A 59,274-nucleotide genomic window follows, 5' to 3' on the forward strand; every position below is an offset into this window, starting at 1 on the left:
TCCCCTTTTTTCCAGCAAGAATCAAAGGGATTGGTTATTACTAATTCTAAGGGCTTACACTGACCACTGGTACAGGAAGGGCCACTTTTCCTTTTCTGAAGGTGGACAGGATCTTTTTTATTTTTTATCCAAGTAGCCTAAATGACACAAGACCAGTATCCACATTCATTTCCACACAGTCCTAATTCTGACAAAGGTACTTATTTTCTGCCGTATAGCCTCTTTCCTAATTAAAAGAACTGCATTCTATTCCTAACTTATTACTATGAATGACAGCACAGGCATCAAACTTCAAGGTGACTTGTTTGGGCACCCTTTTTTCTTTTCTTTTGGCTAACACTTTACTCATATCATTTATGAGCCTCCACAAGTCCTCAGTCCTTATTCTTATTTCAAAAACTGTGGTCATAGGAGGCTAAGATGGGTCAAAACACACATCAGGTTGGTCATTTCCTGGGCTACATACCTTGCATAGAATAGCATTATACAAACAAGTTTTTTTTTAGAGTCCCGGTACACTTATAATGATCGTAAAATTATAGGACTGCAGCAACTTTTTGTCCTACCTCCATGACTTGGTGTATACACTGGGAATGGTCCTCAGTCTGAGGAAGGTCAGTTAAAGTCCTTACTGTACAAGTCTAAATTTTAAGGAAAATGAGTCCTGCGATGAGTTTTCTCATGCTTTAGCCGTGCGTGGACCAGTCAGCTTCCGAGTGTGACTGGAGCAGGGCTTGTCGTCTTCCTCAGAGTCACTTTGCAGGGGTTGGCAAAGCTGCTCCCGTCCACATACCACTCACAGTCTACTGATGTTCAAGGATGGTTTCAGAGGTTCAGCCTGCTAGAATAAACTGAGTCCAGCACTTCTACACAGTTATGTTCAACTGGGCTCTCTGATACCGGGAGCAAGGTGGCGGGGTTTAGGGTGTTACAAACTTCAATGGTTATGTGGAGATTTTCTCATAGCAAGCTTTAGTACTTGGTTAATCTAGCATCTGTTAACCAATGATGTCCTTTGGTAGTCGTTAAAGTTACCACAGCATGGGGGGGCCTTTATATTCAGGTTTTGCCCAAGGGTTAGTTTATCTGCTTCTTGTGCTGACAGGGCTGTTGCTGCCAGGGCCTTTAAACATGGGGGCCAGCCTTTGAAAACCTTGTCTAGTCGTTTTGAGAGATAGGCCACTGGCATTGGTCAGGGCCCCACAGTCTGGGTTAAAACTCCAACTGCCATTTTTTCTCTTTCTGACACATAGAGTGTAAAAGGTTTTGTCAGGTCAGGTAGCCTCAGGGCTGGGGCCGACATGAGTTTTTCTTTTAACTCATGAAAAGCTCGTTGCTGTTGGTTGTAATAGATGTAGTTTATCTAATTTACATTTTTATTAACTCTCACCTACCAAAATATTGACTCAAATCCTGCAGCTATTTGATTTCAAGCTTTAAATTGATCTGGTATTCCCCATGGGACTCTAATTGTGTCTAAATGGACGTGAGAGTCAAAAGACCCATAAGGGGCTTCTCTTGCTTTATGATGTCTTTAGTTTTCCTCCCTCTGGTTGATGAAATGCCAGGGTGAAAGGGATAGCCAACTGGACTAAAGCACAAGTGTCACTCCAGTTATTCGGCAGAGTGCCCAGTAAAGGTCCACCACAATACCACCACACACCACAGAAAAACTGGGTGATACCTCTTTAACTTTAGCTAATATGTTTACACACAGAATTTTTTTTATAATTAATGTTTTAAAGCTTGCTTAAACTTTCAAAACAATTTTTTTAACCTTTTAATGTAGGCAAAAATTTATGTTCTTATGCTGTTGTAACCAAGCGAGTTAGAGAGATGCCACACTTTGAGACGAATTCAGGAGTCCTTTATTAGCCGGTGACCGAGAGACAGCTAATGCTCGAAATTCTCTTGGCCCCGAAGAGGGGGTTAGATTTTCTTTTATATTTTGGTTTAGAGAGGGGAGGGGGATTTTAGCTGTAGCAATCTTACAGAAGTAAAACAGATAAAAAAGTTAAAAAGACAAATGGTTACAGGAAAACAAACAGTTCCAGGTGCAGGGGCTTTAAATTCATCACAAGGTGATAGGTGTGGGAGCTCTGGATGTTATCTGCTGGACACAAATGCGGGGGCTTTATGGTACTATCTCCCGAGCAAATTCCTGGAAACTGCAGGCATTACTTGCCTCAGTACCTTATCAGTTAATCGCACTCTTTGATATGCTGAGAGTCAGCTTGCACAAGTTAAGTCTTTGAGGAAAGAGATGGGTAAGCAGCCCTTGATGTCTTGCAAATGAAGGAGCCAAATGGAGTCCCTCAGGTTTTCTCAGCTAAGGGTGAGTCTTTTTACATTAAAACAAGGTGAGGTATCTAACAAGGTGTTGTTTCTAAGGGAGAGTCTATTCATGTTAAAACAAGGTTAGGTATTACAATGCCTCCTTATAATCCTTTACCAAAGGTATATTTTACTTTTCGTATACACCTTGCACACAAACTGTTTTTTTCCCAATAGTTTTACATTCAGGAGGCCTAGTTACTTTTAAATTATACAATATTTCTTGCATAAATTCTTTTTTTATAACATTTTTCTCCTTAACGACTTTCATAGACAATTCTTCGACATGCCTCAACTTTCTGACTTATTGCAAACATTTCTTTCTTTAAACAACCAGTTAATTTATTTCAGGACAAGAATTTACCATATAACACTCTTTTTACATAAATTCTTCCCCCTCTTTCCCCACCTCCTTTTTTTTTTTTTTCGAAGATGATAACCATTCTTTTCTAAAGCAAACTTCCTTTATGTCTGTGGACTAGACTGTCTAAGGCCACAAGATTAGAAGTTACTATAATACATGTTACACTGTTAACTTTTAGCAAACTTTACTTCTGTTGAAAACCTTGTAAGTTTGGGATTTTAATTATCTTTTGCTATTAATAAGACCTCGTTTTGTCCAAATTAACTTAGATTTGGTATAGATGGCTTTTCTTTTTTCCCTCAATTACCTGGGAGGAACCATCCATCGTCCTGTCCTGAAGGGAGTTCCTCCTAGGTCTGGTCAGACCTTTGTATGGTAATTAAGATTTAGATTCCCTGTTAGGAAACCTGCTGGGTTAAGGGACTTTTCAGTGGTTAATGTTAAATCATCCTTTTTCCCCCCACCGCCCCCCGCACCTTAGGATACTTCTGAACTGGTGAGGGTGAAGTGTACTCACAATGAGGTTTCCTCTAAAAGTTTTTTTTGTACTTTTTACTGTTAGCAAAGCAGTTGCCGCTACAGACTGAATGCATTTGGGCCACCTGTGGGTTACCGGGTTAAGGATTTTTGATAGGAAGGCCTCAGTGCTTTCAGGATATGCCCTTGTTTACACTGACAGCAAAATGGTATTGGAGTGTTATAGGGTTATGGAGAATACCTTCAATTATTAATTATAGGTTTTAAATTTAACTTGGCTTTTAAAGGAATAGGGTACACTGTTTTTTGTTTTTTGGTTTTTTTTTGAGACAGAGTCTTGCTCTGTCGCCCAGGCTGGAGCACAGTGGCATGATATCCACTCACTGCAAGCTCCGCCCCCCAGGTTCATGCCATTCTCCTGCCTCAGCCTCCCGGGTAGCTGGGACTACAGGTGCCCGCTACCACGCCCGGCTAAATTTTTTTTATTTTTAGTAGAGACGGGATTTCACCATGTTAGCCAGGATGGTCTCGATCTCCTGACCTAGTGATCCGCCCGCCTCGGCCTCCCAAAGTGCTGGAATTAGAGGAGTGAGCCACCATGCCTGGCCTGTTTTTTTTTTTTTTTCATTACTACTTGTATATCTCTCTCTTTCTTTTTCTCTTTGGTTTTCTGTCTCTTCTTCTCTTTGACTTTCCTTTTGCCTCTGTCTCTTTCTCTCTCTCTCTCTCTGCCTCTCTCTCTCTCCCCCTCTTTCCTTGACTTCCACTTTGTCTCTCTGTCTCTTCCTGTTTCTCTGTCTGCTGGTCTTTCCTTGCCTCTGCCAGCCCCTTATGCTGCTGTTCTCTCAACCACTGTTGGCGGGAGGCTAAAACCAGCTGTAACCAAGTGTCTATGTATGGAAACTGGTCTGGGTACCCTGGCTTACAGGTTACCTTGTGCCATACCTTTGAAACAAGGGACCTGTCCAGGCTTCCTTCTGATTGCCAACACATCTCTAATGCTGGCCAGTCTATCTTACACAAAGTTTTAAGTTTTCCTGGTGTCATAGTACTCTATAGCCTCCCTTAAATCCTTTCTTGAAATTTTTCAGCATAGTTCTTAGTGGGGTGGGCTTACTTTGTGCCTGACTTATGCTTCTTCGAGACAAAACACCACGCTCACACCATAGGCACACCACAAAACAAAGAACGGGTAAAAAGGGTACACACACACTCTTACAGTTTACACCAAACCAGAATCAAAACCAAAATCAGAGTATCAAGAAATCCAAGCCAGGTCAAAACCAAAACCAAAGTATCAAGCAATCCAAGTCAAGTCAAAAACAAAAACCAAAGTGCCGGTACAGGCACACTGTGGGTGATCAGGCCATGCTTCCACTCAAATGGAGTGGGCAAGTTCCAAAAAGTAGTCTTACCGAGTTTCAGATGTCCGGACTCCAAGTACCAGTTCCTTCCCGGTGTTCAGCCACTGCGCTGATCCTCCACAGGGACCTGCCATGCGCTGCTCTGGCGAGGCGGTCCACTGGGGCAATTGTCTACTCAGGAGCACTCTCAGGATCTGCTTCGCTCAAGCTGGCCGCAGTCCCTCACAGGGATGCTCCATAGGGCAGGCCTAAGCAGCCTAAGGGGTTGCCTCGACCATCCGTTAATCACCTCGTTTCCCAGTCAGGGAACCAAGAAATGTAGCAGGACAAGCCGCAGACAAAACCCCTCAGACACTGAGTTAAAGAAGGAAGGGCTTTATTCAGCAGGGAGCTTCAGCAAGACTCACATCTCAAACAATCAAGCTCCCTGAGTGAGCAATACTTGTCCCTTTTAAGGGCTCACAACTCTGAGGGGGTCCGTGTGAGGGGGTCTTGATCGATTGAGCAAGCAGGGGGTGCGTGACTGGGGACTGCATGCACCAGTAATTAGAACGGAACAGAACAGGACAGGGATTTTCACAGTGCTTTTCTATACAATGTCTGTAATCTATAGATAACATAACCAATTAGGTCAGGGGTGAATCTTTAACTACCAGACCCAGGGTGTGGCTCTGGGCTGTCTGCTTGTGAATTTCATTTCTGCCTTTTAGTTTTTACTTCTTCTTTCTTTGGAGGCAGAAATTGGGCATAAGACAATATGAGTGGTGATCTCTTCCCTTATTCCGAGTAGCTGGGATTACAGGCATGCACCACCACCACGTGCAGTTAATTTTTTCATTTTTAGTAGAGATGGGGTTTCACTTAAAATTTTTAGTGTATAAATAGGAAGGCTGAGTGTGGTGGCTCATGCCTGTAATCCTAGCATTTGGGGAGACCAAGGCTGGAGGATAACTTGAAACCAGGAGTTTGAGACCGCCCTGGGCAAAATAGCTGGACCTTATCTCAACAAAAAAATTTAGCTGGATATGGTGGCTCACACCTGTAGTCCCAGCTACTAGGGAGGCTAAGGAAGGAAGATCGCTTGAGCCCAGGAGTTCAAGGCTGCAATGAGCTACGATTGTGGCACTGCACTCTAGTCTGGGAAACAGAACGAGACCTTAACTCTTAAAAAATAAAACAATAAATGGGGAAAGTTGCACTTCTAAAAATAACCTCATATGTATCTACTTGTCAGATCTGCTAAGTATTTCTACTTGTAAGGGCATAACTATCCTTTTTCTCACTCATACATACATTTAAACACTAAATTAGTCAATGCTACTAGGCCTGCCTTTTATTTCCCAGAATAGTGTGTGTTTGGAGAAAATCTAGAGGCATCTGACTCTTACAACAAAATGCAAAAACAAAGCATTCTTAGGCCACTGGGTGTTTTAAAAAAGAATGAAACAACCAAACACAACTGTGGTCTTTGGCTAACTTTCTAGAGAAAAGAAAACAAGCCATCTGCCGGTAACAGGCGGCTCTGGGGATGGCTGATCACAGGGCCGAATGAAACGTTCATAGTAATTAGTGGCAGCACCAAAATAGAAACTTTAGCGGTGCTTTTCCCGTTGTTATGGTGACAGCCCCCCAACAGCCCACCTCCCCACAAAGGCCCTGGCTTGGTGCGTTCTGCGGCCTTCCATCTGGTGCCCTCCCATTGAATGCAGGGAAACTAAACTCACTGCTCATTGGTCCCCTCGGGGTTGTGTGTATGCTGGGCTGCCAAGAGGAGGAGGGCGTGGACTGGAAGATTCCACAGGGCTGGGCCAAGGCTGTCCCCTGTGCTCAGCCAGAGCCACAGGAGAGCAGCTGATCGCCCAGGCCGCCAGACAGGTGCTGCCAAGGGGCCGAAAATTCACTGATGTCAGGAGACGGCACCCGGGTGATGATGAATGAGGCCTGGCCTGTGGCCAACAGGTTCTTAACCTGCCAGTGCGGCAGGGGGAAGTGCTCCCTAGGGCTTCCAGTTACCTGAACGGCCCACGCATCTGTACCGTCTTGTTGAGCAATTTCCGTAGGTCCTTCAGAAGTTGTTAAGTGTCAACATTCTTGTTGCTCTGCTAAAAATCTAAGAATTTGGCCAAAAAGTCTGGTTTGCTCCTGCTCAAAGATTGAAGAAATAGAAATTGGGCTGCTTATTTTCCTTAGTCTTATTAGTTTTGGAGGTCAATGTTTAAAACATTGATTTGAGCATATCAACATCACATGCTGCTGTCAATGCCCTGTCTCTGGAGTCCCCAGGGGCTGCAAATCGAGGAAACTGTCTGGAGTATTTGTGTAATGGATAGAATTGATATAATTTGTCTGCTGCCTAGTGAGATGATCTCATGACATTTCTGGGTAAAGGCTACTGATAGGAAACACACACTTTCTTTTTTTTTTTTCTCGAGACAGGGTCTCATCCTGTCACCTAGCCTGGAGTGCAGTGGTGCAATTACAGCTTACCGAAGCCTCAAACTCAAGGGCATAAGTGTTCCTCCTACTTCAGCCTCCTGGGATTACAGGTGTGCACCATCACACCTGGCTAATGCTTTATTTTAATTTATTTTTGTAAAGATGGGGTCTGGCTATGTTGTCCAGGCTGGTCTCAAACTCCTGGCCTCAAGCAATCTTCCCACCTTGGCCTCCAAAACTGCTGGGATTACAAGCATGAGCCATTGTGCCTGGCCTCAGGAATACAGGCTTTCAAGCCACAGCAGTCCCTATTTATATAAACCACAGCCTCAGGGTCTGCAAAGTAGGTGGCTAGCATTTTTTCTTTGCCAGAGCCTACCTGGGGGTTGATAATCTGCACATAGGCTGGATACAGTCCTGTGAAATAGAATCATTTTGGGTAGCAATTTACTAGATGATCGACTGTTAGAGCTGGAAGCTCTCAGGAGTTATCTAGTCACATTTCTCAGAAAAGCAAATGGGTCAGTGAACTGCTGCTTACAGGCAGAGCAGGGCTTGGGGTCCTAGCACCTCCCTCCATCCCAAAGCCCTCTATAGTCTAATTTAATTGGAGATGTTCGCATGTGTATAGTGTGTGTGTGGCAGGGCGGAGGATGGGTGTGTCGGATGGACTAAAAAGAGAATAGATGTGGCAAATTCTGGTCTAGTAGGAAAGATGGAGACACAGGAGTATGTCCCAGCTGGAAAGTGTTCTAAGGCTGATGAGAAGCACATGTGGTGTCATGTGACCCTCTCCTCGGTGGGTCCCCTGTATGGTGTTGGAGAAAAATAGTGACAACCATAGGTTCTTAGTTGGAACAGACTCCAGTTATAAAAGACAGATTAACAAGAAAAAACCCAACAGTTTATTCACATGTTTGTTTCACATACACATGGAATCACTCAGAAATTGAGTAGTTCTCAAAGAAGTGGCTTTGATTTCAGCTTATATAGCATCCTCAACAAAGAACACTAAATTCATTTAAAAGTGAAAGCAAGTTTATTAGAGAAGTAAAGAAACAGAAGAATGGCTCCTCAATAGACAGAGCAGCAGTATGAACTGCCTGACTGAATATACTTATGGTTTTTCTTTATTATATGCTAAACACAGGGAGGGCAATTCATGGGTTTTTTTGTCTCTCCAACCCCCACTTTTATTAAAAACCAATCATGGTAGACTGATTTGTTTGCAAGATAAGTTTTAACCTGACTACACTTGGCCTGATTATTTGTATAAAGTGCATGAAGAATAATTATTCACCATACAGGCTCTTTTAAAACTGGCTTTGATGGAACTTTGTTCCACAAGGAATCTCAGATTGGACCTCTCAAAGTCTTGAGCCCAGCCACGGGTTTGTACTTGCAAATAACTGCCTGAGGGGTAAATTCCTCTCCTCTTGAGGTCCCAAGATAACTTGCAGCTCCTGGGCCTGTCAGAAAGTGACATTCTTTATTCTTTACCTACCGCAGGTCAGGAACCTTGTACAAAGACTGTGTAGACAAGGAATGAGACTAGCTTTCCCTAGGGGCTTTTATTGGCTCTATAAGTCAACTTTGATTCCTTAAAGCAGTCTGTTTATATTTAAAAGAATACCATTCCAGCCAAGGCCCTGGTAAAATAACCAGTTTCTCCAACTGTGTCCTGTTACAAAGAAAACAGATTTTTATTGCACTTATGCAAATAACTATATTGCCATAAGTTAAGAATACTCATGAATAGTTTTGAAATTCTAGAGAAATCAGGTAGAAGGGGCTATGCTCCAAATTTTGCTCATAGGTGTATGCTCCACTCAATTGCCAAAAGCTGTAAATAGTAACCCCCAAAAAGTTTTCTTGGCTCTGAAAAACAAAACAGAAAGGATCGACAATATTTCAAGCAGAAACCCACTCTGTGGGTTATCTGTTTACTAATTATTTCTTTTGCTGTAAAGAAACTTTTTAGTTTAATTAGGTCCAAACTATTTATCTTTGTTTTTGTTGCATTTGTTTTTGAGTTCTTGGTCATGAGCTCTTTGCCTAAGCCAATGTCTAGAAGACTTTTTCTAGTGTTATTGTCTAGAATTTTTATGGTTTCAGGTCTTAGATTTTAGTCTTTGATCCATCTTACATTGATTTTTGTGTAAGGTGAGAGATGAGAATCCAGCTTCATTCTTCTACACGTGGCTTGCCAATTACTTCAGCACCATTTGTTGAATAGGGTTCCTTTCCCTACTTTATGTTTTTGTTTACTTTGTTGAAGATCAGTTGGCTGTAAATATTTGGCTTTCTTTCTGGGTTCTCTATTCTCTTCTATAGGTCAATGTCTCTATTTTTTATACCAGTACCATGCTGTTTTAGTTACTATAGCCTTGGAGTATTGTTTGAAGTCAGGTAATGTGATGCCTCCAGATTTGTTCTTTTTGCCTCGTCTTGCTTTGGCTATGTAGGCTCTTTTTTGGTTCCCTGTAAATTTTAGAATTGTTTTTTCTAGTTCTGGTGATGGTATTTTGATGGGAATTGCATTGAATTTGTAGATTGCTTTTGTTAGTATGGTCATTTTCATAATACTGATTCTACCCATCCCATGAGCATGGGATGTGTTTCCATTTGTTTGTGTCACCTATGACCTCTTCTAGCAGTGTTTTGTAGTTTTCCTTGTAAAGATCTTTTACCCCCTTGATTATGTATATTTTTAAGTGTTTTTTTTGTTTTTTTTGTACTTGTAAAAGGGGTTGAGCTCTTGATTTGATTCTCAACTTGGTCATTGTTAGTGTATAAACAGTGTTACTGATTTGTGTACATTGATTTTGTATCATGAGACTTTGCTGAATTCATTTATCAGTTTGTATGAGTCTTTAGGGTTTTCTAGGTATATAATCATATCATCAGCAAACAGTGACAGTTTGACTTCCTCTTTACTGATTTGGATGCCCTTTATTTTTTTCTCTTGTTAGATTTCTCTGGCTAGGACTTTCTGAACAATGCTGAATAGCAGGGGTGAAAGTGGACATCTTTGTCTTGTTCCAGTTCTCATGGGGAATGCTTTCAACTTTTCCCTGTTCAGTCTCATATTGGTTGTGGGTTTGTCATAGATGGCTTTAATTACCTTGAGGTATGTCCCTTTATGCTGATTTGGCTGAAGGTTTTAATCATAAAGGGATATTAGAATTTTGTCAAATGCTTTCTCTGCATCTATTGAGACATTCGTACGATTTTTGTTTTTAATTCTGTTTATGTGAAGTATCTCATTTATTGACTTGCATATGTTAAACCATCCCTGCATGTCTGGTGTGAAACCCACTTGATCATGATATATTAGCTTGTTGATATGCCATTGCATTTTGTTAGCTAGTATTTTGTTGAGGATTTTTGCATCTATGTTCACCAAGAGTATTGGTCTGTAGTTTTCTTTTTCTGTTATGTCCTTTCCTGGTTTTGGTATTAGGGTGATACTGGCTTCATAGAATGATTTAGGGAGGATTCCTTCTTTCTCTGTCTTTTGGAATAGTTTCAGTAAGATTGGTATGAATTCTTCTTTGAATGTCTGATAGAGTTCAGCTGTGAATTCACCTGTGTCCTGGATTTTTTTTTTTGTTGGCAATTTTTAAATTACTGTTTCAATCTTGTTACTTGTTATTGGTCTGTTCAGAGTTTCTATATCTTTCTGATTTAATCTAGGAGGGTTGTATATTACCAAGAATTTATCCATCTCCTCTAGATTTTCTAGTTTGTGTACAAAGGTGTTCAGAGCTTTGAATGATCTTTTGTATTTCTGTGGTATCGGTTGTAATATCTCCCATTTTGTTTTTAATTGAGTTTATTTGGATCTTCTCTTTTCTTTTCTTGGTTAATCTCACTAATGGTCTATCAATTTTGTTTATCTTTTCAAATGACCTGCTTTTGTTTCATTTATCTTTTGTATTTTTTTTGTTTCAATTTCATTTAGTTCTGCTCTGATCTTTGCTGTTTCTTTCCTTCTGTTGGGTTTGGGTTTGGTTTGTTCTTGTTTCTCTAGTTCCTTGAGGTGTGACATTAGGTTATCTATTTGTGCTCTTTCAGACTTTTTGATGTAGGCATTTAATGCTGAGAACTTTCCTCTTAGCACCACTTTTGCTGTATCCCAAAAGTTTTGATAAGTTGTGTCACTATTATTGTTCACTTCAAAGAATTTTAAAATTCCCATCTTGATTTTATTGTTGACCCAAAGATTATTTAGAGGCAGATTATTTAATTTTCATGTATTTGTATAGTGTTGAGGGTTCCTTTGAAGTTAATTTCAAGTTTTATTCCACTGGGGTCTGAGAGGGTACTTGATATAATTTCAATTTTCTTAAATTTATTGAGACTTGTTTTGTGGCTTATCATATCGGCTATCCTGGAGAATGTTCCATGTGCTGATGAAAGGCATGTATATTCTGCAGTTGTTGGGTAGAATGTTCTGTAAATATCTGTTAAGTCCGTTTGTTCTAGGGTGTAGCTTAAGTCCATTTGTTCTCTGTTGACTTTATGTCTTGATGACCTGTCTAGTGCTGTCAGTGGAGTATTGAAGTCCCCCACTATTATTGTGTTGTCATCTATCTCATTTCTTAGGTCTAATAACAATTGTTTTATAAATTTGAGAGCTTCAGTGTTAGGTGCATATATATTTAGGATTGTGATATTTTCCTGTTGGTCTGATCCTTTTATCATTACATAATGTTCCTCTTTGTCTTTTTAACTGTTATTGCTTTAAAGTCTGTTTTATCTGATACAAGAATAGCTACTCCTGCTCGCTTTTGGCTTCCATTTGCATGGAATATCTTTTTCCACCCCTTTACCTTAAGTTTGTGTGTCTCCTTATGCATTAGGTGAGTCTCTTGAAGACAGTAGATACTTGATTGGTGGATTTCTATCCATTCTGCCATGCTGTATCTTTTAAGTGGAGCATTTAGGTCATTTACATTCAATGTTAGTATTGAGATATGAGGTACCATTTTATTCGTCATGCTAGCTGTTGCCTGAATACCTTGATTTTTTTCCATTGTGTTATTGTTTTATAGGTCCTGTGAGATTTATGCTTTAAAGAGGTTCTGTTTTGAGGTTTTGTTTCAAGATTTAGAACTCCTTTAGCATTTCTTGTAGTGCTGGCTTGGTAGTGGCAATTTCTCTTAGCATTTGTTTGTCTGAAAAAGACTTTATCTCTCCTTCCATTATGAAGTTTAGTTTTGCTGGATACAAAATTCTGGCTGGCAATTGTTTTGTTGGAGGAGGCTAAAGATAGAACCCCATCCCTTCTGGCTTGTAGGGTTTCTGCTGAGAAATCTGCTGTTAATCTGATAAGTTTTCCTTTATGGTTTACCTGATGCTTTTGCCTCACAGTTCTTAAGATTGTTTTCTTTGTCTTGACTTTAGATAATCTGATGACTATGTGCTTAGGTGATGATCTTTTTGTGGTGATTTCCCAGTTGTTCTTTGAGCTTCTTGTATTTGGATGTCTAGATCTCTAGTGAGACCAGGGAAGTTTTCCTTGATTATTTCCTCAAATAAATTTTCCAAACTTTTAGATTTCCCTTCTTCCTTAGGATTACCAATTATTCTTAGATTTGGCCACTTGAAATAATCCCAAATTTCTTGGAGGCTTTGTTCATTAAAAAAACTTTTTTTCTTTGTCTTTGTCTAATTGGGTTAATTCAAAAGTCTTGTCTTCGAACTCTGAAGTTCTTTCTTTTACTTGTTCCAGTCTGTTATTGACACTTTCCAGTGCACTTTGTATTTCTCTAAGTGCATCTTTCATTTCTGGAAGCTGTAATTGTTTTTTCTTTATGATATCTGTTTCTCTGGAGAATTTTTAATCCATTATACTGTATGTTTTAAAATTTCCTTAAGTTGGTTTTCACCTTTCTCTGGCCTCTCCTTCAGTAGCTTAATGATCAACCTTCCGAATTCTTTATCTAGCAATTCAGAGACTTCTTGGTTTGGATCCCTTGCTGGGGAGCCAATGTGGTCTTTTGGGGATGTTGTAGAACCTTTTTTTTGTCACATTACCAGAATGACTTTTCTGATTTCTTCTCATTTGGGTAAACTACTTCAGTGGAAAAATCTAGAACCCAAGGGCTGCTGTTCAGATTCGTTTGTCCACAGGGTATTCCACACCACCTTCCCCTAGGGATGGGGCTTCCTGAGAGCCAGACTGCAATGATTGTTATTGCTCTTCTGCATCTAGCCACCCAGTAGGGCTCCAGGCTCTGGGCTGGTGCTGAGGAATATCTGCAAAGAGTCCTGTGATGTGACACATCTTCAGGTCTCCCCGCCATGGATACCAGCACCTGCTCTGGTGGAGGTGGCAGGGGAATGAAGCAGACTCTGTGAAAGTCCTTGGTTGTAGATATGCTTAGTGTGCTGGCTTTCTTGAATGTATGCTAGTGGTGAAGTTGTCATGTGGACAGACTCAGGACCCCTGGTTAGCCAGGATGTTGCAGGCAGTAGTATAAGCTGTTGTCTTCTCCTTCCTTGGAGCAGGGTTATTCTGTCATGAGTTGCTGTAATGGCCTGAGTTGGTTGGCCTCCAGTCAGGAGGTGGCACTTTTAAGAGAGCACCAGCTGTAGTTATAGTAGGGAATATAAGCTTGCCCTGAGTTGACCACAGGAAGTACTCTGGTTTCCCAGGTGATGGGTGGGGCCATAAATCTCCCAAAAGTTTATGTTTTTTTTATGATTGGGCTATGGGGGCAGGTAGAGAAATACCACCAGGTGGGGCAAGGTTGTGGGGGTCTGAGCTCAGACTCTCCTTGGGCAGGGCTTGCTGTGGCCACTGTGGTGGATGGGGAGTGGTTATCGAGCCAATGCAGTTATGTTCCCAGGGGGGATTATGGCTGCCTGTATCACCAGGGAATGGGGGAAAGCTGGTAGCAATAGGCCTCACCCAGCTCCTACACAGCTGGCGAGGTCAGTCTTGCTCCTGCTATGCCCCAATAACAGCACCAAGTTTATCTCTAGGCAGCCTGCATGCAGGACTCAGACCTTGCCCCAGGCTGTAAGCTTCCCTTCTGGGAAAGCAAGCATTGCTTTCAGCTTTCTTTCCTCCCCGTCTACTCATACTGTCAGCTGTGGTTCCCGCACTCCTTTCTGTAGCAGTTCCTGTTTACCCCCCGGATTCTGCTCAAGAGAGTTTGCCCCTGTCAAAATTATTACAGAGTTCATTTGGGAGCTTTTTTCATCCTGTAACCCCTCCCAAATTCTGCTGGCTGCCTTCCCCGAGGGCCCCTGTGAGATAGAGTCAGGGATGGCTTCCCTGGGCTTGAGCTGGAGAATGGGAGTGCCTATAAGGCTCTTCCTGCCACCGCTTCTACATTTATGTTTCACACTGAATCCGTTTCAGCTCCAGGTAAGGTTAAATCTTTCTCCTGTAATCTGGATTTTCAGATTCCCCAGTGGGGATGTGTGTTCAGAGGCAGGTTTTCCCCCTCTTACACTTTGAGGACTCACAGATTTTACGTGTCTTTCAGAATTTGAAGCAGCATGCTATTTACATCAAATGATCCATGAATTCTTTCGGTTTTCCTAGTATGTTCCTGCAGTGATTCTTGCAGCAAAATTGCAGCAAAAGTCCACAGTGTGAGTCTCCACATGTTGTTTTGTCTGTTCCACAAATCTGTCTGATTTTAATCAGTTTGACCATAAGGCAAGATTCTCATAAACCTTTTATAACCCTGTACAATTTTCTGTAAATTGTAAAATTTACAGAAAATTTACAGAAAATTCTGTAAACTGTAAAAAAGAGCAGATTAGTGTTTTATGATAATCCTGTTGTGCTTTTATTTCAATGTTCAATTTGTGTAAAAACTAAATAATACCCATTCAACTTTAACCAACGTAAGAACAGTAAACTTTTAGAGAAGTTACAGGACAAGGAAAAAGACTTTGATTTTCTGGAGGTAGGATCTTGGAAGAAGACAAATAAATGGCAGCCAAAGGTTGGTTAGCAAAGCATTCTTCATGTATCATCTCCAGGCCAATAAGAGTCCAAAGTTGTCTTCAGTGGTTAAACTTTTTTCTCTGTAGTAGAAGTGGTGGGTGGCCAGGATACCTTTTGTCTTTGGAAATCTATGTGTTGATTTTAGGCAAATAGAGGGAGAGCAGAAAGCTTTCCTGGGTCTGCTTCTTCCTAACTGCCTTCAGCTCAGCAATCCTTCATACTTCGGGGCAGCATGTGCTGGTCTGCCCCAGTGTGGGGTCAGACCGCCTAGGTCCAAGACACCATTGCACCTCTTGCTAGCTCTGTGTCCCTGGGAAAATAACTTGACTTCTCTGTGGGTTTCATTTTTTCACTTGTAAACTGGGATTCATAATCCTGAATCTTCTCTGGAGTTTTGGAGATTCGATGAGGTGACACAGAAAGTCTGGGCACACTGCTTGGTATGGAGTAAATACGCAGTAGATTAGTTATTCCCATTAATCAAGCAAATTCCTCATTGCTCCTTCCTGCCTGGCTTTTGCTCATGATTTCTTAGACCTGAAGCTTCCCCTTCAGACTCTTGGTAGAGAGATGGCACGCCTCTCCCTGCTAAGCAGCTGTTCAGGTTCCAGTGGCAGATGGCCAGCGTCCTCATGTCATTAGCATCTGACAGCCTTTGTGAACAACAACGGCCTAGGCCTGCCTTGACTAGTAAGGCCCAAAGCATCAAACCCAGGGCTCCATGGCGGCTCCTGCATGATGGACGGGTCCTGCTGGGGAGGGAGAGGGCTCCCGGTGGCAGGACCAGTCGAATTTCTGAGAGTCTTATTCTCTATGCTGCCAGCCTTCCTTCTGGAGGCCTCCCAGCCTTGAGCCTGTCTCATCTTTACCTGTCAAGAGAAATTGATTCAACAAACATATCTGAGCACTTACCACATGCCCAGCCCTATGCTCAGCGCCAAAAACACAAAACCAAAACAATAGTCTGTCTTTGAGTTGCTCACAATCTAGTGAACTCGATGCCTAGACAGCAAGATGGTGAAGACAGTCAGTAATACAAATTTCATGCAATTATCATAGAAGGAATGGGCACTCCTGCCACATTTAGGGCTGACCCTACTTCCAGCACTGTTCTTGAAAGATCTTAGATCATTGAGTCCTCACCAAGTGGCTCTGATGTAGGTACCAATATCCTCACTTTATGGATGGGGAATCTGCAACCTGGGGGGATTAATGGCCTGATCAAGGTCACCCAGCCTGAATGATTACAGTGGGAGTTGAAATTTATGCAGTACGCTTAGATGTGCAAAACCAACATACCTCTATTATTTCTGTCTGAGCTCATCTGGATCTGGGTGAGATTCTTGCTGACGGGACAAACTTAAATGTGTCCTTTAAATGTACTTCTTCCAGCCCTTTGCAGTTTAGAACAGTCAATTTGAAGGACACTCCCTACCTAGCCTCTTTCCTCTATCTTTCTCCTCCTTCCAAAGGTGCATCTGAGTTTAAGGAAGAACTTACACTTCCTCCTGACATGTTTTTCTCTGTTGGCTCCAGCTGACCCCGGTATTGAAGTGATGGCCTGTGGTCTCTGCTCTTATATGGTGGCCTCACCTGATTTTTTTAATGTGTTGTTGTTGTTTTGAGACAGAGCCTGTTCTGTCACCCAGGTTGTTATGCAGTGGTACAATCATTGCTGACTGCAGCCTTGAATTTCAGGACTCAAGTAATTCCCTTGCCTCAGCCTCCTAAGTAGCTGACTGTAGATGCATGCCACAACATCTGGCTAATTTCTTAATATTTTTTGTAGAGACAAGGTCTTGATATGCTGCTCAGGCTGTTCTTGAACTCCTGGACTCGAGCAATCTTCCTGCCTTGGCCTACCAAAGTGCTGGGATTACAGATGTGAGTCATTGTGCCTGGCCCCCACGTGACTCTTTTGGTAGCTGTGCAGGCCCTGGGCACTGATATATCTGAAGCTGATCTATAATAATTTGGGGTCTGGTGTCTCAGCACAGAGGCTGGGGCTTTTATAACTCACCTGTCTGACCCTACCCCAGCTCTGGGGAGCTGCAGGTCTTCCCAGCTTCAACCTGGACCTCCATCTGACCCCAGTGGTAGCGACTGCCTTGCTCCTGGTCAGCTCACCCTTATGCATGAGCCCCATGGCAGCCTCCCCAGCTCTCTGTGAGGCTCCCCCGAAAGTCAGTAGGACTGTCTGGACCCCAAACTGTCTAGTTCAAGTCAGCCTGTAAGGGGAGTCTAAAAATCCCTTTTTGTCTCCAAAAGTCTGAATTGTTTGATTGTTGTCTCATGACAGGCTCCAGAAAGTCAGCCTTGACTTTCTGGTTCAAAGCAGATCAAGGACTTTTCTGTTCTAGGCAGTACCTGCTCATTCTTTTTACTTGAGTGAAATCCCTGACGGCTGAGCTTCTTCAGTGGTATAAAGCGAAGTGGTGAGTGATAAGGGAGAGAAACATCAGGAGACACATCAAAGACACAGCTACCCCATGGCATGCAGCAGAAGCTGCTGTGCCGTTCGTGTGCATGTGCTGTTCACCATGCCATAGCCCTCACAGTGTGTGTGGCTGTTCTGGGAACACAGAGAAGTGGGATGAAGATCAGGGAGACACCAGGAAAAGGGAACTTCTAACTCTGACTTTTTCTTTTCTTGAGACAGGCTCTCGCTCTCTCACTCAGGCTGCAGTGCAGCTGTGCCGTCATAACTCACTGTAACCTCAAACTCCCGGCACAGCGATAATCCCACCTCAGCCTCCCCAGTAGCTGAGAAAGGTGTGAGCCACTGTGCCCAGCTAATTAATTTTTTTAAAATTTTATTAATTTTATTTTTTTTAGAGATGGGGGTCTCATTGTGCTGCCTGGATTGATCTTAAACTCCTAGCCTCAAGCAATCTTTCCAGTTCAGCCTCCCAAAATGCTGGGATTACAGGAGGTTTGAGCACCACACCCTGCCCTAGCTTGGTCTTACAGGTAAGGAGTTAAGCTAATTAATTATGAGAGGGATAGTGTTGGGAGTAAAAGAGGCAGCATGAGAAATGGAAATATGAGAGTACAGGACAATTTGTGGAATGGCATCTGTTCGTTCATTTATTCAAGTGTTTTATCAGAAGGCCATCATTGCTAGGCCTGGGTATGTATTATCCCAGTCATCTCAGCTTTAAACCTAATGAGTTTCTCCCTTTCGTTCCAGAGGGCCACTGGGCAACTCTGTGGATGGTGGTACAGTCATTGTTATGAGGGCCACAGGAGTGGAGAGGGCATGGGGGAAATGATTAGTTCCATTGTGGGCAAGCTGAATTTGTGATGCTAGTGGGCAACAAGACAGACATGCCTAGCACATTTCTGATGAAATTGGTCTGGATCTGTGTCTCAGTTGTTTATTTCTGGGTAACAAACCACCTCACAACTCAGTGGTCTAAAGCAAACAATGTTTTATTATCTCTTGTGATTCTGACTGAGCTCAGCTGTGTGGTTCTTCTGTTCCATGTGAGGCCAGTGGCTTGCTTGGGCTGAAGAGGTCCAAGATGATTCATCCACATGCAGCCCTGGAGGGAATGGCTGGAGCTCCACTGGGCCTCTTCTCTCTCTCTCTCTCTCTCTCTGTCTCCCCACACACACACACTGCCTCTCTCCCTCCAGTCTTGGGACTTCTCTCCACGTGGTAACTTTTCATGTGACTTTTCACATGGTAGTTAAAAGTTCCTAAAGGCATGTGATCCAAAAAATGAGAAGCAGATGCTGCCAAGCCTCTTAAGGCTGGGCCTGGAATTGGCATGGTAAGATTTCTACCACATTCTCTTGGTTGATGTGAGTCACAGGCCAGCAGAGATTCAATGTGGGAGAGGACTCTCCAAGACATGAATATCAGAAAGTGTGGTTCCCTGGAGGTCATCTTTGTAGGGTAGCTATATGTAGCTAAACTTGAAAATAGTACTCCTCATTCTTTTTTTAATTTTTATTTATTTATTATTTTTTTGAGATGGAATCTTGCTCTGTCACCAGGTTGGAGTGTAGTGGTACAATCTTGACTCACTGCAACCTCCACCTCCAGGGTTCAAGTGATTCTCCTGCCTCAGCCTCCCAAGAAACTGGCACTACAGGCACGCACCACCACACCCAGCTATTTTTTGTATTTTTAGTAGAGATGGGATTTCACCATGTTGGCCAGGATGATGTCGATCTCTTGACCTCGTGATCCACTTGCCTTGGCCCTCCCAAAGTGCTGGGATTACAGGCATGAGTCACTGCACCTGGCCTCCTCATTCTTTGAATCCATCACCAACTATTTCAGAGCTTGTGTCTGGGATAAGCCTGTTAGTAAAGTTGCTTTGATTAGTTTAAGTATTCCCTGAACAGGCTCCTCATCTCTGTCTAGTCCATAGGCAACTCAAGTGAATTCCTGATAGTATAATCACAAACAGATCTTTCACTTGGAACCAAAGTGAGGGAGTGTATTAGTCTGTCCTTGCACTGCTATAAAGAAATACCTGAAACTGGGTAATTTATAAAGAAAAGAGGTTTAATTGACTCACGGTTCTACAGGCTGCATAGGAAGCATGGCTGGAGAGGCCTCAGGAAACTTACAATCATGGTGGAAGGCAAAGGTGAAGTAGGCACATCTTACATGGCTGGAGGAGGAAGAGAGAAAAGTGGGGAGGTGCTATACAATTTTAAACAACCAGATCTTGTGAGAACTTACTTGCTATTACAAGACTAGCAAGGGGGAAATCTACCTCCATGATCCAATCACCTCCCACCAGGCCCCTCCTCCAACACTGGGGATTACAATTCAACATGAGATTTGGGTGGAGAGATAAATCCAAACCATATCAGGGAGTGAATATTCTCAATCTGCAAATGCATTCATTATGCTGTGATGAGAAGAGTAGACCGGGACCCTGTCAGGTCCTCAGAACCTTGGAGAGTGGCTGTCCCATTCAGCTCTACATAGCTGATGGCTGAATAGTAAATTTTGGAGGGGAAAGAAGAACTCTTTCATGTTCAGTTACTGTCTGTCATTGGAATTCCATCACATACTTCAGTTTTGGACTTTGTGGGTTTTTAGGGTCATCTGCAGATATGTATTGAAATATTCAATAGCATAGGCAGAAAGTAACACAGTCTTTATATTATTAAGTACATTATATTATTAATATCATGTGTCTTTGACAGTTTTTAAAAATGAGAATTTTTCTGTGTATTTCTCATGGTAAAGATAAAATGAAATAAAAACTCTCAGTATACTGCAATTATTGCTCAAAAAATAAACAAATATGTACTGTGTAGGAGTTCTTGTCTTCTCTTGCATGTTTTTTAACTTCAGGTTTGGTCCCTGAATCACATTTTCTTGGTATAAGGAGGACCCATCAGCCAATTTAAGAATGGTCCAATTTCTCTAAATTGGCAATATCTCTAGATATAACAAATACCACACAAACAGTCTTTGAATTTCATGAGCACTCAGAATCGATGCTGGCCATTTTTGTGCTATACTGCCTCATATTTTTTTCATGTATAAAATATGAGTCAAAATTTATCTTCAAATAATAGTTGGAATAAATGAGCAAGTGAAAAGCACTTTGAACATATATAGCACAAAACAACTGCACCACTAGTTATTATTACTACTCCTCAAAACATGTAGTATTTCTAGTCCTATTGTCTATACTTCTTTCACCTTTCTAAGAGGTATTGGGAAATTTATTCTTAACACTGAGATTATTAAGGCATAGCTATTATTCCCCTATCTTGTGGCAATAAAGTACGTATTATTTCAGCTATAGCTACCTTATAAAAATGTTCAATTACTTATGTCTTAGCCCAAGTGAACATACATTATTATGCTACATTCTTTACTATTTGTAAAATAGTTGTCAGCTACAAATGCATTATCCTGCACATTGAAGTTAGTGATGGAAAAATGCTGCTGTCACAGAAAATTGGATTGTGAAAATAGATAAATGCTCAGGTGCTTGTCTTTAAAATAGGAAGCATTCATCTTGTGATAGTACTGGCTTCCAGTAGGTTTATCTCCATTACATAAGTGCCAGGCAGACAATTACTATCCTGGAAGGGTGTGAGGACTTGTTATTTCATCAGCAGATACACAGTCTTCCCACCAGATGCCATATATGGTCTGAAGTCCTGGACTCCAATCCAACTTCTTCATTTAAACAATTTTTAATTTGTATATTTTTAAATATAAACAATGATCCAAAATTCAGACACTTCAAAAAGGCATATAATGAAATGTCACCCTTCCCTCCGCTCCTCCAGCCACACAGGGCTGCACCTTGAAGACAAATGATATTAATGGTTTCTTGTGTATATCCAAGATATTTTATGCATATATAGACATAGATCTGTATATCTATCTTCCTTATTGCGCCCTGTTATGAACTGAATTTGTATTCCCCAAATTCTTATGCTGAAGCTTTAATCCCCATTATGTCCTGCATTTGGAGATGGGGCATTTAAAGAGATAATTAAGGTAAAGTGAAGTCGTGTGGGCGGGCCCTATGCCAATATGATGTCCTTATAAGAGGAGGAGATGAAGACAAACACACACAGAGGGAAACCACGTGAAGATACAAGGAGAAGATGGCCATTTGCAAGTCAAGACGAGAGCCTCCAGGAAAAACCAAACTTGCTGACACCTTGATCTTGGATTTCTAGCTTTCAGAATTGAGAGAAAATTTATGTTGTTTAAGCCACCCAGTCTGTGGTATTTGTTAAGGCAGCCCTAGCAGACCAGTACGCCTCTGCTATTCTTTTTAAATTTTTACAAACTAGTAGCATACAACACCCACTTTGCTGGACCCCTCTTTTTCACTTACTATATTTTTCACGAAGTACATAAAAGCTTCCCTCTTCATTTATTGCTATGGATATAGGAATTATTTTTATTGTATGGTTGTTGCGTAACTATCTGACCACTCTCCTATTGATGAATATTTAGAATATTTCCAATATTTTACTACTAGAAACAATACTGTCATAAATAATTTGTATATAAATAATTTTACACACGAGCAAGTATATCCATAGAATCAGTTTTGAAAACTAACACGACTGCATATAAAGACATTTGCAGTAATATTTTGGGTTTAAAATTTAAAAAAATTTTTTTTTTTTTTGAGATGGAATCCTGCACTGTTGCCCAGGCTGGAGTGCAGTGCTGTGATCTCAGCTCATGGCAACCTATGCCTCCCAGGTTCAAGTGATTCTCCTGCCTCAGCCTCCTGCGTAGCTGGGATTACAGGCACCAGCCACCATGCCTGGCTAATTTTTTTGGCATTTTTAGTAGAGATGAGATTTCACCATGTTAGACAGGTTGGTCTCGAACTCCTGACCTCTGGTGATCCACCCACCTCAGCCTCCCAAAGTGCTGGGATTGCAGGCATGAGCCACTGCATCCGGCTTGCAGTAATATTTTGATAGTTATTGCCAAATTGCCCTTCCTGGAGGATATACAGACTTATACTTCCTCCAGAAAGAATGAGAGTGCTTACTTCCTACTTCTTCCACACACAGTTTGGCATTGAACTTTTTGATTTTTACTTATCTGGTAAAAATTTTACATCTCAGGAAGTATCATTTTGCAATTTTTCATTGTGGTGATGTTGAACATCTTTTCATAAATTTAAAAGACATTTATATTTCATTTTTTGGTTAAGCTTCTTTTTTCACTGGGCTTTTCATCTTTTTTGTATTGTAGATGTTCTTTTTTTTTCCTTTTTATTTTGAAACAGGGTCTCACTCTGTCACCAAGCCTGGAGTGCAGTGGCGCAATCACAGCTCACTCCAGCCTTGACCTCCCCGGCTCAAGCAATCCTCCCACCTCAGCCTCCTGAGTAGCTGGAACTACAGGTGCACACCATCATGCCTGGCCAATTTTAAAACAATTCTTTGTAGGCATGAGGTCTCACAATGTTGCCCACATTAGTCTTGAACTCCTAGGCTCAAGTGATCCTCCTGCCTTGGCCTCCCAAAGTACTGATGTTCTTTATTTGTTAGAAAAATTAGTCATTTTCAGTGATATTAGTTGCAAACATTTCCCCCAGTTTGTATTGGTCTTTTTACATTACTTCTGAGGAGGTTGTGCAGAAAATTTTGAGTTTAATATTATCAGCTTTATCAGTCCTTTTTAAAAGAGTGCAATGGCTTCTGACAATAAGCATCCAGAGTGAGGATAAACTTCCTGGGGACCTAGGGACCCCTGGACTTGCAGCTGATGCCTGAAATGAGGCTCACGTCAGACATCAGCTGCAAGTCCAGCCCAGGGGTCCCCAGGCCACCTTCACTCTTGACCAACTGGTTACAAGTTCAGGGTTCCCACAATCCTCTCAAGTTTCATAATTCATTAGAAAGATAAATAGAACTCAGGAAAGAGCTATACAATTTTTAAAATTAGTTTTATTATCATAAAAAGATTATGAATATGAATCAATCAAAAGAAGAGACAGATAGGGAGAGGTCTGGGAGGGTCCTAGCTGGGAAGCTTCTGGTGTCCTCTCCCTGCAGAGTTGGGATGCATCATCCTCTGAGCACATTGGTGTGTACAATATGCAGAGTACTGTCAATCAGGATACACACTTGAGCCTCAAGTTCAGAGTTTTTGTTGGGTTTCATTATGTGTGCATGATTGATTGAAACACTGGTCACTTTCTGAACTCAGTCTCTAGTCGACCCTCTCCCCTCCCTGGAGGTCAGGGCTGATATCACTTGGCTCAAATTCTAACCCTCTAATCACATAATTGGTCTTTCTGTCACCGGCCAGCCCCTGTCTCGAGTCATCTCTTAGAAACTGTCTAAGATCCTCCTATGAGTCACCTTATTAGAATAAACTATCAGGGCATACCATGAATAACAAAGACATTCCTATCACCCAGGAAATTCCAAGAAGTTAGATATTAACTCCCCGGAACCAGGAACCAGGGACAAAGCCCTTTATTATTTTTTCTCTAAACTTCTTTATTCTTTATTACACACGATACAGACTCTGGATTTGGTATCACACATAGAAAGCTCTTTCTTTTCTAAGATTATTACAAAAACAAATTACCCCATGATTTCCTCTAGTACCTGAATGATTCCATTTTTTTCCAACACAAAAGTGTGATTACAGATTCAAATATTTTTCTTTTTCTTTTTTTCTTTTTCTTTCCTTTTTTATTTTTTTTCAAGACAGGGTCTAGCTCTGTTACACAGGATGGAATATAGTGGTGTTATCACAGTTCACTGTAGCATTGAGCTCCTGGGCTCAAGCAATCCTCCCATCTCTGCCTCCTGAGTAGCTGGAACTATAGGCATGTGCCACCATGCCTGGCAAATTTTTAATTTTTTTTGTAGAGATGGGGTCTCCCTATATTGCCCAGGCTGCAAATTGTTTTCTTGATAATTGTCCCCTAACCATTTGTTGAATAAACTGTTTTTCTTCTACTGATTGAAATGCTAACCTTATCCTTTAGTAAATTTCTGTGTGTATATGGATCTATTTCTCAACTTCATAATGTGTTCAATTGCATTTTTAAATGTTTATACCACATTAATTATTATAATTTTATAATTTATTATTCAAATTAATATTAATAGTAAATTTCTTAAACTTCTAAAAAACATATTTTTGGAAGTAGATTTAAAATCAAATACCAATTAGAGGTGGTAAGACACAAATGTAGCTGTCAGAGGAGTAGACAGCATCCTATTGATCTGGTTTGTCAGCTGGTTAGCAGCTTAGCATAGGAATTGTTCCAATGAATTCACTTACTTTATTGCCAGAATTGAAGAAAACTTACAAAACTGTGCTCCATTTATTTGTGTTTTATAAGCAGTTATTCAGAATCAAATGGAAAATTTTCACTGCATTGGAAATAGTCTGGCCAGCTCCTCAAATTCCACGGGAGCAGTTTAGGTGTTTGGTCTTCTCAACGGTCAGCTGTTGGATGAGTTGGGCACGTGTTTTCTTCAATGACCACCTCCTGTACATCTTGACCTGGAGCCAAGCTACTCACTTTCTCCTAGCAGAATTAACTGGGCCTGACTCTGTTCTTGACCAAGATGAGTTCAAGTCAGCCAGTGCAACCAGATCCAGTGTAGACAGAATCTGGTTCTTTGATCATCAACGCTGGGAGGAATTATCTTCATACTAGTCTTTTCCTTCAGTCTGGGCAAAGAACATTTGTGGAATAGACCATATTTGTGGCTCTCACTGGTAAAAATGTAGCTTTGTAAGCTTGCCTGAAAACAGCATGAATGTCTGATCCTGGCTCAGCTGCACTGCCTAACTTGGGTAGATTTAGAAGTTACGCATCAGCAAAAAATGTCCCTGTCTGACAGCTTTGAAGAGAGTAGTGGTTCTCCCAGCACAGATTTTGAGATCTGAGAATGGACAGACTGCCTCTTCAAGTGGGTCCCTGACCCCCGAGTAGCCTAACTGGGAGACACCTCCCAGTAGGGGCTGACTAACACCTCATACAGCTGGGTGCCCCTCTGAGACGAAGCTTCCAGAGGAACGACTAGGCAGCAACATCTGCTGTTCTGCAACATTTGCTGTTCTGCAGCCTCCGCTGGTGATACCCAGGCAAACAGGGTCTGGAGTGGACCTCCAGCAAACCACAACAGACCAGCAGCTGAGGGTCCTGACCGTTAGAAGGAAAACTAACAAACGGAAAGGACATCTACATCAAAACCCCTTCTGTATGTCACCACCGTTAAAGACCAAAGGTAGATAAAATCACAAAGATGGGGAGAAACCAGAGCAGAAAAGCTGAAAATTCTAAAAATCAGAACACCTCTTCTCCTCCAAAGGAACGCAGCTCCTCGCCAGCAATGGAACAAAGCTGGATGGAGAATGACTTTGACGAGTTGAGAGAAGAAGTCTTCAGATGATCAGTAATAACAAACTTCTCCAAACTAAAGGAGGATGTTCGAACCCATCGCAAAGAACTTAAAAACCTTGAAAAAAGGAAGATTAGATGAATGGCTAACTAGAATAACCAGTGTAGAGAAGTCCTTAAATGACCTGATGGAGCTGAAAACCACGGCACGAGAACTACATGACGCATGTACAAGCTTCAGTACCCAGTTTCATCAAGTGGAAGAAAGGGTATCAGTAATTGAAGAGCAAATGAATGAAATGAAGCGAGAAGAGAAGTTTAGAGAAAAAAGAGTAAAAAGACATGAACAAAGCCTCCAAGAAATATGGGACTATGTGAAAAGACCAAATCTACGTCTGATTGGTGTACCTGAAAGTGACGAGGAGAATGGAACCAAATTGGAAAACACTTTTCAGGATATTGTCCAGGAGAACTTCCCGGAGCAAGGCAGGCCAACATTCAAATTCAGGAAATACCGAGAATGCCACAAAGATACTCCTTGAGAAGAGCAACTCCAAGATACATAATTGTCAGATTCACCAAGGTTGAAATGAAGGAAAAAATGTTAAGGCAACCAGAGAGAAAGGTCGAGTTACCCACAAAAGGAGGCCCATCAGAATAACAGTGGATCTCTCAGCAGAAACTCTCCAAGCCAGAAGAGAGTGAGGGCCAATATTCAACATTCTCAAAGAAAAGAATTTTCAACCCAGAATTTCATATCCAGCCAAATTAAGCTTCATAAGTGAAGGAGAAACAAAATGCTTCACAGACAAACAAACACTGACATATTTTGTCACCACCAGGCCTGCCTTACAAGAGCTCCTGAAGGAAGCACTAAACATGGAAAGGAACAACCGGTACCAGCCACTGCAAAAACATGCCAAATTGTAAAGACCATCGATGCTAGGAAGAAACTGCATCAACTAATGAGCAAAATAACCAGCTAACATCATAATGACAGGATCAAATTCACACATAACAATATTAACCTTAAATGTTAATGGGCTAAATGCTGCAATTAAAAGACACAGACTGGCAAATTGGATAAAGAGTCAAGACCCATCAGTGTGTATTCAGGAGACCCATCTCATGAGCAGAGACATACATAGGCTCAAAATAAAGGGATGGAGGAAGATCTACCAAGCAAAGGGAAAACACAAAAAAGCAGGGGTTGCAATCCTAGTCTCTGATAAAACAGACTTTAAACCAACAAAGATCCAAAGAGACAAAGAAGGCCATTACATAATGGTAAAAGGATCAATTCAACAAAAAGAACTAACTATCCTAAGTATATATGCACCCAATACAGGAGCACCCAGATTCATAAAGCAAGTCCTTAGAGACCTAAAAAGAGACTTAGACTCCCACACAATAATAATGGGAGACTTTAACATCCCAGTGTCAACATTAGCCAGATCAACGAGACCAAAAGTTAACAAGGATATCCAGGAATTGAACTCAACTCTGCACCAAGCAGACCTAACAGAAATCTACAGAACTCTCCCCACCAAATCAACAGAATATACATTCTTCTCAGCACCACATCACACTTATTCCAAAATTGACCACATAGTGGGAAGCAAAGCACTCCTAAGCTAAGCAAATGTAAAAGAACAGAAATTATAACAAACTGTCTCTCAGACCACAGTGCAATCAAACTAGAACTCAGGATTAAGAAACTCACTCAATTTGGCAGACTGAATTGACCAATTCTTAGGACCTCAGTTGCACACTTGAGTCAAGTTAATGTCCATCTTGGGCATCCTCTTTTCAGCGGAAGAAAGAGTAGCTCCACTTCTGCCTGTCCTTCCCCTAGGGGAAAGGGAAGGAGAGGGAAGAACAGCAGCACAAGTGGCTGACAGAGGCAGGGAAAGAACAGCAGAGAGGAAAGAGAGAGAAAGAGAGGGGAAACAGAAAAAGAGAGAGCAGAAAGAGAGAGAGAGACAGAAAGAGAGGCAAAGAGGGAGAGGAAGAGACAGAGAGACAAAGAGGGAGTCAAAGAGAGAGAAAAAGAGAGACAGAAAGTCAAAGAGAGAAAGAGAGATAGAAGTAGTAAAGAGAAAACAGTGTAACCTATTCCTTTAAAAGCCAGGGTAAATTTGAAACCTATAATTGATAATTGAAGGTCTTCTGCGTGATCCTATAACACTCCAATACCACCTTGTTGTCAGTATAAACAAGGGTGTAGCCCGAAAGCACTGAGGCCTTCCTATCAAAAATCCTTAACCCAGTAACCTGCAGATGGCCCAAATGCATTTAATCTGTAGTGGCAACTGCTTTGCTAGCAGAAGAAAGTAGAAAAATAGCTTTTAGAGGAAACCTCATTGTGAGTACACCTCACAAGTTCAGAACTATCCTAAGTCAAACAAACAAACAAAAAAAAAAGCAAACATGTAGCTTACTAACTCGAAAATCTTAAAGTGTGGGGCTATTTTCTGTTAGAAAAACATGATTTAACATTAACCACTGATAATTCCCTTAACCCAGCAGGTTTCCTAACAGGGGATCTAAATCTTAATTAATTACCACACAAAGGTCTGACCAGACCTAGGAGGAACTCCCTTCAGGACAGTTCCCGGGAGGATAGATGGTTTCTCCCGGGTGACTGAGGGAAAAAGACACAATAAGTATTCAGTAATTGACAGGGAAACTCTTGTAAAAGCAGAATTAGGAAAATTGCCTAATAATTGGTCTACTCAAATGTGTGAGCTGTTTCCACTCGGCCAAGCCTTAAAGTACTTACAGAACCAGGAAGGAACCATCTATACCAATTCTAAGTTAATTCGGATTAAACAAGGTCTTATTAACGTCTTATTAACAGCAAATGATAATTGAAATCCCAAACTTACAAGGTTTTCAACAAAAGTAAAGTTTGCTAAAAGTTAACAGTGTAACATGTTATATCTCTCTGCTGTATCCCAAAGTCTGGCACCTTGTGGCTCAGCCCCCAAGGGCCATCCAGCTTCCATCTCCTAACACTAAGTTCACTGTTTCTCTCACGACAGGGAGGAAACTTAGCGTTCCTTGGAGACCTGAAGGGATGCAGTGAGCATAAAGAATTTTCTAGAGCTTATCAGTCAGTCAGCCCTTGTTCATCCCTGAGCGGATGTGTGGTGGTATTGTGGTGAACCTTTACTGGACACTCTGCCAAATAACTGGAGTGACACTTGTGCTTTAGTCCAATTGGCTATCCCTTTCACCCTGGCATTTCATCAACCAGCGGAAGGAAAAATAAGACATCGTAAAGCTAGAGAAGCCCCTTATGGGTCTTTCAATTCTCATGTTAATTTAGACACAATTAGAGTCCCATAGGGAATACCAGATCAATTTAAAGCTCGAAATGAAATAGCTGCAGGATTTGAGTCAATAGTTTGGTGGGTGACAGTTAATAAAAATGTAGATTGAATAAACTACATCTACTACAACCAACAGCGATTTATTAACTACACTAGAGATGCTGTTAAAGAAATAGCTGTACAATTAGGGGCTACTAGCCAGATGGCTTGGGAAAATAGGATAGCCTTAGACATGGTATTAGCAGAAAGAAGAGGAGTTTGCATCATGATTCAAATTCAATGTTGCACTTTCATCCCAAACAACACTGCCCCTAATGGAAGTATAACAAAGGCATTGCAAGGTCTGACTGCTCTATCCAATGAGTTAGCTAGCAACTCAGGGGTAAATGACCCCTTTACAGGATGGCTAGAAAAGTAGTTCGGTAAATGGAAAGGAATAATAGCCTCAATTCTCATTTCCCTCGCAACTGTAATAGGATTACTTATTCTTTTCGGGTGCTGTGTCATACCATGCATCTGTAAGTTGGTGAAGGGGCTCATAGAAATGGCACTTACTAAAACTTCCCTTAACTATCCTTCACCTTATCCAAAGAAGCTTCTTCTTTTGGAAAATCCAGTAGAACAAATAAGCCAAGACATGTTTTAAAAGTTTGAACAGCAAAATCTGTAAGGAAATGCAAGAGGAGGGATTGTTAGATATAAGTTCTAAATTTCTCTTCAAAGATTCAGTATGTCAGTATGTTTAATTCTTTGCCTCCTACTTTTAAACTTAACTTCCTCACAAAGCAACCTTTTTCGATTACCTACTCCACCCTGGCTCATTCTGATTATCTGCTACCTGCCCTGCTCTGACTCATTCTTCACCCTGCACAACCATTTTTTTTCCCTCCAAAGCACTCACCCCGTCACTCTCTTTAGCCAATTGGAATTAGTTTAGCCTGTGTGGTCTAACCCCAGCCAATAGGGGAATGATACAGCAGCAGGGGCCACGTGCGTCAGGGATGAGGACTTCTTCCCCTCCCTTGTCCAAGTGTGCACTCGCTGCTGCTCCATCTGTAAGGCGCACCCTTATATAGAAGCACCTTGCCTTGCTGAGAAGTAAAAGAAAATTTTATATTTGAGTGCTATTTATTTTGTGGCACTGAAACTTTATATATAACATTAATCTTATTTGTGTATGCATATATTTATTTTTATCAGACATTCATTCACTGCCAAACACCTACTATAAGTCAGCAGCATGTGTTGGAGATAGAGGGGTAGTAAGACAGATGGGAATTCAGGCTTCCCAAACCTTGGGTCAATTTGGGTAAATTAATGGGGACTAGACATTTAGAAAACAACCCCTATTGTATTTTATGGGAAGAACTGAGTTGGTAGTGTTATAAATAAAGTTTTGGTGCCACAAAAGAAATTGTGCTCAAATATAAAATCTTCTTTTTAATTCTCAGCAAGGCAAGTTACTTCTTTTTTTTTTTTTTTTTTTGAGACAGAGTCTTGCTCTGTCGCCCAGGCTGGAGTGCAGTGGCCAGATCTCAGCTCACTGCAAGCTCCGCCTCCTGTGTTTATGCCATTCTCCTGCCTCAGCCTCCCGAGTAGCTGGGACTACAGGCGCCTGCCACCACGCCCAGCTAGTTTTTTATGTATTTTTAGTAGAGACGGGGTTTCACTGTGTTCGCCAGGATGGTCTCGATCTCCTGACCTTGTGATCTGCCCGTCTCGGCCTCCCAAAGTGCTGGGATTACAGGCTTGAGCCACCGCGCCCGGCCAAGGCAAGTTACTTCTATAGATGGGTGCACCCTTGCAGATGGAGCAATGGTGAGTGCACAATTAGACAAGGGAGGGAAAGGAGTTCTCATCTCTGATGTATGTGGTCCCTGCTGCTGTGTCGTTCCCCTATTGGCTAGGGTTAGACCGCACAGGCTCAACTAATTCCAACTGGCTAATTTAAAGAGAGTGACGGGGTGAGTGCTTTGGTGGGAAAAATGGTTATGACAGAGCGGATAATCGGAATGAGTCAGGGTGGAGTAGGTAATTGGAATGAGTCAGGGTGGAGCAGGTAATCGGAATGAGTTAGGGTGGAGCAGGTAATCGAAAAAGATTGCTTTATGAGGAAGTTAAGTTTAAAAGTAGAAGGCAAAGAATTGAACATACTGACATATTGATTATTTGAAAAGAAATTTAGAACTCATATCTAACAGTAGGACTCCAGGTGTAAAATAATCCATGAGAACACATGAATATTTGATGCTTTTATTTCTCACTGTGTTCCAGAAAGGATGTGAGGGGGCTTAAATGTTTTACTGACATGAAAACACCCAGTAAAGTAGTATATGCACAACTAAAAATATCAACGAAATTCTATTATACATTAAATTAATAATAATGGATACTATGCATTTGAATATCCACTTTCCTGTGGCAGGATGGTTTGTAAAATATGAAGTCTTTTTTGCTAGCTCATGCATTGAAAATCCAATGTTCTTGGCTTATATATTCAAAAGGAAAGGCCCAATTGTGATGTGGAAAGGAGAACAGATGGGTGGAGTGGATATTGTTGCAGTGCTCACTGGTATCCCCTCTCCTGGACAGAGGCACCCATTTCCCAGCAACTGCGAACAGCAGGTATCTCTCAGCTGGGTCCGTCATCAGAAACTGCCCTCAGCCACAGGGAACTGATTAGGCATCAACCCCTTCCGCAAGGTAAGGCCTCACCCCCTTCCTCCAAGAAGTGGCTTGTGGCCAATGACTGGGCAATGTGGGGATAGAAAAGCCCAGTCTCCTTGTCTCAGTTTGGGCCAACTCTGAATGGCCATCAGAGCTGGAACTGCAGTTTACAACACACTGGGGGACAACTTCTCTTTCAGCCCCCAGTCCTGCCTTTCTCACTTCTGGAGGTTAGCTGGAGGTTACAGAGAGAGAGAGAGAGAGAGAGAGAGAGAGAGAGAGAGACAGAGAGACAGAGAGAGAGAGAGAGAGAGCAGGACTCAAGACTGGATGAGGAGACCCACCATCAGAAGGTATGGCGTGGACAGTTAAGGATGCAGCTGTGTCTCATGGAGACCATTGTAGGCAAACTTCTGAGACCCCATCGCCCCACCCTGGTTCCAAGTCCCTGGTATATATGCACCTAGAAGCTGCTGTGATGGCATTTTGCCGATGCCATTAAGTTACCACATCAGTTGGTGTGAAGACAGGGAGACGATCTGTGGGGAGGGGGAAATAACCTAGTCACATGATCTCTTTAAAAGCAGTTTTCTCCCTCTGGCTACAGATAAGGGAGTCAAGTTTGAAGCCCACGGAAGATTTGATGCAGCCTTGCTGGCTTGAAAATGGAGGGGTTCATGTGTAAGGACGTGGGTGACCTCCCAGTTGAAGGCCAGCAAGGAAACCAGGACTACAGTCTCACAACCAAAAAGAATCGGATTCTGCCAACAACAGGAATGAGCTTGGAAGTGGATTTTCCCCCAGAGCCTCCAGAGGACTTTGCTCCCTGAGCAGTGAAGCCAGCCATGCTGTGCAGAACTTCTGACCTACAGAACTCTGTGCTAACAAATGAGTGTTGTTTTAGCCTACTAAGTTTGTGGCAGTTTGTTACACAGTAATCAAAAATTAATGCAGAGGGGGAAAATGAAATAGAAGGAGCTCAGATAAGCTCCTCCCCACCACCACAAGCTGCATTTAAGTGGATCACACCAGCTCCAGGAGGAAATCAGGGAAGGTATGTTCTGAATGTGATTAAAATGGAAATTTCACTGCATTTGATTAAATTTATCTGAGGCTAGGTTGAGTTTTCAAACTAAAGACAGAATGGGGGGGCTCAAGTTAAAAATTGGTAAAATGAAGTTACATTTTTATGCTTTTGAATCTATGACCTGTGAAATTTATACTCACTGTTATTGGTTGCTGAAAGTGGTTAAGACTGTCCTTGCCTACAATTTCCACGGGACAACACACATTTATTTTGCTTTGTTGCAGATGACTCATGTGCATTTCCCCTCGTGCCTGGATCTTCATTGGAACACGGATTAAAAGACTCAAAGGGAAACATCTACCAATTACAACACATGAAGCTTCATATAAGTTTTTGGATCCTGATCCAAAAAACCATCAGGAAAACAAATTATGAGGTAATGGAGAAATTTGAACCTGGTTGAATATTTTATAATGTTAAAATTATACACACACACACAGACACACATACAGATATGGATATATACATATACAACGAAAGGCTTGTAGGTGAAATAATGTAATGTCTGTGATTTTCTTCCAAATAATCAGAGGTGGAGGTGGGGGATTGGTGGGTTTATAGATGAATTGATCATGAGTTGATGATTGTTGAACCTGGGGTGGTGGGTTCCTGGAGGTACATTGTATTTGTTCATTATGACAAATATGTATTTTTAAAATTTGGTATATTTGAAACTTTTTGCTAACAAAAAAAGAAGCCCATTTTGGTTTCTTTCTGATTTCGATGCCTGAAGCCACAGCCAGGCCATGCCCTGCTGGGCACTAGAGTCCCTCAGCAGGCCCCTCCTCACCGAGCAGGAGCTATTCAAGGCACAAAAGGCCCTGCCGTCAGCTCCCTTCATTTCTGTCAAGGTTTATTTGCAAAATTCCCACTACTCTTCTTTTATATCATCTCTTTTCTATTTCCAAACTCCACTTTATGCTTTTTCTAATTATTCCCAAGAAAGAAGAAACTTGATATCCGCATATGTTGAGACTAAAGATTGCATTGCCGAAAGGGCATACAGAAATAACCCAAAGATAGAATTCTTTTCAAGGAAAGTAGCTGGGAAAGGACTTCTGCCTTATGTTTCTTTAAAGTAAGGTTATTTAACATAGGTCTGAGGAAAGCATAGTGGGCCACATTTTGTTTTCCTGCTGATTGCATTTGAACTGAGAAACAAAAGTAAATAAAACGAAAAGTAAGCTCCTTGAAAATATAAATTTAATTTGTTAGACCCTATTGGAGCAGGGCAAAGGAAAAGTCTTTATTATGTAGTTTATTTCCAGTTGATTAACTGTAAAATAGCTAAAGTTTAACCAGAAGCCTAAAACTCCTACGTAGTTTGAAATATCTGTGTTCTAAGATAGAACCATTAGCAAGGAAGGCCTTCTTAGTACTGAAAAAACAGCAAGAACTGTCCCTTACAATAGCATCAAAAAGAATGGAATACTTGGGTATATTTTTAACAAAAGAAGTACAAAACTTAAATGCTCTGAAGACTACAAAACATTGTTAAAGAAGACCTAAATAAATAAATAGACACCTCATGTTCAAGAATCAGAACACCTAATATTGCTAAGATGGCAACACTCCCCATAATGATCTGTAGAGTTATTTAGTGCAATCTGCATCAAAATTCCAGCTGGGTTCTTTGCAGACATTGATAAAATCATCCTAAAATTCATATGGAAATGCAAGAGACTCAGAATCGCCAAAATAATCTTGAAAGAGAAGAACAAAGTTGGAAGACTCAATTTCCTGATATCAAAACTTACCATAAAGCTATAGTAATCAAGATAGTGTGTTAGTAGCATAAGGAATGATATATACACCAATGGAATACAATTGAGAGTCCAGAAATAAACCTTCAAATTTTCAGTCAATTGATTTTCAACAAGGGTGCCTAGATAACTCAATGGGGAAAAGAATAGTTTTTTTAATAAATGGTTCTGGGACAGTTGGATATCCACATGTAAAAAAATTAAATGGATGCCTTACCTCACATCATATACAAAAATTAACTCAAAATGGATCAAAGTCTAACTGTAAAAGCTAAAACTATAACATTTGTTAAAAACAATAGATGTAAATCTTTGTGACCTTAGATTAGGCAATAGTTTCTTAGATATGGCACCTAAAGCACAAGTAGCCAAAGAAAATATAGACAAATTGGACTTCATAAAAATCAAAAACTTTTGTGGTTCAAAGGAGACCATCAAGAAAGTAAAAAAAGGGCTGGGCACAGTGGTTCATGCCTGTGGTCCACACTACTCAGGAGGCTGAGGCAGAAGGATTACTTGAGTCCAGGAGTTTGAGGCTGCAGTGAGCTACAGTCATGCCACTACACTCCAGCCTGGGCAACAGAGCAAGGCCCTGTCTCAGAAAAAAAAAAAAAAAGACAACCCATAGAATGGGAGAAAATATTTGCACATTGATATTTAGAATATACAAATAACTGTTAAATATCTAGGATATACAAATAATTATAAAAAGACATACAACCCAATTAAAAAATGGGCAATGGATCTAATAGACATGCACCAAAGAAAATATGCAAATTACCAATAAGTGCATAAAACGATGCTCAATATCATTAGCTATCAGAGAAATGCAAATCAAAAGCACAATGAGATACCACTTCACTCACACTAGGATAGCTCTAAGCAGAAATACATATAATAAAATATGTTGGCTAGAATAAAGAGAACTGGAGCCTTCATATATCATTAGTGGGAATATAAAATGGTGCAGCCGCTGTGGAAAACAGATTGGCAGTTCCTCAAATGGTCAAATATAGAATTACCATATGGTCTAGCTATTCTACTCCTAGGAAAATACCCAAGAGAAGTGAAGACATATGTCTACATAAAAACTTGTAGATGAATGTTCACAGTAGCATTATTCATAGCCTGGGGGCTAGTTGACTACTTATAAGATGGCTCACTTGTAGGGCTGGCACATTGGTGCTGGCTGTTGGCTGGGAGCCCAGCTGGGGCTATGGGCCTGAGGACCTGGGTCTCCTCTCCGTGGACCTCTCCATGAGCTGTTGAGCTTCCTCCCAGCAGGATGACTGGGCGCTGAGAAGGAGGAACATCCCAGGAGACAGCAAGTAGAAGCTGCTGGTTTCTTAAAGTCTGGGTCCAGAAACTGGTACCATAACTTCTGTTGCACTTTATTGGGTAAAGCAGTCACAGAGCCTAGATTCAAGGATAGGGGACAATGGACCCCAGCTCTTGATGGAAGGAGTGTTAAAATTTTGATGACATGTTTTGTAACTTTCACACCCCATGGTGATTTTCAGAGCTGGGATTGAATCTAGTTATGTCTGACTTCAGAGTTCAAAATCTTAAAAATTCTGCTTTGCATTTCAAGTAGGAGGGGTGAGAGACCCTGGGATGGAATAATGAACAGGCTATTTCAAATAGAATTCGTTGGTATTGAAAGGGGTGCTTGTTATGGCTATGCTATCCTGCTCATAAACCAGATCATTTTGAAAAAAGTGCTTGTAGTATTTATGGCAAATTTCAATGATGTCACTTTAATGCTGAGTTTCTGGAGTGGGAAGGCCGCTTACATCAGAGATGAGGCTATTAAAGAACAAACAGGAGATGGGCTTGTTTTCCTTTTAGCAACAGATCTGTGGCTAGGAGTTGCCATTAGCGGAAAAAGCTCTGTCTTTGCTTTGGTTTAGGCAGAGAAGAACATTCTCTTTACTGCCTTAACTCAACACCAGGTAACTCAGCAGGACTTTAATCCTTGGGCTACAATCAAGCCACTCAAACCCCCATTATTCCACCTGACAGATGGGCATGTGTCAGCATGATTCAAACTTGGTAGCACATCAAAACGGGGAGTCAGGGCTTCATTCAGCCGTTGGTGTTAAGATGCAAATAGAATCCAGCCTCTTTTTTTCTTCTATTCTGTCAGTGTTCCCAAAAGTTGCTGCCCACAGGATGGGGAAATTCCAGCCATCGCCTACATTTGATTTAGAGATCTTGGATTTTGATACCCTAGAGATGAAGATGTGCATAAGTCACAGCTGCTAAAAGATGGGTCTAAGAGAATACAACATGGCAAATAGGATCTTGTTGCCTGGATAATAAGAGATGTTCCTGAGTGAACCTGTGTGGAGGGACTGGAGCCTTACCATGGAAGTGACCTAGGGAGTAGGTCCAGGGATGCGCTATCTTCCAATGGTACCCATTAATAAGGAGAACATGGTCATCTTTGCTAACCATAAAGCTTATTTTCTAGAATAAGGCATCCTTACTGGGATTTCCAAGAGCCATGATCCTGGAACCACACTGGGATGACCCCCTCCCAATGCAGCACGGCACAGGCTGTATCTATCCAGATGCTTCCTCCAGGTCCTCATCCTTGGAGTGGTCCAGCTTAAAGTGCTCTGTGAGGATAATTTGCAGAGTGGCTACAGTCTTTGGGAGAAGGATGACTGTCTACAGACAGTTCTATTACAGTAATAATCAAGAAAACTACTTTATGGGATGACTGCAAGGGGTTGTGTCCCTAGGACTAGGAAGGACGAGGAACCTGGCATAGGACAGAACCGTCTGTCAGAGGGCCCTGTGACAAGGTTTTTCCTTCTACTGTGCCCTGTTGTGAGTGACCAGAGAACTACCAAGGAATATTCCCAGTCTGTACCTGGCAGAGCTGATGGTGCAATTCGCTGCAGACTTGCACAGGCTGTAACTCTTCCACCTCTAATGGACCAGACGCCATTAGCGTCATCGATCCCTGGGCAGGATGCAGACTGAACCCCTCCCTGGCTGATTTATGAGAAAGGTACTGAGACAAGAGCATCGACAGACTGGCTCCTGGGGTGTGGTCCAGGCTGTGGCTGGAATCCTTTCAACACCAGCCTTTCATCAGGAGCAAAGACCTCAGAAGTGAAGAAGAAGAAAAAAGCAGAGAAGTCGAGGCTGACAATTTGTCATCAGTTGGTAGTCTAAGGCAGCATAGGTAGAAAAAGCAGCCTGGAGGTTTAGGAGCACAAAGCTGGTAGAATGAGGACCATCAGGAGAGCAAAGGTTTAGGTGAGCAGCTCATCTGGAGAAGTCAGGGTCAAGAGTAAAAGCTTAAAGGCATCTGGTGGCCTCTGCCTTCCCACTCCTTGCAGATGGAACTTGCCTGTCATTTTCAGATCCAGCCCTGCAGAGTTCCTGCATCAGTCCTCACTGACAAGACAGTATTTCAGCAGCAATCTCAGCCCCTGACCCAGGGGATTTAGAATTAAGTCAGTGATCTGGGATACAGAGGCCTGGTCACAGTGGGCAGGCTCCCTCCTCTCTCTCAGGTATGATTCTCTTTTGCTGCTCTGCTGGCCCGAGCCCCAGAAGAGGTATGCTGTGTGCTGCCAGATTGGCCTTGTACATGACTTTGTGCCTTCTTTCTATCTTCTGTCTGATTATGTTACCCAAGGCCTCTGAATCGTACCCTGTGGGGGTTTGTAACCTGCTGCCTCCCATCAGCCGCCCATCTCCAGGCATTCATGGATCCCTGGGGGGCCCTGTGGTGGTAAGAGGTGTGTGCTGACTGTTACCCCCCTGCCTGACGGGCAGCTAGATTGCAGCCTGCAAGACCCTGAGCTGAGGACCCAGCCTGCTGTGACCAGGCCTCTATATCCCAGATCACTGACTTAATTCTAAACCCCCCACGTCAGAGACTGAGATTGTTGCTGAAATGCTGTCTGCTCAGCAAGGACTGACGTGGGAACTCTGCCCCGGGCTGGATCTGAAGGTGACAGGTGAGCCCCACCTTCCATAGACTCCAGATCCATGGACGCTGTGAGATCATAACACAGGTTGTTTTAAGCTGGTAAATATCTGATAATTTGTTACCCAGCAATAGAAAAAGAACCACCATGTTCGAGCTTTCTGCTGCCTCCTCTGGCCAGGCTGTCTTGTTTGTGTGTGACCTGGTCCCCCCAGTGTCATGTTCTATCCTTCCAGGGCAGAGTGTCCTTCCAGCAGCTGCTCTGGAGTCTGGCTGGCGGGACTTGCGCACCTCAGTGGGTGAGCTCCGCTTCAGATGGAGGACCCTGCTTCCCAGGCTGCCTTCCCGTCTGTTTGCGCTGAGATGAGACCCAGAGCATGACAATGTCCTCAGAGGAATGTAGCAACTCATCCCCTGGTGGTTTCAGGAACACAATAAGAAATCATGTTTAGATCTCCGAGCCTCTTGCCGGTGTTGCTCTTGCCACCCAAGTTCTGAACGAATTAAGAAAAGACAAAGGAGTTGGCAGACAGAGACCAACCTAGCACCTTTCCTACTGATGAGGATGGTATATGAGGAGGAGGGTTAGATCTACAGGCATGGGGGCTTCCGATCACAACAGCCCAGCAACCAGGCAGGCCCAGGCCGAGGCAGCAGGCATGGGGAATGTGGAGCAGAAGGTGGGCTTCCTGCAGTGGGACTGCTCCCAAGCAGATGCAGACAGCAAGGGGCTAGGTACACGAGGCTCTCCCTCACGGCAGAGGCCACTCCACTTTTGCTGAGCAGAAGTGAGGAAGATCAGAGGCCAGAATGGCCCGGCTGTTAAGATTGTTTCTGCATGGAAGAAAATACCAGGAGCAAAGAGGCATCTCCCCTGACTGCCACTATTGGTAAAGGGGAGAAGCCTCAGAGACACGAAGTCCTCTCTGGCTAACCTTGCAAAGCTGGGACAAACCATCCCACCCGCAGCTCAGCTGACAGGCTGGGCATCTTCAATTCCAACAGGAGTGGAGGCAAAGCCAAAATGGCCACAAAACACACCAGTAGATACACTTGCTGAGCACATAGTTCTTAACCTAATTGAACTGTTTGGTCAGAGATTTCCTGGTGAGGGGAATGTCTATTAGTTACACAGTACCAATTCTTAAAAAAAAAATTGTGGTAATACATACGTTATTTTATATGACATAAAATTTAGTGTTTAGTCATTTTAAGTGTACAGTTTAGTGACAATAAATACATTCACATTCTTGTGCAAACATCACCACTATTCATCTCCAGAACTTCTTCATCTTCCCAAAGTAAAACTGTATCCATTAAGCACCAACTTTGTGTTCCTTCCTCTAGCCCCTGATTATCACCAATCTACTTTCTGTCTCTAGGAATTTGACTACTTATATGTCTGAGTCAGTTCAGGCTGCTATATAACAAAAATACTATAGATTAGGTAGCTTAAACAACAAATACTTATTTTTCACAGTTCAGGATCTGCCCCCGCCTGCATTCATAGGTACTAAATACAGAGTAGACTTTCATAGGATTCAGGTTGTCTGGCCAGTACATGTGGTAAAAATTGCACACTTAGTATTGCCCCCTTGAGCTGAGCATCGGATGCAGTGTTTGACTTGCGTTTAGAGGCCATTTTATATGAAAAATTTGAATCTGTATCAACAAAATCACCTTCAGGATGGCAAGATGCTCACCAGGTGGACTGCCCCAGATGCTGAGACTGTCCTCGAAGATAGCAGAGCCCTAGCTCCACTCCCTGCTCATGCCAAGGCACAGGCCCACTGGGTGCAGGAGGTGGGTGGCACGTGCTGTGACATGGTCTTTTCTCACTCTCTGCAGGTCATAATGGGTTTAATTTGCATATTCACTCTTAAAGGGCATATAATGTGGCTCCACTCTCAGCCACAGGCAGCTGGTGGCAGCTGGTTTTCCTGCTGGTTCCAGAGTCTATCACTGCCTTGCTCCTCTTTGGTCCCATTGGCTGGGAGCACCTTTGCTTTCTGATCTCAGTGTGGCTTTTGGCCTTGGTTCCCCTCCTGGATTAACAGCTCCCAGTGATTTGGCTTCTGGATTGTCGGGGCTGTTTAGCCCTTACGTTGTGGTCTTTTGTGGCGTGGTTTGCTCTGGGGTTAACTTTTCAGCTTGGACTCGTGGACTTTGGGGTTCAAGTTCAAAATGAAGTGCCTTGTCCCCACCTCAGAGTGTTCCAGGCCACCTCTTAGCAGGGGCCCTCTCCATCGGAGGGCCAGGTCAGACACTGGAAAGTTCTCGTTCTTCTGGAATCTGCTTACTAGTTTGGTCCTGGTTATTGCTTTGAATTTCAGGTCTGCGGCTGGGTTGCTCTTTCTCTGGGATATCCTGGTTCCACTCGAGTGAGGAAGGAAGTTTTCCACATCACTTCGGAAACATCTTCTGCGATCTAGGTTGTTGTGTGTACTCTGATGGAGTGTTGGAGCAGTGCATGAGGTTCATTTCCTGAACATCTCTGTGCGCTATTGCTATGCTCCATGCTTTCCCTGCCCAATGGAGGATGGCTCATGATCACAACTCCAGGAGCGTGGCGTTAATATCTCCCCACTGTGCTCAGTGGAAACAGATCCAGATAGCTCAAGCAACTTGCCCAGGGGCTCACAGCTGGTGACCAGCAAATCCTGTTCTGCCTGATTCCAAAATTCATACCTTAACACTCTACCACACAGTGCCCAGCAAAATCCTAAAAGTGGGTAAATCTTATCTTAGTTTCTGTCAGCATCTTTCATCCCTCTACACTCCATCCATGAAGCCACAGCTCAATACGGTACCACATGTTGTCCCAGGCTCTTGGGCAGAACCCTATAGTTTATTCCTTAATTTCTCCCCTCATTCTCAAATAATTTGCCCTGAGGCCATCTCAGCAGGCTTGGCACTGGGCTGAGTAATTTATAGGGAAAAATGACTGCAATGTTAGTAGGAATCTGTGTTTCCATACTCTTTCCTTCTGTTAAAATGTTTGCACTTTAACGAAACTCTAGCTCAGAGGACCAATGGTAGGAATTTGAAATGTGTCGTAACCCTGGAATGGCAAATACTTTTGGATAGGTGTTACAGCCTGAACTGTGTTCCCCCAAAATGTGTATGTTGAGGTCCTAATTCGCAGTACCTCAAAATGTGGCTATATTTGTATTTAAAGAGGTAATTAAGTTAAAACAATTAAAGCACTAATCCACTATGACTGGTGTCCTATAAGAGAATATTACGACACAATTTGCACAGAAGGAAGATGATATGAAGACATAGGGGGAAAAATGGCCATTGCTAAGCCAACTCCAAAAATGGCCATCTCCAGGCTTAGGTAGGGAGAGGTGTCAGAAGAAACCAATGCTGCTGACAGGGTTGATCTTGGACTTCCCAACTTCCAGGACTGTGAAAATATAAGTTTCTGTTGTTTAAGCCAAGTCTGCAGTCCTTTGTTACGACAGCCCTAGCAAACTAATACAATAGGTCTTGTCAGTATACCGCAAATATCAAGTCATGCAGCAGAGGCTAATGCATATGGGCGGGAACTGCAAGCTCCAGCGACCCCTTGGCGGGGAGGGGAAAGGTACTAGCTCCTTCTTGGCTTCCCACCACTAAGTGCTGTAAGGAGCCGAGAAGAGCTTTGTGGTCAGCACATCTAAGCACTTTGATGGGATATATGAGATCAGAGACATCGTAATCACCTTCCAGGAGCCAGACAGAAAGGCAGGGTGATGGAGTGGTAGGAACAGCTTGGAGCCAGGCCTGTGTAAATCCAGGATCTGCCATTTGTGCTACACAACCAGGAACAGGTCAGCACCCTCTCTGGGCTGTGGTTTCCTAAGACAGGAATAACAATGCTGACCTCATAGGGCTGCAAGGGTTATGTGGGCGTTCCACATTATCGGGAACACATGTCCTTCAGGAGCAATCAGGAAATGAAATCCCATAAAGTGCAAAATGGGCTGGGTGTGGTGGCTCACGCCTGTAGTCCCAGCACTTCGGGAGGTCCAGGCAGGAGGATCACTTGAGGCCAGGGGAGTTCAAAACTAGCCCCAGCAACACAGTAAGACCCTGTCTCTGCAGAAAAAAAATTAAAAATTAGCCAGGCGTGATGGTGTATACATGTAATCTTAGCGACCTGGAAGGCTGAGGTGAGAGGCTGTCTTGAGCCCAGGAGTTTAAGGTTGCAGTGGGCCATGATTGTACCACTGCACTCCAGCCGGGGCAACAGAGACCCTGTCTCAAAACAAAAAAAGTGCAAAATGGCAGAGTGACCCTATGGCTGTCTTTCCTTATTCCCAGATTAAGATAATTCACTGTGGGTGGCACCTGGCGTTTTGCTCACATCTCAGCCATACGTCCCAGTGTCAGGAGGTGCAGGCCTGGCTTTCCTTTTCTGGAGCCACAATTTAGGACTTGTCCAGTCTGGGCCTCATTCTCACCCTATCAGTCACACATAGACCCGGAGAGGCAACTCTGACCTAGACAACAGCGAAGTTAATAAAAGATATGAGAATAAGCCCTTTGTGATTACTATGATGGGAAGGAAGCAATGCTTGCTCTTTTCAGCCCAACATACACTAAGAACCAGACCAAGCATAAGTCTGTTAGCCAGGAATGGCCTACTGCCATTGTCACCACTGCTGGGCCATGTGGCCTGGCAGAGGGGAGCAAGCTGACTTCAGGTAAGGTCTGGTGAGAATTCCCAGGTCGCAGCATGCAGGAGACTCCAGGGCCAGCAACCTACTGGGGGCTCCAGTTACATTTGCCTCTTGCCAAAGAATTGATATGAGCCATAGCAGGTCATGGGCATGGAGGACACTGGATGGGTGACTTTGGCTGAGCCTCAGAGGGTGACCCACCCTCATCCTCAAAGAAGAAAAGCTGATTGGCAAAAACAAAAACAAACAAACAGAAACCAACAGTGGAGAGCACATCTTTTCCAACAGACAGAGCCAATCCGAGGGAACACAGAACCTTGAAGCTCAGCAACAGAGTCTTAGGGAGCTGGTAGGGAAGGCAGTCGGGAGACAGCCCTTTGCTGGCAATAGTGGGAAGACACATGGGCACTGTGGAGGAGGCAGAAGTGCTGGCAGAGAAAGAGCGACAGGGCTTCAAGGAGCTTCAGTAATTTAGTGAACAGGTGGACATCAGGCAGGAAGCAAGCACAGAAAGTCCAAAATGTCCTTGAATTCAGCAAAGTCCCCAGGCCAGTCTGATTTCACTAAACCAACGCTTCCATCGCCCCCATCAGTGAATTATTTAAGAAGCTATTTCCAAAGTGTGGCAGCATGGACATTATGTTGAGTGGAAGAAGCCAGATAAAGGAGTAGGTTTTCTATAATTCCACTTATGTAAAATTCAAGAAGAGACAAAACCAGTTTATGCTGGTAGAAATCTGAACAGTAATTTTCTAGCTAGGGAGGGGAGCTGTTGCAGGGGATTGGCTGGAACAGGAAATAGAGTGTTCTGAGGTGATGGAAAAGTTTTCTATCTTGATTGGGTGGTAGTTGCTTGGGTACAAAACTCAATGAACAGTACAGTTGAAATCTATGCATTTTATTGATTTAAATCGTACTCTGATAAAATTAACTGATACACACACACACACGCACTTACTTCCAAGTACCTGCTATGTATAATTCATTGTGATAAGTGTCTATATGTTACAAGCAAACCAAAACAGAACCTGCCCTAAGAAAGTTTACAAAGAATAATAGTAGAGACAAGATAAAAGACATGGTCCACAAGTCATAGTTCAAGACAGATAGTGATAGAGTCCCCAAGAGAAATAGCTATAAAGTGATATCAGTAGCCAGAGGAAGGAAGAAGGCCTCTGGCTGGAGGGACTCATTTGGCTTCATAGAGGAGGCAGCACTTGAGCTCGGCCTTGAAAGAGGTGGGCAAGAACATTCCAGGTAGAAGAAAGAGCAAAATAAAGGCAGAGTGGCAGTATGGCTGGGAAGCAGCAATAGTTCAACCTGCTTGAGATGCAGATCATGAGAAGAGAGTAATGACAGAAAAGGTTACAAAGCAAGTAGGATCAGTTTGTACAGGACCTTGAATGTCAGGCAAAAGAGTGAATTTAGCTTGGCCAACATGGCGAAACCCTGTCTTTACTAAAATATACAAAAATTAGCCAGGTGTGGTGGCACACACCTGTAATCCCAGCTACTCCAGAGGCTGAGGCATGAGAATCGCTTGAACCGGGGAGGCAGAGGCTGCAGTGAGCCCAGTTCATGCCACTGCACTCCAGTCTGGGCAACAGAGCGAGACCTCGTCTGAAAAAAAAAAGAGAGAGAGAGAGAGAGTGGATTTGAACAGAGGTGTGATATTGCTATAATGTACAGGTTAGACCCAGGTGGAGAGAGTCTAGAGGGTGGGCCTACTTTTCACAGTCATGTAGTTCCTTGCCTTCCAAAGAGTGATCCATAGACCAGGACCATTGGCATCACCTGGGAGCTTGCTAGAAAGGCAGAGTATCTACCAATAAGACCTAGTGCATCAGAATCTGCATTTTAACAAGATACATGGATAATTCTTAGGCAAATCTAAGTTTTAAAAGCACTGATCTAGATGTTAAAAGCACTGGTATGGAAGTGAGATAATGGATTTGTCTTCCATACCAGCAGGGGGACCTGAATCAGTCCTTTGCTACCCCAAACGCTGAGCCCAACAGGGAATATAGGTAGATAATTGATCTTCATGTTGCTGTTTGATGTAGCAGGAAGAACAGTTCACTCCTGGAGGCCCGCTGAAGAGCATGTGAAATCTCAGGGTGAGGAAGGGGTAAACAGTCTAAAGCAGAAATGCTGTCACTCCTCCATTTCATGTTGGCATCTCATCATGAAGACCTCTGTGGATTGGTGATGCTCATCATCATTAGTGATGATGTGGATCAATGCTCTTGGGCTGTGGTGAGTGGAAGCCAAGATTATTTCATCTGAATAATTTATCATCCCCCAGCACTAGAGATTGAAGATGTGGCCAGGTACTATTGAGTTCTTTCAAAGGTTATAGACCCTTCTGATAGTTTCTTGGCTGCCATTTTTAGTTAGGTCTCCATATGCTTTGCCAGACTTGGTCAAGATAATTCCACTTAAGGAAAAAAAAAAAAAAAAAAAAGCTACTTTTGTCTGAACCGTCTGTGAATTCTCCTGTTTTGAGTCTCCACTTAGCCAGCACCTTGACTTGTCAATGATGAAGAAGCAAGAGGCAAGGAAACCATGGGCCCATCCCACTCAAAGGCTGACTCCCTTCTAGCTGCTTCCCAGTGGTTCTGCTTCGTTGATGATCTTACATCACGTTCCAGAGAGTGATGGAAGATTGACAGAAAGGATGTAAGCATGAGCCATTCCGAATATACTAAGAATTTAGTGAAGACATAGGGATCTATAACTTCTATCCTATTCAGACTCACAGGGAATGTTCTGGAGATAGGTCATGGTTCTCCTTTAACTACAAATCTGGCATCAGGTCTCAGGGAATGCCTGACAGCTTCAAAATAAGTCATGAATCTAAATAGCAACAACCAAACATGCTGAGTTCGGACTCCCAGGCTATTCTTGTGACGAGTATTAGCAGGAGTGCTTTAATTGCTAGCACCTGGGAAAAACAGGCACTCAAGTTCTGTTGTGAAAAGACCAAGCTGACAGTCAAGAGACCTCACCTGGGCATGAAGATCAGTTCTCCTTCTCTTGTTCTTCCTCGTACCAGCGGAATGACTTTGTGAGTTATTTCATCTATTTGAGTCTTAGTTCCTCATTTGCACAATGTGAACAAAAACAGCACTGCACCATTGGGATTTTGTGAGAATCACTGAGTGTTCTGAAGCGGTTCAGCCACATTAACACCAGAACCTACTGATGAATTCCAGTTCTGTAAAAGAATCTAAGTAGCCCAAAAAGCCCTCAATTAAACACATAAGGAATCCCATTCCTTTTGAACAAAGAAGCAAATAGGCTTTAATCTCATTGAAAGAGTAGTTTGGGAGCATCTTTTTTAAAGAAACCAGAAATAGAAAATTATTTTGAGTGTGTCTTTAGGTGAGGCATTCTTTTCCATTACCCGGCCTACCATATAGAACTGTCTTCAGAGCACTTAAGAAAACCAAATCTAGAGACAGCACAGGCAGACCTGTCTTGTCTGGAACACTCAGAACCTGGACGATGCCTGCTCTGGCCCCTGGCCTCTCATAAAGCAACTCTCTCCCACAGATTAAGAATCTTTCAAGAAGAGATTTTTGTGGTTCTCATTTGTGCTATTGCTGTCAGGTTAGAATCTTTGCTCTTTCTCCTGCAAAGAGGGAGAAAAGTGATTACAAGACTCTTTTACTATCCTGTATTTGGGAAGTTGCTAGCCTGAACAACCTCTAAAGATCTTCCAAAAGCAAGATTCTGAGACTGTTCAGAACTCTTACAGACTTCTTGGCATACATTAGAATGTGCAAAGAATACCTCCAGTGTCAGCAAAAAACAAACAAACAAAAAACCCAAACAAAAACAACAACAAAAAACCTTTCCAGGAATAAGCCATTCAAAAGAAGTTGCATTCTTTTGGAGAATCTCAGAAGTAGTTTGAGAGAAATAAGATTGATCTAGAAAGATGATTTTCCCACTCACGTAGTCACATTCCTGCTTGAGAATTTATAATGATCTGTCTGGTTTCCTATTTCTGTATGTATTTATTCATTCACCAGTAAACATTTGTGGAATGCCTATAGGTATATAACCTATATAACCCTGTAGGTTTATAGCAGGAACACGAGAGGGATGTGGTCCCTGCCTCATAGTGTATACTGCAGAACCTCAGTTCTGATAGCCCTCTCCTAGACCCTGGAGTTCATTCTTTGCCCAATCAGAAGGAATTTAAAATATAGTCCCATAAGATTATAATGGAGCTTAAAAATTTCTATAGCCTAGTGACATTGTAGCTGTTGTAAAGTCATATCACACTTACTGTATTTTAAACATAAGTTTTGCATAGCTGGAGTGTACAGAGTTTGTAGTCTATTGTAGTATACAGTAACAACCTAGGCCTTCACATTCACTCACCACTCACTCACCCAGAGCAACCTCCAGTCCTGCAAACTTCATTCATGGCAAATGCTTTATACAAGAGTATCTTTTTTTTTTTAACCTTTATATCAAATCTTACTGTACCTTTCCCATGTTTAGAAATGTTTAGATACATAAAATATTTACCATTATGTTTCAATTGCCTACAATAATCAGTACAGTAACTTGCTGTACAGGTTTGTGTCCTAAGAGCAGTAGACTATAGCATATAATCTAAGTGTGTAGTAGGCTACACCATCTAGGTTTGTGTAAATGAACTCCATGAGTTCACATGATGATGAAATTGCATAAGGATGCAGTCTTGGAATGTATCCCTATTGTTAAGCAACACATGACTGGACTCTAATATTCCAGTGACTCATCAAATCAGCCCTGCTCTAATCTTAAAAGCTGTTGGTTCAAGTAAGTAGCTCCAGCCTTCCCTTTGAAGTCTAGCAAAGGAGGAACAGCATGATGGATAAGCTGCCTGGGATCTGATAGGCCAGGGCTCAACCTTGGCTCACCCACTTTCTGACTGTGGGGTGGGGCTTAGGATGAATTACATAAGTTCTCTAACCTTTAGTGTCTTATCTGTAAAATGGGTATGTTAGAAGGCTTAAGCAAGCTGAGTTTTGAGAAGTGCCCTGTTCAGGGCCCCCTACAGTGAGTATCCAATAAATAAATGATGGCCATTATTACTATTATTCCCCTGTTTAACTGGTCTTGTCCTATAACCTTGTACTTGAGTCCCCATCCTAGTACTTTGGCCTGTCTGAGACTAGCATCTTGCCCTATTCATTTAACACAATTTTTCTCATCACTTTATATTATGAAATTTTCAGGCATAAAGAAAAGTTGAAGGAATTTTAAAGTGAACATCCATATACCAACCACCTAGACTTTACTATTTTTTACTGTCTTTGTTTTATCACATATGTATCTATTTTTCCATCCCTCTATTCATCCATCAATCCATTTAACTTTTTTCTTTTGAGGTAAATTCTACAATCAATGCAATGCTCAAATATTTAAGGTTATGATTTGTTGAATTTTGGTAGTTGCCTAAATCTGTATAACCCAAACCCCTATCAAGGCATAGAATGGTACTGTAATCCCAGAAAGTCCCTTATGCCAGCTAATTCCCACCATTCCTTCCTCCCCAGAGGCACCATCACTCTGATTTTTTTGGTATCATCATTGTTTTGATGGATAGCTCTCTTTTTTTTTGTACATTCCTTTTGCTTATTCTAGATTTCAAATAAATGTAATGGTAATGTATAGACAGTAGTACATACTCTTTTTTGTCTGGGTTCTTTCACTTAGCATGGTTTTGAGATTCACTGGTGTTGTTTTGTGTATTAATAATTTGTTCCTTGTTATTACTGAGCAGCATCACATTATATGAATATACTGCAGTTTGTGTATCTGTTTTCCTATTGATAGATACCTGGGAGTTTCCTAGTTTTGGATATTACAAATCTGAGCTTTTTAAATGAATATATATTTCATTTCACTTGGATAAATGCCTAGCATAGAACTTTTGGGCCATAGGGTAAGTGTATGTTACCTAGCAAGAAATTGCTAGATACCACTATACCTCCACCAACAATATATGAGTTCCAGTCACTCCACTTCCTCACCAACATTTGTGGCTGTGTTTTTAATTTTAGACATTCTTGTGGTTATGTAGTGGTATGTCTTTTGGTTTTAATTATTTGCTGCTCCCTGATGACTAATGGCATTGAACGATATTTTACATCCTTATTGGCCATATGTATACCTTCCTTGTAAAGTATCTGATCATATTAATTGACCACTTTTTAGTTGTCTTTTTATTATTGGATTATAGTTCTTTATTCATCCTAGATACTCGTTTTTAGTTGTGTGAATGTTTTATCCAAGTCAGCAGCTTGCCTATTTGTTTTCTTAACAGTCACTTGATGAGCAAAAATTTTCAATTTTGATAAAATCTACCTACCATTTTTTTCTTTCATTGTTGTTATTTGCTGTTTCCTGTCTAAGAAATGTTTTCCTACTCTTAAGTTTTAGAGATATGCTTTCCCTTAAAAACTGTATTATGTTTATGTTAACTGCTACGTTCAGGTTATGCACCCATCATGTAACATTTTCTGTTTGATGGGAGGTAGGTAGGTGCTGAGGTTTATTTTTTAGCATGTGAGAATCTAGTTGTTTCTATATAATTTATTGAAAAGGCATTCTTTTCTTTATTGCATTGCTTTGGCACCTTTGTGGAAAATCAATTGAACATTTGCTTCTGACCAAGATGATGTAACAAGTACCAGACGGACCGCTGAGACTTAAAACACTAAAAACCTTAAGGAAAATCTATGAACCGATGGCTCTTACCCTGGGCAACAGGCAGCATGAGAAAGTCATCCCCGTGACAGGAGAGGCGAGTGAGGCGGCCCGCGACGGCCCCAGCTGACTGTCTGGAGAGTCTCTTGAGCTGCAGCGCTGGGTGGGGGACCCATGCAGAGCCTGGCCGTGTCACAGTTGAGGAGGCCGCATGGAGGCCCCGGAGGCCACAGCCGGATGCAGAGCGAGCGACCGCCCGGGACCCGGAAGTGACCCGGAAGTGGGCGCTCACAGCCGCGGGGGTGGGGCAGAGGCCTTCTGGGCGGGTTCCCGGTGCTTCTTGTGGGGCCCGCGCTGCCCTGAGGTTTCTCAGTGTCCCTTCCCCACCTTGGCCTTCATGGGCTGACTCTGCATCCGCGCTCGTTGCTACTCTGTGTTAGGCTCGTGGTGGCTTCTCTGCTCTTCCAGTCCTGCCTCCCAGCGTCCTCAGGAGCCCCGACGGAGACCTTGGAAAAGAGCTCGCGTGTGAGTACGAATGCCCGCTCCTTGTGTCTGGGACTAACGTTGTTGCGCTTAGGCCACACTTAAGAATTTATTACCATTTTAGCTGTTTCCTTCCAACCTGCTGTTTCGGGCAGCCATGTCCTCCTCCATCTCTGACAAAGGTGTGTCCCCTTTGGTCGGAGGCACTTGTCAGTCTTTGGAATTGTGTTCACTTCATTGTCTCGTAGCCTCACCTCCTCAGATGGGCTCAAGAAAAGTTACGATGTTTTAGAATGTCAGGCTTTTTCTTGTTGTTAGAATGGAAGCCACATCCTCCTAAGCGAAGTGGAACTCGGCCTCATTCATTTTAACAAACATTTACTGAGTGCCTTGCTTCTCAGGCTCTGCACATGCAGACGGATGAAACATGGCCTTCTCTGTCTGTTCGCAGACCATCTAGTGAATCAGACGAGGAGCTGTCACCGCAGGATGTGGTCATTGTCTTTGTTTATGTCAATTGGGCACCCGAGGCTGTCTGGGACAGCCAAGAGAGCTTTCATCTGGAAAGTAAAGCTCATGTGAATGTCTTGCAGAGAAATAGAGGTTTCCAGGTGGGCAAAGGAGGTGAGGACATCCTAGGCAGAGAAAACACCACACCTATAGTCACATTGGGATGAAAGAGCAAAGCTGTCCTCATGAGGGCCTGGTTCTGAACCCCAAGTTTGCTGCTGGAGCTCCCTGACAGTCACCAGCCATCTAGATTTTATACCAGACAACTCCCCACCACAAACACAAGCCTATGCAAGTGGGCCTTTCAGGGATCCTGTTGTCCTTGTCATAGCTTTATTATACCCTCCCATGATGCAGGATCCCTGAGTCTTTGTCAGCCACTCTCCTAGACCATGAGCTCCTCAAAGGCGGTGATGGTTTTATACATCTCTGCATTCCCTGCACCCAGTTCAGTAGCTGGCTTGGTAGAAGCTCAGGAAGTGTTGGATGAACTGAAATCAAATAATGTTCCTGAATGCCCCATCAGGGTGTTTGGATCACTCTCTGGCTGCTGTTCCTCAGATGTGAATGCACCCCTAAAAAGCAGGGTGTCTAGGAGGTCAACATACAGATTTCATGGTCATTTTGTTTGTTTTTAATTGAAGCAGGTGGCAGAGGGTAGGGACCATCTTATTCCAGGCTCTCATTACCTCCTGGAATTTGCAAGTCTGGTCTTTTCTAAATGTTAACTTTTAGTGAGCTGAATTATTCATTCATTCCCCTACCCCGGTGACATTTTGATTGCTGCATTCACTGTTTAAATTTTGAATGATCTCAGATTCTATTTGAGCCTGCCTCGGACGCAGTAATAACTGCCACAGGAGAACAGAGAATCTCTTGCTCTGCAACAATGGTTTCAACTGTAATTTTACAAAACAAGTAACTTCCGCTTAAACCAAGGAAACAACAGAGGAATCTGTTTTCAAATGTGACATTCTTTCCCATGGGAAGTGCTTTCAAATGTGTTTTGGTTCTGCCTTTTGCTTTTGCCTGCCTTTTGTCTCTCACCAGGAGAACAATGTCATATTTTGCTAGAACATAACTATCTTGGGTACATGGGATAAAAGGATGACTTGAAATAAAAAACACTAAAATTTTCTATTTAGTAGTTAATTGTGGGAAAGTTAAGACTATCAAATGAAAATATAAAGAATAGTTTATTTACACATGGTTTAGTACTTACTCAGATGTTTAAAATAAGTAAAAAACACACTTATAGTTATGTTTATAGTTTTGGTTGCAGAGCTGAGGGAGAAATGAAATCTGGAGCATTCAGGCAGGAAAGCCTAGGAATGGCTTCAGATAAGTCACAGTGAAGCTGGTTCTTGAAGGGTGTGTGAGAGCTGACAGGGGAGGGCTGTCCAGCGGAAGAAACAGCGAGTGCTACGGTGCAGGATTAGCTAGTTTCTCTAGTTTAATCTAACCAATTGTAACTAAATACCTATTTTCGTCATATCTCCTTTTTATGTACTTTGAACTTTTCCCTTTGTTTTTAAATGAAACTACCCCACCACCTCAAACAAGAACTCTTCTCAGATGATGGGTCTGTGTTACTGTCTCCTTCCCTGTTTGAACTCTCAGCCTCGTTTCTGTTTGACTCCCATTCCTTTTGTGATTTGACTTCACATTCTTTCTCACTACCCTCCTGAAAATTTCTTTCCCCTCTTGCTGCTGTCTGGCTTCCTCTGGCCCCTCCCTGTCTGCTGGTGTGCAGTGAGCATGCAGTTGGAAGGCTCCTTCTGAAGATGGATGGTGGCAGGGTCTGAAAATGGAACAGACAGCAAATAAGCTCACGAATCTCTGTTAGTATTTTCATCAGTAATACACGTTTAACAAGTTTTTGTTGAATACCTACTATTGAGACAGACATATGAACAAAAATTCTCTAATATGTTGTCCAATTATGTGGGCTGATAAGTTATACTAAAACATATTAAGTATTAGACATAAAGTGCTCTGGAACCTCAGAGGACTTCCCTTTCAGGAGGTCATGGAAAGCTTCACAAAAGTGATGATCAGGGCAGATCCAGGTTTAGAGGGGTCTGAAGCTTTTGAAGGTTGTCAGAATCAAAATGGAGTCACTTGAGTTAAAATCCTGACAAATGGGGGCAGAGAAGGCCATGAAGGGAGGGTTCTCACGCATGTGTGCCTCATAACAAGAACAGTTACAAAAGATGGCAAAAACTGCAGCCTTGCACAAAAGCCATAGTAACCTTACACAGAAAATACTTCTGCATGGACGTCTATCCAGCAACTGCCTGTCTCAGCTTGGACTGATGCCACCCTTGTTATTGAACCTTGTAGGCAAGCATACTTGATTCAAAATACTTGATGTATTTCTTCTCATTTTGCCTTTAAAAACTTCCCCTTTGGTTGGGCGCAGTGGCTCATGCTTGTAATCCCAGCACTTTGGGAGGCTGAGGCAAGTGGATCACTTGAGGTCAGGAGTTTGAGACCAGTCTGGCCAACATGGTGAAACCCCGCCTCTGCTAAAAATACAAAAATTAGCTGGGTGTGATGGCATGCATCTGTAATCTCAGCTACTCGGGAGACTGAGGCACGAGAATTGCTTGAACCTGGGAGGTGGAGGTTGCAGTGAGCCAAGATTGCACCACTGCACTCCAACCTGGGCGACAGAGTGAGACTCCATCTCAAAATAAATAAATAAATACTAAAAACTTCCCCTTGCTCCACCCTTCTCGAATATGCACATAGTTTATTATGACATTCACATTCTCATTGCAATGCTATTCCCAGATAAATATAATTTTCTTTAGAGAGTCTCCATCTCTGTTTGTTATTTAGTTTAAGATTATATCATTTGGATGGCCCTTTAACAAAAAAAAAACCTTAATCCTATGATTTTACAAAAATACAAATGTCCACATGGATACCTTGCTAAATCTCTCCCGTGGTCTTTGTAGAGACCTGTGGAATTGAGAGGCCTGAAGCTTAAATTTCATTGGCTTTGAAGTAAATCTTCCTCTGGAGATGGCATTTGCATTGAGTTTGGAAGGTTGTCTAGGAGTTTACCAGACAAAGAAGGAAAGAAATAACTTACCTGGCAGAGCTAATAGTATTTGAAAGGGCCAAAGACATGAAAAGCATGTATACCACAGCATAAATTGCATGGGGTTGAGTGATGGGAGATGACATCAGAGAAGTGGTCCTGATTGAAGATGACATTGATGTACTGAGGGGTTCTGATTATATTCTACATCATATATGATTTAACAAAAGAATATTGTGACCACATTTGTTTAAGACAACTTTTTAGGTATAGGATGAAGAATACGTTTTCACTGGAAGTGCTTGAAATTCTTGGTGATTGATATCATCTAATTGCTGAGTCTTGGAATTACTGTCCTGAAGTTTCAATCAATTAATTAAATCTATATGTTTCATTATAAATAGATTTTGGAAACATACAGTTAAGTGGAGGAAGCAAGTTGCAGAATATTGAAACGGTATGATATGTTTATGTAAAACATTTTATAAACCCTACACAACCATACCACATTCTGTTCATGGATACATATGCCAGAGGCTCACAGGAAGCTAATCTTATATTTCCTCTAGGAGCAATGGTTTGGTATTTGAGAATTCAGTGTTTGTGGTAACTCTGTGGGACATAAATACCAAAAGTAATGCGAGCCAATTATAATTTTTATAATATATAAATGTTAATAGATTTTAACTATTCATTCTGATGGTGGATACATAGGTATTGTTAATTATTCTGTTATCTATATTTGGTTTTTGAAAAGAACATTTGCTTTGGAATGTAAGCTTAGGATAACTTAAACATTTTTTCTGTCTTGCTATGGATATTAGCTAGATAGGTACACTCACAGTTCTGACCAAAAAAACAAAATAAATAAAAAGGAGGGGGCAGTGGATTTCTAATCAAGGGTTTCAAGAAAGAAAATTGCTGAGGTGGTTATCTCCTGTACTGCATGAACCTTGCAGTCTCTGCATAGTCTCATTAGACTTGGATCTCACTTGCTTTTGAATCTGTGTTTAGATTGGCATGAGGTCCTTGCAGGATTCTGACCCTGTCTCAGCTGGCGGAACTTCACCCATTTGTCTTCCTCTTTGTAACACTGAGTAGATAAAAGTTCCTTGGAGCCAGCTTTTGGAGGGAAGAAGAGAAGGCAGACCGAATGAGCCTCTCCCTTGTGCACCAGCCAAGACGTGGCTTGTGGCTCAGCATCCCTGCTGCCGGTGAGGGCAGCAGTCAGACACAGGACTCTCGGTCCCTCCAAGCTGCTTAGATGGTTGCCTTTTAAGTGCACAGTTCATATGGAAGCCAGCAGGTTGGCTTTTCATCTTCACAGGAAGGAGAAAGAAGTTGCTCTGTCCCTTACTCCCCAAATCAGTGATTCTTTTGAGTATTTAGTAATGAGAATAGGAAGAGAATTCCCTTCTGTCTGGCTGTTTTGGAAACAGATGCTGCACTCTCTTAAGTCTATTCTCAGTCTCCTATATAGTAACACAGCACACATATAACTTCCTTATTTTTTCTTGTTTTATATATCTTTTTCCCTACAGTATTTTCAATCTTCAAAGAACAGGTAGTATATTTCAAATATGCTGCTTGTTAAACTGGGCAGTTTACCAAAATGCTGCAGCACAACAGAAAGAATATTTGTCATTTTCCTGATGCCTGAGTCAGCAAGAGCTTTTGGGGGATAGAATATATTTGGTTATCTTCTGGGGTCTAGTGAGGGTTTGTGACTCCTTTGCACAACTTATATTTATTAAGCGTGTTCAATGTCTCCAGTACTATGGGAAATCAAAGGCAAAAATATCAGAGAATGTTCCTGATTCTTTAAGTTGAAATAATTATAGAATAAACTTAAGTCAGTGGTTCATGCGGCTGCAAGGTCTACCATATAACTACAATATCATCAGTGGCCTCCGAATCTTCCTCTTCACCCTAACTCTTCAGTTAACCTATGTGGCTTCATCTTCTGCACTGTTAATGATCCATTCCATAAGTAAGCCTCACTGTCCCTTGACTTTCATATGTCAATGACCTTCACTTTGACTGCCTTTCAACCACCTGTTCCTGGGGTCATATTCGTCATTGTGTCTTTACCTGGAAGTGCTCCATCTCTGAGATCTTAAACTTGAGTGTTTGCACAGGCCTTTTGCAGAGACTGCTAGAAAGCCTTCATTTGCCATTGAAGGGTACGAAGTTGTTCAGAATAAAGCCTGTATTTTCCAGCCTCCCTACTAGATGGCTGTGGTGATCTGACTAAATTCTAGCTCAGTGGGATGTGAGCAAAAGTGGTGTATGCAACTTCTGAGAACTGTCTCCATAGAAAAGGGGCAATCTGTTCTTTACTTCTTTCTTCTTGTGAGGTGGAATAAGGATGTGATGACTGGGTCTTTTTTTTTTTTCTTCCTGTGGATTTTATTTTTTTTTATTTATTTATTTTTATTATACTTTAAGTTCTAGGGTACATGTGCACAATGTGCAGGTTTGTTACATATGTATACTTGTGCCATGTTGGTGTGCTGCACCCGTCAACTCGTCAGCACCCATCAACTCGTCATTTACATCAGGTATAACTCCCAATGGCATCCCTCCCCGCTCCCCCCTCCCCATAATAGGCCCTGGTGTATGATGTTCCCCTTCCAGAGTCCAGGTGATCTCACTGATTAGTTCCCACCTATGAGTGAGAACATGCGGTGTTTGGTTTTCTGTTCTTGTGATAGTTTGCTAAGAATGATGGTTTCCAGCTGCATCCATGTCCCTACAAAGGACACGAACTCATCCTTTTTTATGGCTGCATAGTATTCCATAGTGTATATGTGCCACATTTTCTTAATCCAGTCTGTCACTGATGGACATTTGGGTTGATTCCAAGTCTTTGCTATTGTGAATAGTGCCGCAATAAACATATGTGTACATGTGTCTTTATAGCAGCATGATTTATAATCCTTTGGGTATATACCCAGTAATGGGATGGCTGGGTCATATGGTATTTCTAGTTCTAGATCCTTGAGGAATCGCCATACTGTTTTCCACAATGGTTGACCAGTTTACAATCCCACCAACAGTGTAAAAGTGTTCCTATTTCTCCACATCCTCTCCAGCACCTGTTGTTTCCTGAGTTTTTAATGATTGACATTCTAACTGGTGTGAGATGGTGGTATCTCATTGTGGTTTTGATTTGCATTTCTCTGATGGCCAGTGATGATGAGCATTTTTTCATGTGTCTGTTGACTGTATGCATGTCTTCTTTTGAGAAATGTCTGTTCATATCCTTTGCCCACTTTTTGATGGGGTTGTTTGTTTTTTTCTTGTAAATTTGTTTGAGTTCTTTGTAGGTTCTGGATATTAGCCCTTTGTCAGATGACTAGATTGCAAAAATGTTCTCCCATTCTGTAGGTTGCCTGTTCACTCTGATGGTAGTTTCTTTGGCTGTGCAGAAGCTCTTTAGTTTAATTAGATCCCATTTGTCAATTTTGGCTTTTGTTGCCGTTGCTTTTGGTGTTTTAGACATGAAGTCCTTGCCCATGCCTATGTCCTGAATGGTATTACCTAGGTTTTCTTCTAGGGTTTTTATGGTATTAGGTCTAACATTTAAGTCTCTAATCCATCTTGAATTAATTTTTGTATAAGGAGTAAGGAAAGGATCCAGTTTCAGCTTTCTACTTATGGCTAGCCAATTTTCCCAGCACCATTTATTAAGTAGGGAATCCTTTCCCCATTGCTTGTTTTTGTCAGGTTTGTCAAAGATCAGATGGTTGTAGATGTGTGGTATTATTTCTGAGACCTCTGTTCTGTTCCATTGGTCTATATCTCTGTTTTGGTACCAGTACCATGCTGTTTTGGTTACTGTAGCCTTGTAGTATAGTTTGAAGTCAGGTAGCGTGATGCCTCCAGCTTTGTTCTTTTGACTTAGGATTGTCTTGGAGATGCGGGCTCTTTTTTGGTTCCATATGAACTTTAAAGCAGTTTTTTCCAATTCTGTGAAGAAACTCATTGGTAGCTTGATGGGGATGGCATTGAATCTATAAATTACCTTGGGCAGTATGGCCATTTTCACGATATTGATTCTTCCTATCCATGAGCATGGTATGTTCTTCCATTTGTTTGTGTCCTCTTTTATTTCAGTGAGCAGTGGTTTGTAGTTCTCCTTGAAGAGGTCCTTTACATCCCTTGTAAGTTGGATTCCTAGGTATTTGATTCTCTTTGAAGCAATTGTGAATGGAAGTTCATTCATGATTTGGCTCTCTGTTTGTCTGTTACTGGTGTATAAGAATGCTTGTGATTTTTGCACATTAATTTTGTATCCTGAGACTTTGCTGAAGTTGCTTATCAGCTTAAGGAGATTTTGGGCTGAGACAATGGGGTTTTCTAAATATACAATCATGTCATCTGCAAACAGGGACAATTTGACTTCTTCTTTTCCTAACTGAATACCCCTGATTTCTTTCTCTTGCCTAATTGCCCTAGCCAGAACTTCCAACACTATGTTGAATAGGAGTGGTGAGAGAGGGCATCCCTGTCTTGTGCCAGTTTTCAAAGGGAATTTTTCCAGTTTTTGCCCATTCAGTATGATATTGGCTGTGGGTTTGTCATAAATAGCTCTTATTATTTTGAGGTACGTTCCATCAATACCGAATTTATTGAGCGTTTTTAGCATGAAGGGCTGTTGAATTTTGTCAAAAGCCTTTTCTGCATCTATTGAGATAATCATGTGGTTCTTGTCTTTGGTTCTGTTTATATGCTGGATTATGTTTATTGATTTGCGAATGTTGAACCAGCCTTGCATCCCAGGGATGAAGCCCACTTGATCATGGTGGATAAGCTTTTTGATGTGTTGCTGAATCCGGTTTGCCAGTATTTTATTGAGGATTTTTGCATCGATGTTCATCAGGGATATTGGTCTAAAATTCTCTTTTTTTGTTGTGTCTCTGCCAGGCTTTGGTATCAGGATGATGTTGGCCTCATAAAATGAGTTAGGGAGGATTCCCTCTTTTTCTATTGATTGGAATAGTTTCAGAAGGAATGGTACCAACTCCTCCTTGTACCTCTGGTAGAATTCAGCTGTGAATCCATCTGGTCCTGGACTTTTTTTGGTTGGTAGGCTATTAATTATTGCCTCAATTTCAGAGCCTACTATTGGTCTATTCAGGGATTCAACTTCTTCCTGGTTTAGTCTTGGAAGAGTGTAAGTGTCCAGGAAATTATCCATTTCTTCTAGATTTTCCAGTTTATTTGCGTAGAGGTGTTTATAGTATTCTCTGATGGTAGTTTGTA

At 42.0% G+C, this 59,274-nt stretch overlaps 1 long non-coding RNA gene across 1 annotated transcript; it reads left to right on the forward strand.

Moving 5' to 3' along the window:
* The first annotated feature begins 17,796 nt into the window (after window positions 1-17,796).
* LOC108583019 lies at window positions 17,797-53,418 on the forward strand. The gene is made up of 4 exons (XR_002518607.2): window positions 17,797-17,917; window positions 31,625-32,841; window positions 33,099-33,250; window positions 49,933-53,418. It is a non-coding gene; the product is annotated as an uncharacterized LOC108583019 (long non-coding RNA).
* Window positions 53,419-59,274: the final 5,856 nt, after the last annotated feature.

Source organism: Papio anubis, chromosome 19, assembly GCF_008728515.1.
Source record: "Papio anubis isolate 15944 chromosome 19, Panubis1.0, whole genome shotgun sequence".
Classification (NCBI taxonomy): Eukaryota; Metazoa; Chordata; class Mammalia; order Primates; family Cercopithecidae; genus Papio; species Papio anubis.